A 72,089-nucleotide genomic window follows, 5' to 3' on the forward strand; every position below is an offset into this window, starting at 1 on the left:
AAGAGGGAAACACTCAGGGCTAAAAAGTCAGGGCTGTGAGGAAAGAAGAGAAGTCTATTAAAGAAAAACAGAGAAAAGGATGGGGAAGCCCTGAGAGGGACACCTAACACACATTAGAGCATGAAAGCTTTCCTTATGTATTACCTGCCTTGCATCTTGCTTCTATTACATGCTAAGTCCCACCATCTTGACAGATGAAACTCACCTTCATTACAGAAGGAAGAATTTGACTTCCCGATGAAATACAACTGTTCTCTGAGAACCTTTGTAAAGGTAATGCCTCTGTAGCTTTCCCTACAGTAATAGCCTTAAAGGGGCTGTAAGCATTGCAATATCTCTGCAGTCCTTCCTTCTTTGCTCAGTGATACCCCAGGCAGCAGTAAATGAGCATTAGGGGCCCTATAGGAGAGTCATGATCACAGCTGGCATATGATTTTTTTTTCTGGTTAGATTCTTTTTCTTTCAGACTGCAAGAGCTCAAATAACATCTGCCACAGCTGTTCTTGTCACCTCTGTTTCTTGGGTTCTACTAGCAATAGCCGCCATTTACAGAGTGCTAAGTAGTTTATCATCTGGTTTATCCTCTACAAAAGCCTTGTAAAGCGGCAACTGGAAAAAGACCTGAGTAGCATTCTGTTTGGACCTCCGTTCATGAGGCTAGCAGTTGAAATGGAAATGCAAGAGTGTCTCTCAAAAGCCCACTCTTCACTGCTGTACTAAACACCTCATAACAATTGCTACTGTGAAGGTTCGGGATGCTGTGTGGTACATTTTACAGGCATCCTTTGTCTTACAGGGCCAAGAACTTGAAGATGCAAAGACAGGGTCAATGGCGGGAGATAATGAGGGCCATGCCTTGCTTCTGCAAGACCTAGATATCTTCTAGCAGCGTGAAGAATATTTTAGAAATGGAGGCTCCCAGATTCCAGGTTGACAAGATCGTCAGGTGACTTGGAAGCACACCAGAGCTTTAGGATTCCTGTCATAGATCTGTGGAGACAACTCCACCTCAACCAGCATGTGTCTCTAGTATGGTGATGGGAGTCCCAGAGCTAGCTGCTTCATCTGGGAACAATTTGACTACCATGGAAACTCTGGAGCCCACCTGCCTTAGTTAGGGCTTCTATTACTGCAATGAAACACCATGATCAAAAGGCAAGTTGGGGAAGTCATTTGGCTTACACTTCTGTCATTGGAGGAACTCAGGACAGGAACTCAAGCAGGGCTGGAACCTGAAGGCAGGAGCTGATGCCCAGCCCATGGAGTGTGCTGTTTACTGGCTTGTTTTCCCTGGCTTGCTCAGCCTGCCTTCTTATAGAAGCCCAGGGATAGCATCACTCACCATGGACTGGGACCTCCCCCAACTGTCCTTATTTGAGGAAAGGACCTTAGAGCTGGATCTCATGGAGACACTTGCTCAACTGAGGTTGCTTTCTCACCAATGACTTCAGCTTGTGTCAACTTGACACACAAACCCAGCAAGTATTCCACCCAAACCTATGGACTCTGACACACTGGGTCTATCTTCAGGTGATTCTAAGGAATTCTAAGGTTTGAAGATTCAGACTGTAGGGCCAGGCAATTCTCACACCCCGGCTCACCTGAGAAAAAGTCCACAGTGATATCCTATCCTGTGGAGCCAAGCAGTTTGCTGCCCGTGAGCTTACTTGCCATGGTGAAATCAAACCACCTGTCTTCTGCTCTTTGTATTAAAAATTCAAAGCTACCCCTCACCCCCAAGAATTAACTGCCTTGGAATCTTGTGTCAATGTGGGTGATTGCAAACTAGATTCTTTAAGGACATATTTACTTATTCATCTAAGGTCAGGTGTAAAAGGACTGTGGTAGAGGTAGTGCCATATGCAACGATACCTAGTAAGTTTGATCCTAACAGAACTGGCTGGTCATTGGGTGTTGGTGTGTGACAGTTATATCCCTAAAGCCCCTCAATCCTTGCCTTCTTGAGGCAGATTTGCAATTACCGTCTCATTAAAAAGGAGTGTGAAGATTGTAGTTTATGCTCTAACCATCTAGGAACTTCTTTTTTAAAGCAATCCCTAAGAATAATTATTCAAACCACTCTGGGGTTGGGGGTAATGGCTCAGTCATTAAAGTGTCCACAGTGGGAATCTGAATTTGGATCTCTAGAGCCTATAAGGTTGTTCGTTTGTTTGTTTTGTCAGGGAGGCAGAGCCATGGTGGTCAGCTCCTAAGGAGTGACACTTGCAGATGACCCCTGGCTTCCAAATGCACATGTGAACACACACCTGAACAAACATGTAAATATGTGCATGCACACAGACTTGCCATCACATGAACACCTCCCCTACCCCAACACAAATTAAAATCACTTTGCTTTAGCTGTAGAATTAACTTGCTTTCAATGGGGAGCTAGACCCTATAGAACCCAGAAAACCCTATAGACCCTATAGAACCCAGAGAGCGGCACCTGGCAGGGTGGCAAGTTTAACAACTGCTTCAAACTGATTTTTGCACACCCTCAGTTTGGAAACTATGGCATTACCAATCTGTACTGCCACAAACTACTGCTCCTTAAATGAGTATAGCTCTGGTCTTGAAATGTCTTAGCATCAAAAATTTGTAGAGGATCAGGAATTTTAGAGACATTTTGTGTTGTCAGAAAGAGTGGATTTAAAGAAGTTCTTGGTGATGAAGGTTAATGGTATTACCAGGAAAAAAAATAAATCAAACTCAAACAAACAAAGATATCAGACTGAGCTATGGATATCAGGTGGTGGTCTGTCTATATTCAGTCCCTAAGGTCATTGCATGGAGTTTCAAGTTCTCTCAGGAAAATTCAGTTTTTAGAGTTGCATGAAATCTGAGTTAAAAACTCTGAGCCACCTACCATCACTTAGGAAATTTTAGAGATAAACACTAGGGTCAGAATTAATACCTCATGGTAAAAGTTATCCTTTTAGCAAAACCTTCAAATCCTCAGCTATTATTTAGAACTTATTTTAACTAGGCAGAGTCTAGGTTCCCTCTGCCACTTTTTGATTTCCAGTTGTCACTGTCACTTTAAAACTTCCGGCTCTTGCATTTCCAACCTGAAAATTCACAGCTATTTTTGCCTTGGTTATGCAAGCCATGTTGTGCCCCCTGGTGGCAATCTGGATAGGAAGATGAGAAGCATATTTCAATCAGGGAGAGCGTGCCGACTTAATTGAAAAAGGTGGCAGGCCTGAATTTGAAATGGAATTTCATATCAAACTTTTCGGTTCTTACTAAAAATAGGAAACATCCCGAGAAACTCAAATCCGATGTATTAACTCCAGCCTGCGAGGTGCATATTTCAACTCCCCTGGCTTTGTCACAAAATGGATTAGCTTCTTGAAATATGTCAGTTCAACGTGAAATTAAATATTTGCTCCATCCAGCTAAAGAGCTGAGCTCACAGCTGAGGGCTGCAGTCTGGCAGCACAGCCTTCCTTTCCTCTGCCATCGGGGTGGCACGTGCCACAGACACATGATGGCACCTGCTTCTGCAGGGTATGCAATTCCCTGTATTACAAAACCATTTGGGCAACAACAATGTCATTTTCAAGACGGCTCCAGGAAAATCTCTAAATTTTAGAATTTATTCTTCAGTCAGAAGAGCCAAATGGATTTGAGTAGATTATGCTGAGGGCCTCTGATTAAATTTTAACTATTTGGAGGCAGAAAGGAATGATTAAAGATAGTCACCAGGAAATGTATTTGGTAGGAAGAAATGTCAGTGTTGCCTGCTAAACTGATGAGCCTGCTTCTGTGGCTGTATTATTTAGTTACACACACACACACACACACACACACACACACACACACACGAAAAAAGAAAACAGATCACACACACACACACACACGAAAAAAGAAAACAGATTCTTTAAATACTCAGGTAGTGAGCATGTATAATAAACAGTATGATGCTAAATTTGGAATGCTAAAACAGAAGTCCCAGGCCTCTAGAACAGTGTGTAGCCATGTTGAAAATGTGTCTAAGAAACTACATAAAACAATACAAATGATAGCAAAAATCGAAAAACTAAGTTACAAAAACCAAAGCAAGCAAGTCGGGTTGCTCTGCAAGTCACCAAGCCTGGTGACCTGAGTTCGTTTCCTTGGTCTCCCAAGGTTCTGGAGGAAAGAATCAACTCCAGAAAGTTGTTCTCTGTCCTTCACATGTGCACTGTGGCACACGCATGACCCCCTTCCACTCATACACATAAATGTTATTAAAATTTTAGGGGCTGCAGAGATGGCTCAGTGGATGAGAGACCTTACAGTTCTTACAGAGGACCTGAATTTAGTTCCTGGCAGCCCCACTGGCAGCTCACAACCACCTGTAACTCCAGTTCCAGGGTACTGGGCACCCCTGATCTCTGCAGGCACTTGTACTTACATGCACACATTCATGTATGTCCTTTGTCCCCAACTAGGTTCATAAGGACAGACCACTGGAATGACAGGTGTGCAGCTGAACACTCTAAGTGTGAACACTCTGAGCTGGCAGTTTTCAATGATGGGTGCTAGCTAGCAAGGGCCACTGTGTTTCTTTCAAAAGTTTACCACAGTCCTTGGTTCCTGAGAGTTATCTACAACATTCTGCAAGGACAGTTTGAGAAGCCGAGATAAACTGCAGAAGGCCACAGTGTGGCTAAGCATCCTTGTGCTCCTGAAACAAAGCCCTCAAGATAAGAAAGTCATAAAGAGGGAAGAGTTGTTTTGGTTCACTTTGAGTTTTCTGTCCACAACCATCTTATTTCTACCAAAAACATGCCAGTTGCATCAATGAAGAAATGAAACCCTACAAACTTACTCTTTCAAATAATTACATTAGAAAGTGTGGCATATCAGGACTATTACAATTTTGGTGGCAGTTCAAATTTTTGCTATGTAAGTCTTCAGAGATCATCCTAATTCTCCACCTGCACAACAGCAATCAAATATCTAGGGAGGGCGGAATGAGTAACAATCAAATGAGCATGCAATCAAGATGTGGAGGGCACAATCAGGATCAGGATGTGGCAATCCAACATCAACAAAGAAACAACATCCATCCAGGATAACAGTAGTAAAACCCAGACTTCAGTTAACTATTTGTTTATTCCAACCAGTACATACAAAAAGAGACAGAGTGGGGACATAAAAGCTGTACATGTTATTTGATTGTAGCAAAAGCCTGTATAACAGATGGCATGCGGGAGCCTGGGAAAGCAAGTCAGTGTAGCCTGCAAGGCCCTGAGTTGTAACCTCATTGCCAAGAAAAATACACAGGAAGCACACCGTCATATAAAGGACACCAAAGACAAACAGGAACCAGTGGTACCCACGTCAGTTAGCTGACCCTGCTGGCACTTCTATTAGCTTTAACATAACTATGCCAATCAGGAACGGAAAGGCAGCAGGCTGTTTACAGGCGGGCTGGCTGTGGGTCAGGGCGGCATTCTGAGCATCCTCCTCTTCAGCTCGGCAGCCTTCTCTTCTATCTTAGCGCAGCAGTCCTCTGTTGCCTTCTCAATGCCCTCGTGGTACTTCTCCAGAGCACTTTTCAAGTTGACAAAGATTTCCTAAGGACAAATGATGGGATAGTCACTCCGTGTGACAGCCAGGCCTACCCCAAGTTTGAAAATATTCCAATTGGCCATTCATATTCGTTCTACTCTAAGGCTAGAAGAGTTTTAAGATCCTTCCTACACAGGACCAAAGACTACAGCTGAGATAAACTATGAACCACCAAGAAAACAAAAGTTTCTGAAAGCTTTATTCCCTAAATCTTATAAGAACAATCAGGCACATCAGCGACTGGCTTGTGTGAATGCTATTTTAAGCAATCAGCACGTTTAAAGGCTATAGATCAACTTAAGCTCCTGGTTCTCCTAGGCTATGTGCTTATTCCCACAAACAGGAAAGCCAAATAAGTCAGGAAGAAAGAGATCACTTTTGAGAAACCATCAAAACCAAGAGTGGCTAAAAAAGGAAATATAATCTGCAAATACACACCAAGCATTTCAGTACACCAAAGCTATGTTTTTCTCCTGAGAATAAACACACTTCCAAGGACAGAGGCACAATAAATGGATTAGGAAGCCTGAATAGCAGCAAACCACCAAACAAACGTGTGGCCATCGCCCTGAGCACACTCTTGGGTGTTAAAGGAGATGGGATATAGCCTTCTCAAGACTATATATTTTAGAATATCCATGTAAATGTCTACACACAAATGGAAGTTTATAAGAGTTCATGAGAGCTGGCATACATAAAGTCTTATGTGAAATCATATCCTTCTAAAGTCAAAGCAGACAGCTGGGATGGAAAAACCCAGGCAGAGCCAGTGCTGTTCACTATGGAAGGCTAGCCATATGGAGCATTTAAAAGTACAAGAATTTAAATTATATTCCTAATGCCATTAGCCTCTCTGGTGCACTAGACATGTCAAGGGCTCAGGGCATAGTGCTTACCTAGCCAGAAGCTTCAGAAGGGAAAGACATAACACAGGAGTCCAGCAATGTTTGATGTGAGTGTTGGTCTGATGATCTCATATTTGAAATTTAAGAGATTTAAAATTTTACAATATCCATGAACTTTTACACCCAACATCATCCACTGATTCCAGAAGTATTTTTCCAGAAGTTTTTAATTCATAGATCAAAAATATATTGCTGGAAGCCAGCCATGGTGGCACACACCTTTAACCCCAGATCTGAATCTTTGTGAATTGGAGGCCAGCCTGGTCTACAGAGTAAGTTCCAGGACAGCCAGGACTACACAGAGAAACCCTGTCTCCAATACACTGTTGGTATTTCTCCTTCCATTCTGGTATCACTTGTGTTCTATTACCCTACCAGTCTTCTCCCTTAAAGCTTCCTCTTTCCCTCTCCCAGACTCTTCTTTAGTTCCTGCTATCCACACACACTCACTCCACGTAAGTACACACATATAACACTTAGAACGTGGTTTTTGTCTTTCTGGGCCTGGGTCACTTCACTCAATATAGCATTTTCCACTAACATCTATATTCTTACAAGTTTCAGTTGATCTACGGACGCATAACACGTCACTGTACGCGCACTACATTTTTACCCTCCGTTACTCTGTAGGTGGACATCTAGGATGAGTCTTGGTAACTTCAACAGAGCAATCATGAGCATAAATGAGCAAACACCAGCCACAGTAACACAAATAAATAAATCTTAAAGGCTTTCTTCCACCCAAACTCTTGCCAGTTTTTGGTATCAATTATTTTCTTAAAGCTAGTCATTCTGACTTGGGTAAGATGGATTACAGTTTTAATTTGAATTTCTATGATAGTTAAGGATATTGAGCACTTTAAAAACGAACATGAGCAGGCTGGGTGGCGGAAGGACACAGCAAGCTGCACTGCTGGCCCAAGCTCTGACAACACACTGCGTGCTCTGGGGAGATGCTACAGCACAGCCAGGGCCCACTGACGCCACACAATGGGAAATGAGTAGTGTAGATGAGATTTAAACTCATCTTGGCATTTTGAGAATCTAGGTTGAAAGAAATACAATTAGGCCTGCAAGACATTATACTAAGATCTTGAGAGCAATCACTTCTCCACAGTATGGTATGGTGAAAAACCAAGTCAGCAGAGCTGTCCGTGAAGAAGATGCAGTCTTTAACTGATCATAATTTGAACATGAACAGAAGGTGAGACACTGTTGCTGACAACCCAGCCTCTGAAACAAGGCTCTGGGAACAGCTCTGTGCTTCTGGGGACACAACAGTACTTGAGAAGACTGGTTAGCTCTACATTCTACGAAGTAAATAATGACAGGTAAGAAGCAGTAATGATAATCAGGATAACAATAAATCTGAAAATTAAGCATATAAGGAGTGGCTGGACACCTGGGCTATTAAACCCAATGGGAGACAACTGAAGGAATATGGGACCATTATCTTATGGGTCATTCCATAGAACAGGGTATAGATTATTCCAGACAGAAGATCTGAGCCCACCAGAGTAAAGACATTGACTATTTTAAATTCAGAATGAGAGATAACATTTTAACAACTACAGCTGTAGTAGAACAGCTTGTGTGGTTATGAGCTCCATCCACAGAAAACAGTTACAATTACGCAGAGCCCATCAGTGGCTCTCAAATGCCAACCTATTCTAGAGATAAATAGACAACTCAATTAAGCAGTGGGACCTATTGTTTTGAATCTAATTCAATGTATTTGGGAGGGGGCTTGCTCATTTCAAAATTCCTCAATGAACTGCAATACACAGCTAAAGACACAGTGGTCAGTGCCCTTTCAACTTTATAAATACTTATGCAAAGTAGACTATACCCAAGGCCATTCTAGGAATGATTTCACATGGCGTGCTGAGCTTAAAGTATGGCTGGTATTGCCAGGAAAGGTGAGACACATGTGCACAGAGCTAACAGAAATATGAGATAGTTTGGGCATCTTTTATGATTAACAAAGATAGCTCAAATTCAAGCTAGTTATCAGTTTGAATCTGATAATAATCAGCTCAACAACTACACCCAGAACAAGTGACAACACAGCCCGGTTTATTTAGGAATGTAGGACGGAATATCTCAGGTCTCCTTTGTCTTAGATCTCCACAGACTGTGTGTGGACAGTGAGAGACAGTAGCAGCAAGAGTGCAGCTATTACACAGCAGGCAATCTCAGAAACAGGAAGATGAAGAAGAGGCCTAAGAATTCTCAACAAAGGGTGTGCCTATTTTTAGTAGCTTTTGGTAAAATGTTTTGAGAGACATTATTTAAACATCATGAGTAAAGACCACCTACCTACTGACTTCAGAACCTTTACTAAGCAACTATGTTTACTTTAAAGAATGATATTCTGTGACGTGCTAAAAGGCAGGTAAGGAAAAACACAGAAGATGCATATCCGCAGACTAGTAAAGGGTATTCAGAGTGGCACTATACATAGAAATGAAAGTAAAGGACCTGTGAGGTCACGTTCTACTCCGGAAAACTCAAAACCCTGTCACAGGTAATGTCATCTATCTTTTAACCTCACGGGCTCTATCTTTTAGGAGAACCTACCTGAGACTTCAGTTTCTCCCTTTTTGCGGCATCTCTCAGTTGCTGAATCCCAGATTTAATCTTGTGGATGTCTTGATTAATGGTAGTTACTTGCTCACAGACAGCATCTCTCTTTTCTTGAACTTTATTGCAATCTCTAAAAGGGAACAGAGACACCTGACATAACCTCTCTTAAGCATTTAAAAGCCAAAGACTAACTGTGAACTCAGAGCCATCATGTGTCAGTACTTGCTCATCAAGCTCAGAACCCTTCCAGATATAAAAGCAAGCAGACAAAAGCCACAAAGTCCCAGATGCTGTGATACACTGCAGTTGCATCATGACATGTGGAACTATTTCATTCTAGAGTGATTCTTTTTATTTCCTTGTTTTAATGAGCTGAAGATCAAAGCAGAACCTGGCACATGCTGGGCAAATGATCAACCACTAAGTTACACTCCAGCCCTCAAAACCTACTCTTTAAAATGAAGGCTTAGCTCCAGTGCCTCAGTGTGTACAGCTAGAAACTGTTAGTGGGAAAGTGCATTAGTACAACTTTTCAGCAGATTTGGCAAGAAATAGACAATACCTGGCTTCTGTCTTTTCCCTTCATAAACATGGAAATACTTGATGGTCTCAATGCCACACTTAAGGACTAAAGGACTGCCATCCTAGACATATTTATGGCATGTATTCTAAAGGCACATTCCAAGGACTGACAAGGAGACTACTGGTGAAATATTTTACATACATCAGAACTTAGCCATGCATTCATTTTTACCTGAATAATAGCAAGATTATTTTTCTAATGCACTTCTTTTTCCTAAGTCACTATGTCTCAAGTGCACCAAAATAAACACCTTTAAAGATTAACATAAAGCAACTGAAACTGTCTGTCTCAAAAGGCAGCAAAAAGCAAACATCAATCAATCAATCAATCAATAAACAGATAAATGAAAAAACTTGTTGTTCTATTTTACATATAGACAGAATTATTCATATCTCAGTTACTAGAGGCAGAATTCCTTTTTGGAAACACAGAAAATTGGAAAAAACAAAACAAAACAGAAAAGAATAGTGATTTTTTGTGCATCCAGACCAGAGCTTGGCTTGACAGTGCAATCATTTTGTGACAATTGTGGAAAGCAATAAAAACAAGTATTAGTAATAAAAACAACTATCTAGAATGAAAATAAACAGATAGATAGATAGACAGACAGACAGACAGCTGATAAAAGAAAACCGTGGTTTTGAGAGCCTGTGAGCTTTTCCTGGGTGCACCCGCCCCGGCACTGGAATCGCTCGTACTCAATCATGGTCCGTTTGTACTGCTTCACATCTTCCTGCTTCTTGTTTATTTTGAACTGCGCGGTGGCAAGCTTCTCCTTCTTTATCGTCATCAGTCTTATGAGGGAATTTTCTTCAGTCTTCAGTTTCTTTAGTTCCGATGAATCACTTTCAATCTGGTCCTCCAAGTTCAAGCTCTGTGTTTTATGAAGAATATTTAAAGTCAACACAACCAAACAGGATTTATTATTAAAAAAAAAAAAAAAAGAAAGAAAGTAAGTAAGAAAGAGTTTCCAGATGAGCTACAGTAAAACACAGTTGTGAAATGGAGTTAAGTCTTCAGGCTCTGAAGGCTCAGTAGAGGAACACAACTGTACCAGGGGAAAGAGCCCAGCCAGCATAAAGGAGCTTCCCCTGCTGGTCTACCAGGACTGACAAATGACAGGCACACAACGGCTCCTCCACTCCCCTCAAGAACAACAAACTTCTACTGTAATGTTAGTGATGCTGGGAGTGCCGCCCTGAATTAAGACCTGAAAATGATTCAAGCATCTGAAACATCGAAATGACAGTGCTACCTCTCATACCCAGAGGAGACTCCGCTCTAAGCTTGACATCTCTATCAACCCTAGGTGCAATGTTGGGAACTAAACTGGGACTTTATACCACTGATGACAAGTAATCACATCAGTTAGGATGAGCTAAAATACTCATTATTAAATTAAAAAAAAAAAAAAACCACCACCATGTGTTATGTTAATCTATTATTCACTTCATCTGAAGGTTACAGTATGTCTTGACATACCGATGCTTGGGGGAGAGGCCCAAACCCTCAGAATGCACTACTACAGAACAATAGTTTTTCTCTAGGAAGATAGTAAACACACGATGAAAGTGAATCCAATGCACTGTAACAGCCCGTCACAAATGCAGGAGTACCGCCCGATACAAACCTCCTTTAAGATACTGCTGAGTTTCTCCCTGTTATCTGCAAGGTCCTGGGATTTCTTTTGATATAACTGCACCTCCAGCTGACAGGAAGGCAAGCAATCCACAGAATCTCTATAGATATCATACTTCTCCATCACTTCTTCCTTTGGGAGGGAAAAAAAGAGCACTTTAATACTCTCTTTTATGAAACTACAGTCAATTCATTTGCTTTTCAATAATTTCTGCATTTGCTACTGAAAGCTCAAGAACACACAATAGTTAAGTTCCTAGGTCAGTAGCAAGGCGTCACTACTGACACATGTCAAACATATGACACATTTACTTATTTAATATGCATGTGTGCTTTGTTGGCATGTACATCATGTATAGACCGGACGCAGGAGACTAGACAAGGGGATCGTATCCTCTAGACTGGAGTTACAGGCAGCTGTGAGCCACCATGCAAGCTCTGAGGATAGAACCCATCGCCTCGTGAAGAGTAACCAGTGCTCTTAACTTTTGAGCCCTCTCTCAATTATGCTTTTTAAACTCAAAATATCCTTAACAAAAAACTTCTACTACTTCACCAGCTGACAATTCACTGTTATTTTTTCAAGGATTTTTCATGGGTAGAGCTTAGCTTGCAAATGCTCTTCTAGTGCCTATAACACCCTATGGGTTGAGTCTCAGAATCACCAAACAACCCAAAGGTTTGTTCTATTAATTCTCAAACTCTTCTGAATACTACAGAGAAGTCATATTATTATAATATTATTATAATATATTATTATATTTGTTTAATAATAACTATTATTGACATCTGTTTCTTTAAAAAGATAAACTCCTTTTAAAATTATAGAAGAAATATATGTTCACTACAACCACACCCTGATGCAGACATTTTTCCTTCTCCCAACTAGGCTACTGCCTGCCTTATCTTACAATGAAACAGTTAAATTTCTCATCAAAGACCCAATCATATTGCTCGATTTTCATTTGTTTCTCTCTTTTTTAAATGACCTCGTAAACACTCTTTGAACATAATGGATCAAATCCCTTTGACTTCAGGTCTTCATTTGCTTCCTGTTCTTGTTTTGAAGACTATGACCAAAAGCCAAGCTGAGTTGTCTGAAGAGATGGCTTAGTGTTTAAGAACACAAGCTCTTCCAGGACCAGGGTTCAATTCTCAGTATCCACATGGTGATTCAAAATTGTCGGTAACTTCAATCCCAAGGGATCTGATACAATCTTTTGACTTCCAAAGGTACTAGCCCCACATGGTACACAGACACACATGTAGGCAAAACATTCACACATAAAACAAAAATAGACGAAATTAAAAGCAACATAGGAAAGAAAGGGTTTATTTTAGCCTACATCTTACAACCAAACATGAAGGGAAGCCAGGGCAGAAACTCAGGTCAGAAACCTGGAGGCAGGAACTGAAGCAGAGGCCATGGAGCACTGCTTACTTAGGCTGCTCTCTTATAAAAACCCAGGGCCACCTGTCCAGGGTGGCACAGCATACAGTGAGTTGGGCCCTCCGTATACATTATAATCAAGAAATGTCCCATAGACTTGGCTGCACACCAATCTGATGAAGGCCAAGCCTTCAGTTGAGATTCTCTCTTCCTAGATATGTCTAGAATAATGGCAAGTTGACACAAACCAACCAGAGCACATCATAGGCACAGAAAATGTGTTTTAGTAGGTCTTTTCTCTCTAAGCTTTGGGTTTTCACGTTAATGTAAAGACATTTTCCCTGTAATCTAAGCCCTCGGGAGGCTGAGACAGAAGAATCAGGAGTTCCAGGTTAGTCTAGGCTACAAAGTCAGACTGTGGGGTTGGGGTATGTGCATTCCACTTGGTCAAAGATTATATAAATGGTCTAAATCTGTGAAGAATTTAAGTGTCTAATTCACATAAGGACTTCTTGTAAGAAACAGCCCAGCTTTTTCTCCTAGAGGAACATTTAACTAAACAAAATCCTTCTTAATGGAAGGTGGGTTCAGACCCAGGGCCTCACCATGCTGAGCAAACATTCTACCGCTTAGGTAAACACTCAGGTCCAACGTAACTGTTTTTAAATAAGCCAGCCATTCCCCATAAATGCTCCAATCTCTTTCTGTACTCCCTGTTTGGGTCTGATGCTTTTTCTCTATTATTAGTGACAATTTTTATTATTGGGAATTACCTAAATAACAAGGGTAAAATTTCTTTTTACTGATAGGTTTAATACCTTGTTTGAAAAGAGAAGCCAAGCTGTCTGCCCACTTCTTCTAATTTTGTCCTGCCCTATCTCAGTCCACCCCTTGAAGCAGCCCCTGGCCTGGAACACATCTCTTCTGCCTTGAATGATCAGATACTAAGACAAATTTCCACTGCCCTCTCCTATCTGATTCCTTCAAATATAAACTGAATTCTCTCATTTTGTTATTCCAAACCATCCTCTTTTTTTTAATGCTATTTTTAAAACTGATTTAACTTCTCTATAGCAGTTTTTATATTTGAAACAAAACCCACCAGGAGAAAAAAAGGTTTCTCATATGTGCCCTATGCTCACCAACACACTTTATGAATTCATAGTTCACGTTGTATTTTTAGTTATTCTTTGTAAATTTGTATAGTACATATAATACCTTTCTCCTCTAACACTTGTGTGGTGAAGTCCCACACAAACATGGCATTTCCTCTAGATCCGCCAGGCCAAAGCCTCAGAGCCGCAGTGGATTCTATGGCTGTCCTGCACCTGCATTCTTCCTCTCTGCCCCACACACATCAGAGATGAGCATAGGAATTCAAGAGAAAAATCTGTATAGATCCTAAGTAATTCAGAAAGTACCACACGGCAAAGGCAACTGACCCTGGCATTGCGGAGCTTCTGGACGGTGTCTTTCATCTTCTCTTTATAGTTCTTCAGCTTCTCTGGAGAGTCCACAATTTTGCTTTTCAAATTGTCTTGAACTTCTTTCAAAGAAACTACTGACAACTTTAGTTCATTCTGTTGAAAAATGTGTTCACCAATCAGGTAAGACAACAAAATTACTATTTCAATAAGAGAACTTAAGCTCATGTCTGTTGTAACAAGGTAAACTGACTTCTGCCCACCATGGCCAGCTTCACTCCTCAGAGTGACACTTAATGCCCTCAGTGGCATTTCTGGGATCATTACGGTTCTCCTAAGATGCTGCAACATCCCATTCATAAGAACATCCCCAGACCCCTGAAAACTATCCTCCCATTCCCTCTACGTCCCTTCGTAAGAAACACAAGTGTATGCAACACTAAAATTATATGTTTGATGTGTTTTATATTAACCATGTGCCCTGGCTAGAGTTCTAAAAAAGATACTTTTGTTCCCCTGGTACCCAGAGTACCTAAGGTGTGTCTGCAACACAAGTGAACACAAGGAAGGATCTGGCAATGTGGGCTGAGAAAAGGAAGCCTTTCTCTACATCTGAAATCTCTCTGTAAGTGCTTTTTAGTATTTTATGACAAAATATATTATTATATGTAAGGCTTGTGTAATTCCTCTTAAAATTTTTAACTTAAAAAATGTTCTTGGGCTGTAAAACAGCGCAGTAGGTGAGGGTGCTTGCTGCCAAGTCTACTGATCTACCTACACGGTGGAGGAGGAAAACTCGGTTCTCTTCAACACGACATCGTCACTGCCTCCCTGAACAAACAGCACACCCAACAGCCAAGAAAACAGTAACATTAAAACTGTGACTAGAAAATTTAAAAATTTAAAAATACACATTTAAAACCAATAAGCCTACAAACAGCTTAATTTACAAAATAAGAATTGCAAAGATGGTCAAAAATCACTAGATTGAAAGAAGTCAAATTAAAAGAAGATTTTCCCCATAGAATAGAGAAAAAAGTTTTAAAAATATAAAAACCAAAAACATTTATTTTTAGAAAGAGTGTAGAAAAATGGACATACCTGCATTTTGTTGCTAAAAATAGAAATTAGAATCCTAAATGTGAGTTTGGCAACAAGAGCCAACAATAAGTGTTCATTTTCCTCTAACCCCCAGATCCTGAGGTAGTATTTTAGTATAGGATGATGGACAAATGTACACATTTACAGCATATAATAGCTACAAAAGTTAGAAGCAATACAGAAAAAGCAGAGGGGAAAGATGGATAGGAGAAATCATATATATACATCCAACTACATTATGCAGCCACTGATACGATGCAGCAGCTATTTTGAAGTTTCTGATAACTATCTATACTACAATATTAAAGGTATATGTGAGGTTGAGACTCGTTGAGGATAATATTTGTGTAAAATTACACAGATATGTGTACAGTAGAAAAATGATCCATTATATGTATGCATATCTATCTCTATTTACGTATATATCCGATGTATCCAATCATATGGTTAACTTTGGGTCCTTTCTGCTTTCTTTATATATTTCTGAATGTCAGTCTTATTGTTTTCTTTCACAATTGTTTCTGTATTTAAGTTGAAAAAAAAAGTTAAAACTATCCTTTTTGAGGGGAAAGCTGACAGAGAACTGTAAATGACTGCCTGCACACAGCTAAGACACTGCAGTACACTCAGACATTAAATGCAAGGGAAAAGAGAAGATACTTACAAAATGTTTGGTTTTCTCTGAAATATCTGATTTCATTTTGGCATATCCCTCCTGCAGCAGCGTCTAAGAGAAAAGACAACTGTGCTTTAATGATTCAAAACATTAGAATTAAACCACTAGCTACTTCCTCGATAAAAAGAAGAGGATTTTCTTTTCTCAGTAAAAGAGTCTAAGAGTCCCTTTCCTCGTCCTGGTGGTAAGTCTCATTAAGTGTAAATAGATTAAGAACACCTTGGATGGTGAAGGACACCTGTCCATGTACCTGTGAGGAGCATTCTGGAGACAACTAGCTCACCAGAGACTCTGACTTAACAGACAGACAACCCGCTGATGGACTAAATCCGAACACGTTCTTAGGAGGCAGCAGCGCTTCCTGCCTGAGGAAGCAGGGCCCGGGAGGATGTGCACTGCCTTGCACTTAGGGAGCTAGTCTTCCGGCTTCCTGTCCCCACTATATAAGCTGCCCTGCGATGCTTCCCCCAACAGTGGCCTGAGCCCTTTGTAACCATGAGCCAAAGTCAGCCTGCCCCTTGTTTATGTCAACACGTTAGTAATGATAATGAAATATCAAAACATAATACAAAAAAATTCTGCATAATCTGTCCTTTATTACTGGAGCATTACTAGAAAATTGGAAAAAAAAAGTTTTTTCTTAAATAATAACAATTAACTCATTAGGCCTGTGTGTCGTATCTACTAAGCAGCATAAAAGCTCAGACATCTTGGAGTCAGTTGAGACCTGAAAATTATTTCCTATTATTGATACGCACTTTTTAAAATAACAAATTGTCAAACTCCAGCCTCACAGCTTCACAGGGAAAGCCCCACAAGCTAACAGTGAAGCTGGGAACTGAGTGTCCTAACTAGTGCAGGTTAATGCTGCCCACTCCTGTACTTCCTATCACTATGGAAACTGTCCTGCTTCCCCTTGAAGGTCTGCTCCAGTGCCCAGGGTGCCACAGCCTCACAGCAGAACCAAACACCAGAAACTACTCTAGAATTCTACGCATCCAGAATGCACACAGCACTGGGAACATAACAGGCACAGCAACATGTTGTTTCTTCAGCAACTGAAAGCCATGTTCTCCCAGCTGGGTGCACCAGCACAGCGCATGTTAAAAGTCCCACAGCTACCGTTTTCTGTCTAAAATCTTGATTCAGCAGGTGCTGCAGCTCCTGAATGTCATCCATAAGCTGTTTGAACTCTTCTTGCTCTTCAACTGGAACCGAGCTAAACACAACAAAACAGGCCAAAAGAATTTGTCAATTCCTAATTTTGAAAGGTAAAGTTTATGCCTCTGAACATCAAGTGAAGGGTCTGACTCCTTGTTTCTGAATTACATACTTTCAAAACAACCATTTAAAAGATGACCCCAATCTTCTACTAAAAGAAAACTAACCAGATGAAAGCATTTAATTTTCTACAACGTAATGAGGGCCATGCACACACCCCACACACTGTCACTCCTAGAATGACCATGACATTCTTCTCTTGTCCACTGCTAACCTCCCTGACTTGGTCCTGGCTCTCACACCGTACAGCTCCCAGTCCAGGTCAGTTACTCTCCGATACCATCCTTCTCATCAGTACCTACATATCTAGGTCTCTTTCACATGAAGGTTGAAGATTTACTTTAGACTATCTAAGACATTAGCCATTTTGAGCCTGCCTTTGTCTATAAGAATTTCTCACACACTGGGATCCCCACGTAAGTTCTGTCATCAGCACCGCAATGCTTCGCATCACACACAGCAGACATTCACTCCCAACTGTCATTTTCTTGTGATTTAGTTTGTGATTGTTTTCTACCATGGAAATTATAGTATGTGTCTCGCTATCAGTCTCTTCGCTTACTGTTGCCTACAGGGGCAATTTTACCAGAGACCTTAAACAGACAACCTCAAAGACATCAACAGAGTAGGATCAGACATCAACAGAGTAGGATCAGACAAACAGAAGCTGACTGTTCAAAATCAGTGCAGACAATGCTCAATCTATGAGGGCTCCACAGAACAATTTAATCACTACAGCACAAAACAGGAGAAACTGTACTGCAAATTTTGATCTATTTAAAAAGTGAGTGATGGGGATAATATTGGGGCCTAGGCTGTAGCCCCTAGTGGGAGAGTGAACAATCCCTCCCCACAGGACAAAGTTCTGCTGTGACAGCATATTTCCTGGGACACCAATGAGAAAGAACCACTGAGAACCAATGCAGGACTAGGGAGGGAAACCCTAGTTTTGTCTTTAGAAACAATGACTGAAATACCCTGCCATTTTTTCCAGGAAGACGGTGAGACTTGGTGAGGACAGTGGCACTATCATCTGTGACTTACAACTTGGTTTGCCCCCGGCCCTTGGTTCACCCATGGCCCTTGCTGTGTTCAGCTCATGTGTAAAGTTCCCACTTACTTGAGTTTTTCCAGTTTCATCAACGCTTCCTGGTGTGCATTGCTTAACTGCTGCATTTTGTCCATAGAGGATTTCTATGAATATAATTTAATCTCACGTTAGCATGTTTTAACAGACAATGCATTAAAATACAAACACAGACTGCAAAATACTTACTTACCATCAAAAATAGGAAGTTTAGGGCCAGGCCCCTAGAACTATTTGCTCTGCAACTTTAAGAGCTTAAGTTTGAATTCCCAGCACCCACATAAAAAGCTGGGTATGATGCAGGTGCCTATAACCCCAACACTGTTGAGTATTCACAGGTGAGTCCAGAGAGCCCTCTGGTCAGCCAAAATAGTCAATATAGCAAGCTTCTGTCCCAAAAAGAGACCTGTATCAGGGCAACAAGGTGAAACAGATGGCAGTATGATGACTGAGAAAGCCATCTGCTATCCTTGCTCTGCCTCTGCCCACAAGGGATGCACCCACACAGGCACGCACCCACACACTCAAGTGCACATACCACACACAAAGAACCCCTACCCAACACACAAAATAATAACAACAGTAAGTTTAAGTAGTCAGGCAGTTAGGACAAATGAGTTGAGAATGGCTTTCTCTTTTGTACAATGCTGGAGGGTAAACTCCCCTTGTGCATGTTAGGTACAACCTCTGATCACTCTTCCCAACAATTTCTTTAGCTGACACAAATGCTGAGTCCTAGAATGGCTAAACGCTGTGTTAGATGCTGACAAGTCTCAAGAAAAGAGTCTTTTTGGTCCTGAACATACATAGTTCGATCTCTTTGAGCCATGAGTCATGAATGAAAGGCTGAGAAACAACTTAATGAAGCACTGAGTGTAATAGGCAGAGACCATGACATGCACACCAACACTACGGCTCTCAGGCTTCTCAGAAAGAAAATGGCTGTGTTGTGTCTTTTAAATGAGAGTAAGCAGACAAATAAAAGTCTGTGAGTGTGTGAGAGTGTGTGTGTGTGTGTGTGTGTGTGTACGTATGTAAGCTTTGGAATGTGTGAGGTTCAGAAGAGTAAGCTTAGCCTGATTTGAACTAAGAAGTCTTTACCTGTTCCATGTGGCTGCATCTTAGGTCAGACCATCTGATGTTGCCCTGGTACTTTCTCAGAGCGTAGCACCTGTACAGTAAGAGCAATGGGCACAAAGCCCCTAATAACAGCTCATAACCTTCACAAAGTTTGCACACTGTACAGTGAAAAAAGCCCTGCTAACATGACAGCACTGGACTGCATCTTCTACTGGGAAGCTAGGCAGGAAGCATAACAGACAGTCCAACTGTGCCTTGCTTAAAAGGTAAATGAATTTCGAATGTCTCAGTTATTTGAAGAACACTAGGCATCATGTAACCATCTGGGAGGGAAAAAACTATTTCCTAATGCAAGGAGTAATGTCTCAATGACAACATTAAAATAAAACTTTTATCTTCTCTGTTATCAAGAATATATGATTCCAAAGTATCATCCCCAAATTAAAGTCTACCTTATATAAATATAAAACCAAATTAAATTGTTACAAGCATGTAACAATTGGATCTGTGACAAATTTTCAAAGCAAATTAATAATTCATATATGGGATTGTTGATCTGATGTATATCTAACAAATATACTTAAATCTTACATTTTGCAAAAGAAATTCTTCATACTTCTCCAGGCATGATTCTCTGAAGTGAATAAAGTTGATAATGCCACTTAAAAAACGACTTGTCCGGTTTGCTTCTAAAATAGAAAATAAAACTATAAACCACTGAAACAACAGAGTGTAAACTATCATTTCTTCCCTTAAGACATTGTTTAAAGCATGTAAAACTGTATGCTTTACCAAAGTGCAGTCTCTCTGTGTGACGTAGACTGGAATTACCTCTGTATTTAGAAAGGAGGGGAAAAAGGAGGGAGGGAAAGAGAGAAGGGGCAAGGAAAGCAAACTAGGTTTGGTTATACAGAAGTGCAAAGACCATGACCATCTAAACTTAAAACAGAAAAAAAAAAAAAAAAAAAAAAAACAAATATAAGTAAAGCAAAAATTTTGGACAGCAGAGGACATGCAATATATAACAGAAACTGCCTTCAGAACTGAAGACAGGAGCCCTGTGAAAGCACCTGCCCTAACCAGAGAACATCAATAGAATTCCTGGGTCTTATGAAATCAAGAAGATGATATTTTGGAGTTGGAGAGGCTAGAGCAACTAGAATTAGTGAGACTAAGAAGTACCAGGGTACAGGTTATGGAAAGTTAAATCATTCTGGAAGTCTCCAAGAAACTGGTTCTAATCAGTATGTGGACACAAAGAAACCACTAAGGCTAAGACAATAACCAGAAATATTTAAAGCAATAAACAGAAGCATCCAGTATTAAATAGCATAAAATTTGCAAAACATAAAATTTGAAGAAAAATAAAAAGCAAAACTAGAACAATGTGATTTATAAAAAGAAAACAATATCAAAATATCTTGAAATAGCATCAATGGCAAGGATTGTAACTCAGGTCATGAAATGCCCCATCTGCTCAAGAACATCAAGTCTTATGAAGGTAAAAGACAGCTCCTTAAAATACCCAAATCCAGCACTAAAAGCTGAAAAAGAAAGTATCTAAATAAAAATTATGCCAGAAAGGATAACAATAGCACATTGGACCTAGAGATGAGAGGGTCATGGAGAAGCCCGTAGGATGGAAACCAGCATGGGGAGCAGCACAGTGCCACCTGTGAGCAGAGGCCAGCAGGGGGAGCAGCCCAGCCACCTGTGAGCAGAGGCGGACCAAAAGTACCCCAAGTCTATGATGAAATCCCACAAAAAGGAGGAACACTAACTACTTTTATCTGACAGGAGAGTAATGTCCTGATCTTATAAAAAGCATAAACAGTGTGGAAAACTAACAATGACAAAAATTCCCCAGAAGCCCACAGTACATTCAAGTAGCAAAGAAGTTGTAATAAAATTTAAAAGCAAAGACAAGAAAATAAAACAGACACACTAAATGGAATAAAGATAAAGAATAAGAGTGAGTTTCTTTTCAGAAATAAGGGAGCCAGAATATAATGCAGCAATAAAATTTTCCCTCCCTGTATCAAGGGTTTTATTACTAGTCTTCCTTGTAGATGCTGTCTTCAACAACGTTAGCACACTTTTCAGGCTCTAGGAAGCTGCCAACCTAGACTGCCACACTTGAGAAAATTAGATTTGAACACTGAACATGAAGAAGACAGGGCAGGACACACTAGGAATCCAACAATCAGGGCACTGAGGCCAGAGGACTTCAATTTCTAGGTGAGCCTGGGATACACAGTAAGACCCTGACTATAAAAACAGCCAGAGAGATGGCTCAGAGGCTAAGCGCACTTGCTGCTCTCGCAGAGGACCGAGTTAGGTTCCCAACACCCACGTGGTTCTCCCAACCACATGTAACTCCAGCTCCAGGGATCCAACAACTTATGCTGGCCTACACAGGCATTATGCATACACAGGATATATATAGAGTACACAAAGGCAAAACACTCCCATACTGACACACATAAAAATAAGTCAACCTTTTATCAAAGCTGTTTTTTTTTTTTAATCCAGTAGCCAAAATAAGGCAAGATGAAAAAAGTGGAAATAGATACATATCGTAAGAAAGAAACAAAAAGATTAAAGGTAAATTTAAGCCTAATCATATCAGTAACACTTAACACAAATGAGCTGAACACTCCAACATAACTATACCAAGAAAGATATACCATAGTAAATAAGTATAGGAACCTATGCTCAGTTGTATTGGTCATCACAGAACTATAAACTAAAACCACTACACACCCTGCAGAGTGGTGAAAATTAAAACAATGCTCAAGCCAAGGTAGACCCGGCACCATGGAAACTACCATATACTGCTACTGGGGACATAACCACTTTGGAAAAGAGTTCTGTAATTTCTTAAAAAGCTAGGCATGCACTTATCACACAAACCACAATCTCTACTCCTCAGTATTTATACAGAGACATGAAATTACACCCAAACAGACCTAGAAATATGAATATTCACAGTTGCTTTCTTTGCCAATACTGTCTAAACAGTAAAAACAATTCAAATGCCTATGATAAATTGTGCCATACACTTACATGAGAATACTGCAAAAGAAAAACAGGACTAATAAATTTAGTTAATAAGAATACATTTCAAAAGCACTACTTTAAAAAGCCAGACAGAAAAGATTGAAATATATGACTTTACTATGCTAAATCTGATGAGAAGCCAAGGTGATAGAAGATATACATCAGTGTTGTCAGACAGTGGTGGCCATAGGGGACTGACTGCAAAGGGACATAGGAAACTTCTGCAACTTGTGGACATGTTATATACAATTACTATGTTATATAAGCAATGTACTGTCAATGGTTCAAAATAAGCTTTTCACTGTAAAGAGTAATTGTTAGTTTGATCACTTTGGCCAGATTCACTCACGATTCAACATTGCACCTGCACATCATTTGTATCTGGACTCCCAGTTTTTAAATGTGACCTTGAGATTGTATTGCCTTCATAACAAAACGCACTCAGAATTGGACCACCTTGCCCTTTTTCTTCTTATCGCTGCTCACATCTTAATAACCAGTACTCTTTTAGACCTCCAGTGGGGCTCTGCACTCTAAAGCCTCAGCTCAACTTTCTCTGTAGTTTTAACCTTCTGTGGAAAATAGCTCCGTCTGCCCACTATAAGCATTCTGCTTCTCATCAGAACCCCACTTTTCCCAGGCAGACAGGAAATAGCTGTCCTCCTTATGCTGCGTCCCTTAGTGGGGCTGGTACTTGGCCCCACATTTCTTAGACAAAGTCCATTGAGTCTTAAGAGCATCCATCACATTTGGTATGGTGATATCAACACAGATGGAAAGCAATCTTCCAAAATTTTAGAAGCATTTAATACAATTTTTAAATATTTATTGGAAGAAAGGGAAAAGGGCAAAGTAAAGGATTTGAAATGTACTTACTTGGATAGATAATATCAGCAATCTCAAAGTCGTTCACCCGGCAAATGGGCATAAAGGAATCTCTTAAGGATGCAGAACAGAGGAGAGCAGGGACATTAGATACTAAAGCCCATGAATTCATGAATTCAAACAGCTTATTTTCAAACATATTTTTGAAGATATTTCTCTGTGTTCTAGGGCCAAGTAAGGTCACAGCCTGCTACAGACACAGTCCTGCAGCACTGCCATCTGCTTCTCTAGTGCATCAGCATTCATGCCTACGTCTTCCCACGTTACACCAATACTCACGCAGTATCAAGGCAGTCAGAGACTCTACTCAGCAGTACATATTCTAGATGATACTAAGACTCTTCAGGAACACAAAGCTAACAATTGCAGACTTAGAGCATCTTAGAACCTCATGTCAGAGCACCCTGAGAAGTGTTAATATGGAAAATGAAAAAAGTCACCCTTACTCACAGGTAAAAGAACAAATTGCTGACTGGTAAGAAGCCCTCCATTATATGTGGATACGCGACTTCTATGTTCATCGGCATCTAATGAGATAAATCATGAAATCTGAGTCACAAGTCAGTCAGACAAAATAAGAAGCACCTTGAGCTATAAGAAAACTTAATCATAGGATGTGATCAAAGGATATTAATTCATTACCATGAAATCTGGAAACAATATGACTTGCAGTGATCTATGATGTTTGGTTCCAGATGATCACTTAATAAATGAAGACTTTTAAATGAATGGAGAAAACATCAGGCCTAAGGCTGTATTTTGCTGTTTTATGACCTGCTTCAGAGGGACAAGGGACACCTCATTTTGTAAGGAAACTAAACCCTTACAAAGTTCCACAGTAAACAGAGGGCAAACTCTTTGATCTTGAAATCTAATCACAAGCCAAGAGTGGTAGCAGGTATCTATAGTAATCTAAAGGAAGATCTGAGTTCAAGGACAGCCCACGCTAACAAGGACAGCCTACGCTAACAAAACAGTTTAAAAAATTAAGAAGAAAGAAAAGGGAAAAAGAACCCCAATGGTATCCCACAGATATTACATCTTCATGGATCCTCAGACAATGACTTGATAATTTCATCACAAACATAATCAACCAAGAAAAATGGCATTCCTTATTAGAACCATCTGGTTTGCCTCATTTCAATTATTTTAATCTTACTGTCTATCTTCCATTTTCGTCTTAGAGACTGTCCTACAAAAAAAATTTTTTTCTGAAGTCTTGGCAGGTGTTTATTAAAGCCTCTGAAGCAGACCTACATATCTGCAAACACATTGTATAGAATCAGTAATTCCCAAGTGGTGTTTGGTCTTTCATTATAGTTTCTATCTTACTAAAGATTCTCATGTATGATACTCTTTGCCTAAAAGTAAGTGAGATCAATTTTAGATTTGTTGGAAATAAAGTCAAGCAACTCTCAACCTTTTGGGCAGCGTGCACTGTGCATAGAACTGCTGTAACAACACAAGCCAAACCCTGTTTGACTTCTTAACTCACCATGTAGAAGTGCTCCAGCCGGACTCCATACACTAACTGTAAGGCTCTCATGTAAATCATGTACAAGACTTCAGGCTATAACAGAAGAAGAACTGTCAAGGTCTTATGCAGAGATCTGTCATGGCCCTTGTCACCATCCAATGCTATAGTCAGTGAGTGCAATAAAAAGAACGCGCAAAAATCACCTACCTTCCCTCAAAATACTTTATAATTTCTCCAAATGTTAAGGCACCTGTGGTACATATCAATTTGTTCATATGTAGTGAATAACCAAGGGAAATGGTTACTTCTGAATGAGAATTAGTCTATCCAAATCCAACCTAATCAATCCAGCCACCCCAGGCAGGGAGACACATGAATCTTCCAGAACTCTGTCAAGAATATGGAAATGCCGGAACACTCTGGATTTTATCTTTATTTTTTAAAGAAAGTTCATGGGGACTACTCTGATGCTGCTATAGGTGGAAGGTCATCTCTGATTTCAGGTTAGTTGCAACACTTGGAATACTGGCTATAAAGTTAATGGAGAAATAATGATTTAAAAACCTTATCTTCTGAGTCAGTAGATCTCAAATGCTGATTTGAACTCAAGTTTATTCGGTAAACAGAAAGGCCTGAGGCACACTGAAAGTGCGGTAATGTTCCCTAGCACTGTGCGACTCACCTTACAGGTCTAACATTTACTTTGAGGCCATTCCTTCTGCTGTGAAGACCTGAAATGCTCTGAGATAAACATGCTTGCATTCTGTATTTTATATAAAAGAAGTGAAGTCTTCCTACATTATAACTTCAAGGCCAACATAGGAAACTGGAGGGAGACTTTGGGATTTTGCTATGACACATAAATAGCTCATTTTTACATTTAATAACCAAACATATAAAGAATAACACCTGTCAAAATAAGTCAATTCCCACCTGGGGCATAATGTAAGAAAATTAATCTACACACTTCCAAAGAAGACTGTAAGCATGCATGTGTTGTGAGGGAAACCATTTGGAATAAATCCTGTCAAGCTCCCCAATAAATGATACCCTCATACCACCACTCCAGCAATAATAAAAAATTTAATATACTTTAATATATCTATGGTTTAAAGCCTTCTTTTATTCTTTAAGGAAACAACTATATTAAAGAACTGAGTTCCCAACGGGAATGTAGAAGGTGCCCCACATATAAACTTAATGTTATTTTAAAATTATACCAGGTGAGAGATTTTTTTCTAGATTAAAAATGACTGGCTTGCAACAAATGAGGGCCCATGCCTCTCCTCCCACACTATAAACTCAGCAGCATGTGTTCTTCAGCATCAATAACTACATGCAAAAACAAGAGCATGTTACCTTTGGGTTTGGAAGGAAGTCGCTCTTCGAGAGGTTTTTGCCATCTGCTCCTGTTAATAATTTATTGCGAATATGAACTACAATCTCAGCTACATTGTATCTGGGGAATGACAAAGTTTCCATTATGGGAGTCTCCTCCTAGACAAAAGAAAGAAATAAAAAATAAAGAATAAAAAAATAAAGATAAGAAACATATACAATCAATAGTTCTTATTATCTGGAAATTCATACTTAAGAAAAAAATGAACAAGATATGGTTGTACTGTTCATAGTAGTGTTATCATTAAATATCTGAGCAAGGTAAGGAATTTTAAGCCAGGCATGGAAATGCACGCCAGTGATCCCAACACTTAGGATGTAGAAGTAGGAGGGTTGGAAATTCAAGGTAATAATCATATGTAAAATTCTAGGCCAGCTTGGGCTATATGACCCTGTCCTCTGTCACAAAACCAAACCAAAGAAATGAATTTTATTCATACACACATACAAACACACAATAATTTTCCTCATGTTTTCTTCCATAAGGGATAGAGGTTTTGAGTTGACATACAAAGGAAAACTTATGTTGTTCTCTTTGTATACTAGGATCAGGGCATTTAACATTTTTAGCTAAGAACTATTTCTCAAAGCTCAAGGTGGGCAGTATCAGCAGCAGAAGCTAGATACAAGCAATACTAACACAAGGTAGAAAATAAAATTGGATTCTATTTGATTGCACTGTTATCCTCAATATACACTATTCGTATTAGATGACTAATATACACATCGTATTAGATGACTAATACAATTTAAGATGCAAGAGAAGAGAGAGCTGAAAAAAAAGGAGAGGAAGAGGTGGAGAAAGAGGGGGAGAGGGCAGCCTTAATTTAAAGCAGAAATCCCTTTCAGCAGAGCAAAAACTTAATAACACATAAAACAGCAAAAGCCCAATTTCCCTCATGTGTGCACATAATAGATTATTCCTACTTTTGTCCTCTTAAAATAGTACCATAGTCATAATTCCATCTCCTTTATACATCTCAGGGCTCAACTATCAATGTTTAGAGATAGTTTTAGTTGTCAGGACAAAAGTCCAATGGCTAGAGGCCAGACATTCTGCAAAATTCCCCAGAATGGTTGGTGGTCTCTCACTGCAGCGCTGCCTGTCCAAAAGGTCATTACTTCCCAGTGTGAACAGAGACCCAGCAGGTACAGACTCAGTTCTGCAAACACACTGAAATGCCTTACGGCTTACGAGTTCTGAAGTCTACGCTCTCACTGTTTCTTAGAACAAGCATGCCTAAAAAGAAGCTCCAGCCGAGTGCTTGCCTATCTTCCTAATAAATGGAAAACACCACATTAATCAGACAACGCCCGGATCCCATTTGAGCCCTTCAGAACACCGCAGATCCAGGAACCCTAAAGGCCATTTCTTTCTACTCTAGTGTGGCTCTAATACTTTGTCCCAGCATTAAGTTCTAACACTACCTCCAGGTCAATGTCAGCACCCACAGGCTGAGGCTTTAATCCTCATCCTGCTCCCGTGTGACAGGATGCTCACAGGTGGCTTTACTTATGCTTCTGACAGCCTACCTACTACATTCCACAGTTCCTACCATGCCCTCCTTAGATTTGATTCATCTGCTAGAGAAGCTCAGCCATAAGGAAACACCTACTGGTTTACTGCAGAAGACATTATGAAGGACGAACACTAGATGAAGAGACAACCAGAGCCACGTAGGATGGAGGGACTTGCACATAGGAACCATAAGGTGTCTAGCTATCCCAGAGTTCCTCAAAATCAGCCCTTTAGGATTCTTTCTTTCCCGAGTTTTATCATGTAGGTATGATGGATTTAATCTGGGCTGTTTTGTTCAACATTCTGAGGTCAACTATTTCTTAAACATCAAGCTTTCAGAGGAGGAAAAAGTAAACAAAAGCATTCAATATTTTTCATTTACATCTCAGTTTTTGAAACTGCTTATAAGAACATTTACAAAGGGGTTACTTGAAAAAAACTACATCTTGATTAGAGGTAGATTAATAACAGAAAAAGTAGGTCTATAGAATCATAATCACACACATCTCTCTGCTGATGTTATATACACTACTGTCAGGCTAATCCTTACAAAACATCAAACCCTTGCAAACATACAAAGGGCTTACCTACCACACAAATCCCAACCTTTTCCACTTAAGTTTCCAAAGCCTTTAATAATTTCATGCTCCTTCTGGTCCAAGTTAATGTCTTCTGAGGCTTCTCCTAAAGTCCAATCTTTTGTTACACCTGCCTGAGAATTTCCGAGGACGAGTTTCCCAACCTAAAGCTACCCAGAGGCTCACACCTGCACTTAGAAGAAATAGTGACCTCAGAAGCAAATTGTGTTCATTTTAATAGTGCAATTTCAGTTCCAACTCTCGTGTGTGTGTGTGTGTGTGTGTGTGTGTGTGTGTGGTGTATACAAAGGAAGAGGCCATCTAACTACATAGTTACGTATATACTATATACTATATACTATATACTATATACGGCTCTCTGACACGTTAGTTCAAATAGGACAATTACCTCTAGGAGCCCCCACTTCTCCTTTATTTGTAACACTTCAACGCTAAGCACAGCACAACTTACATTATATAAAACTGGTTTTGCAATGCAAAATTAAGCAAGCAATTGGGGAGGGCTTTGTGTTACACCCATGTAGGGTACATTCAGCTCCCTGACTTTTTAGATTGCGAGAAATGGCTCTTGATTTAATCAAGAGATAGTGGCGCAATGGAGAGACATAAAAATCGGCAAGCAATCATAACCAAACAAGTCAGATACCACTTTTGTGTCTCACGCCTGTAATGTCAACACTTAGAAGATGAAACCAGTAGGATTAGGAGTTCAAGACTAGCCTCGGGAACATAGAGCGTTCGAGACCAACCTGGGATAGATAAGACCCTGTCTCAAATCAACACACAAGTTTAAGTTAGCGAACCCAGGTGCCCCGACCCTTGCCCTGCACTGGGTCTTCCCGCGCCCGCCCGCTCGAACTCACCTGGAGTCCCAGCCGCTCCGGAAGAGCAGCTACCAACAAAGCGACCAACCAAAAACCACTGACCGTTGTCACTTTTCAAACCAGCCGCCTTTCTATATGAGGCCCGCCCCTTTCCGCACAGCGCGCTTCCTTCGCGACGGATGCCTGGAAGGCTCAGAAGACTCACGGTGGGTGGGACTTAACGAGTGGCGCAGCAAGTCGGGCTCCAGGTCCGCGGAACCATTCTTCAGAGTATTAGCTTCTAGTCGGAATCGCGACTCCGCCGGACCAGGAAGCGCAGCCGCTAAGGGAGGAGCTCCAGGGGGCGTTTACTCAGTTGTCCTAGACTTTGGAACTTTGCCTTCAGCTTCCCAGTTAGCGAGCAGACAGACGGTTTCTAGCTCTTTCTTTTAGGCCCAGAGAGTAACAAGGGATAGAGAATGTGTTGTTCTCAAATTAATCAAAGGCATTATAGAGAATCTAGGAGTAATAGTAACAATGTCACTGATAAGCATTACATCATGTCACTTAAGCGTCATGAAAGCTTGAGGGCGGGGATGCGAATGGATGTATAGACAGTTAAGGGCATCCAATTTAAATCTTTAATTTACTCATTTTGAGGACTCAATATAGGATAATACACCCAAAAGCGTAAATGTAGAGGAATATGATTATACACTTGCCAAACATCTCATGAGAGGAAGCACTAGTTCATCTCATCGGTGAGCCATTTGTGTCTTGCTGACATTACAGGTAACAAAGAATATACAGAACTCTCTACTCACGAGTGTTTTAATATCCTTTGAGTACCTTTACTACTTGATTTTGAATAAATAGGAAAGATGTTTAATTGTTATATTCTTGAGTCAATATTATAAAACATAAAATTTCATATAAATAGCTGGAACATGACCACATTGAAAATACAGTGCAATTTAACATGGAAAATTCTGGCAACGTAGTTGTATATCCAGTATATTCACTGGGTGGCGCTGTTGTATTGATTTTAACATTACTGAGCCTTTTATTCCAGTTCATTTTATGTAAATAATCAGAAATACAATGATAAACATTGGACACAATGTTCTGGATTTAAAAAAAAAATCTAAATTTAGGGGCTCTAAAATACATGTTTACAGTCCTGGCTCAAGAAGAAAAATAGCATTTAATTCAAGTAGTTGTCTGCATTTTTTTTTTCTCTTTAATCATTCTAGGCTTGTTAATCTGCTTGCCTCCTCAGCCATGTTCCTCTTTAGGAGAGATTTTGGAAACTGAGCTATACATTTGAAATACTTTATGCAGTATTAGTCTAAAATACATAATGTTTGCTGTTTGGGATGAGCTCTAAATGTAAGAAGGCACAGACCTGGCATTGTGCTCTAACCCCTTAGAATACTTTTCCTCAACTTGCAAATGAAGTTATAATATTTTAATGTAGTTTATATAGACACCCTTCTGAATCATCAGCCAGACAGATTTAATATCGTGAAAATATTAGCTCAGTGTGATTATTAATTCAAATTTTATATTCTGGTAAATTTCGAGTACTGACTTTATGATAGCCTGTGGTGTTTACAGTATTTCAAGGGAGCTGACAAGGATTTCTCAGAAAAGTGTTAAAATTAATGTGTTCTTCAAACCATGGCTGTGCTCGTCTCTAATGTCAGTACTCCACAGGAAGAGGCAGGCAGATCTCTAAGAGTTTGAGGTCAAGCCTGATCTACATAGTATCAACCTGATCTACATGGTGAGTTCCAAACCAACTAGAGCTATATATAGTGAGACTCTCAAAACAACAAAGAATAAAAATTAATATGTTCTAATTTTAAAATGAACTCTTTATGTCAGAATTAGTTGTACATGCCTATAATCTTCGCACCCTGGAGGTAGAAGCAGGGATCACTGTAAGTTTGAGGTCAGCATGTTCAACAGCAAGTGCTAGGAGACCCTGTCTCAAGGTAACAACAATAAAGGAATCAGTTATAACATAAATTTTAGGAGTGTGCCTTATCTGGAGTCTTATAGAAAGGGTATATGTGTACTGTAAGTGAGAGTAATCCATTTTTTTATTTTTAGGCAAGCCTCTTGGTCCTTGAGGCTAGATAGTCTAAGGTCAAAATGTCTGGTGTGGGCGGCTCCCTGGTTCATGGTTGGTTCATGGGTGTGCTCATGAAGAGATCAGCTCGGGAACTTTGGAAAATTCCACCAGACCCCTCCCCTCCTGGAAGGGAAAGGTCATGGAACTCTTAGGCACCCTTCCCCTCCAGAAGGGAGAGGCTAATTAACATTCCTCAGACCTCAGGGGGTGGGGACTGACCTATGGGTGGAGGAGGCCCAGAGCACCTAGACAGATTCCACAGGACTGACAATTGGCCATGCACAGACAAGGGAGGTCTTTGATGCCTCATTCTCCAAAGACCAATCAGTTTAAAAAGTCATACTGTTCTCCCAATCACATTGTGCCTAATGGCTGCTGCCCTAAAGATTGTATAAAAGCTCAGTGAACAAGCGATGCAGGGTCAGTTCTCCTTTTGGATGCAGGATGGCCCCAGCATGCTGGAACATTAAAATTCCTCTTGCTTTTTGCAGTCTCTGAGTGGTTCACTCATCACTCCTGGTAAACAAAGGCTCTCAGAGTCTTAAACTTACTTGATGGAAGGGCAAATCATTTTCCCACTCAACTCAATAATGAAGACTTTACCATCAGAAGGTGATTACTTTTCAAAGGGCCCATCTCTGTGTATGATCACTTAGGATTCAAACATGAATTTGGGGAAGACACATCATAAAAATAGTTATAAAATGAAATCAGTAATAATAGTAGAAATCAGAATTGGCTCAAGGGACAGTGAGCTTCTTGTCACCCTGCTGTCACCATTCACATGGATTATTTTAGGATAATGACTACTCTTATCTAAACTGAATCTTCTAATATAAATATACCCTTAGAAGAAAATCATTTCCAAGTTCTCAGCATCTTTTCATAACTCAAAACCAAGACAAAATGCATGCATTCTATCTAAATACTAAGAATGTGATTTTATTGTTTCATAAATCAAAGGTTTTGCCTGAAAAATACCATATGAATGATAGTAATGGTAAAAAAAAATCTATGTAAATTCAAAATTAATATTTGAATAGTGTTACATTGCAATATTTCCATGCATGGGGGTTGGAAGGGTGACTTGATGGCTAAGAGCACTTGCTGCTGTTCTTCTAGAGGACCTTGGTCTGGATACCACATTCATGTAGGGTGGCTCACAACATTTATAATGCCAGCTCCAGAGAATTTGATGCTTCTGGCCTGTGCAGTCCATGGATAGCTTCAAAGAGGCCAAGATAGGGAGATGTCTTTAAAGATAAAATGGAGATGATTCCATCAGATATTTGAAGAAATAAACGTTGGTTATAATAATTCATCTGACTGGCATCCTTCCAGGGTTGAATAGACAGTTGCTAGGAAAATGTCTTTTTAGAAGTACTTGTTTTTGTATCAGGCTTTGTCGGCCTTTGGGAAAGTTGTGTTTCTAGTATTATGTGATGTCCAATTGCATTACAAAACCTATCCAGCACCCTGGATTTACCTTGTTAGAGTTGATACAAGCAACTACATTTCGATTTTGACAATTTTAATATGTCTGCTAGTTAGTTTGTTTGTTTGTCAACTTGACAGATGCTGAAGTCATCTGGGAAGAGGGAACCTCAATCGAGAAAATGTCGCATCAGATTGGCCTGTAAGCAAACCTGTGGGGCACTTTCTTGATTAGTGATTGATGTGGGAGGGCTTAGCCCAGGGTGACTGTTACCACCCCTGGGCAGGTGGTTCTGAGTTCTAAGAAAGCATGCCGAGCAAGCCATGAGAAGCAATCCACTTTACAGATTTTCCCATGACCTCTATATCAGCGTTCTGCCTTCAGCTTCTACTAGGACTTCTTTTCATGATAGATTGTGATCTAGACATGCAAGCCAAATAAACCCTTTACTCCCCAAGTTGCTATTGGTCATGGGTTTTTTTTTCTAACAATAGAAAGCAAACTAGGACAGTATTCCTCCTACTTTCCCTCCCTTTTTATATTTCACAGATGGTATCCACACATCTTCATAACAGAAACCTTCTCCCCTCAATAGTCTACTTATAATACACACACAAAATACACAGACCTATCAAGGGTGTTGATGCAAATCGTGGTTCTCACCTCATAGGGAATAAAAGAGTTTATTCTTGAGTCAAATATGAGTGAGCAATGGCACGAGGACCTGGATCCAGCATTGTCCCACATAACACACCCCAACATAGAAGCAGCAGTTTCACGAAGGTTTTATACTCACAGAGTAAAAGAAGGTCGTAAAGTATTTTCCATGCACATTGGTGGGAATATCAGATGGGCAGGTTTCAGCAAAGCAGGGAAAGTCTGCTATGGGTCTCCATGTTATGACATTCTTAGCTTTGGGGTTTATGGAGAAGAATGCTATGCTAAGTTAACATATTCTAAAAGGTTTTATCTGACAATCACAAAGATTTTAGGTCCTGAACTGAGGTAGAAAATGAATGGTGGTTAAGGTATTCAAGATAAACCAGGGTCATTTGGCTCTGAATCTAAAAAGAGTCCAGCTCTGCATAATCAACAATTTCTAAGCTGGGTGTGGAGCTCACAAATTCACAATGAGTGCTGTCATTCCAGTCCTTGGGAAGCCTAGGCAAGAGGATTGGTAGTTTATGGTATGTCTGATACCCAGCTTCTTTGAAGCCATTAGAAGCCATTCAAAGCTGCATGAGACTATATCTTAAAAAATAAATTAAAAGATAAAGAGGTTTCCAAACAGTTAATCATCCTTATAGAATCTTTAACTTAAGTATGCTTTATTCTGGGAATGTTACAGGTTTGGGGAGGTGGATGACTCGACACCTTGATCTTACCAGCTTCCTGTGTTGTTCAGGGGACTGATTTCCTTTCTTCTTGGTTGGACTGCCATCTCAAAGGACATTATGTGCTTTCTGAAGTGTTTTCTGTATAACTTTTTATATTTGTTATTATTAACTTTCATTTTCTGTGTTCTCCACTTCTGCCTTAAACTTGCTATGACCAGAGGATGACCTTTGGCTACTGATGGACATAACCTCCACCCAGCTTAGTACTTTTTGGATGTGCAGGGCTGGAACATTTTATATTTGGAGCCAGATTTCCTTGGTTTATCTTAAATACCATTAATAGACATTCATTGTGTACCTCAGTTCATGATGTAAAATTCCTGTAACTGTCAAAATAAAGCATCCTCTGTTCTAGGATGCACCGACACTCTAAAGAGAAAAAATAAAGTTATGGTCTTCTCTCACTTTCTTTCTTTGTCTTAAACATATAACAACTTTGGCTACTTGTTGATTTTTATTTACTTTTGGCTCTATTCATTAGCAAGACTCTCTAAAGATTTTTCTCTGAAATTATGTGAAACAAAGACATATACTGCATCTATTCCACCTTGCCGGTGAGTTTCCATGTAAAAACCATGTTTTCTTTGGCTGAGGTATTCTTGGCTTCTTTGTTTATTTGGTTTTTTGCTTTAAGAGATATCTTTATATTTGTTTGTTTCATGTCATCTTTATTTATGGGTCTCTCTCCCTCTCTCTCTCTCTCTCTCTCTCTCTCTCTCTCTCTCTCTCTCTCTCTCTCTGTGTGTGTGTGTGTGTGTGTGTGTGTGTGTGTGTGTGTGTCCACAGAAACCAGAAGCATATGCCATCTCCTCTGGGGATGTAGTTGTGAGCTGCCTGACTGTGGTGGGGGCTGAGTTGTGATCACCTTCAAGAGCAGCACATTCTCTTTACTGCCAAACATCTCTCCAATTCCTGCTCGAGGGATCTTAGTCACAATAACTTTAATTCAGCTTCATAGGAATAAGCCTACCATGCTACAAATGTCCCTACAATGAGTTACTTATTTTGTTTATGATGTAGCCTCAGCAGACCTGACTTTTTACTTGTGAGTGGGGGGGTGGAACTCACATCCTCATGCTTATGTGGTGAGCGTTTAACCAACTGAGCTATTGGTAAACATAGCTGTGGTAAACACAGCTCTTGACCAAGTCTTGGTGCCAAATCCTGGGACATTATCCCCACTTACTTTAGAAGCCAAGGTCATTTCACCTTCCTTTACATTCTAGCAGTTTCTTAAGTTCTTTGTCTCTTTCATTTTCTCCAAGGGACAGAATGGAAGAAAAACAAAATCATTGAACTGGAAAACATGGAGGACCAATACTAGTGATGTATACCTGCAATCCCAGCACTTGAGAAACAGAGGGAGAGATGTGGGAAGTTCACAGCTGGCCATGTTGCACCAGTTTTCTAGGCTTGACATAACATCGATGACAATCTAAGCAGCATAAATAACATTAACCTGTTGTCCCACAGCTAAGAAATCTCATACCAGCAGATGTGATACGAACGCCCGAGAACTATCTGGATGACTGTTGTCCATGTTTGCCAACTTCTCATGAGCTCCGGGCAATCTTTGATATCCCTTTGTTAAAACACAAACAACCTCAGTTTCTCCCCTCATCTTCTTATTCTCTCATTATGTGTGTGTGTGTCTAAATTTCCCATTTTATAAAGGCATCAATCATGTTAGATATGGGCCACCCTAATGACCTCTTTTTCCTTTCTGCAGAAAGACCCTAATGCCAAGTATTATCACACATTAAAGTTGAAAGGTTAGGACTCCAACCTCCAACATGTCTCTTGAAAGAAGACACAGTTCAACCCATAAATGTGATTTGCAGCATCAGAAGTCTTTAGCTGAATCTCTAAATTGCCTGGTGGTTCAAGGCAGGACAAATGTACCAGCCTCCCTCAGAAAAAGCAGTAGATTTATCTCTCCCTCTTTAATTGGGTACTAATTACTTATTGACATGCTGAGTACATGTGATTCATTTTATGCTTCTTAGAAATAGCTCTTTAAAAACACTGTCTGGATATGTTCAAAGAGAACAAACAGAAATTAATTGCATTAGTGGCACTTCAGCCCTTGCACATTAAAGGTTCTAACAGAAATGGAGGCACTTCCTAACTTACTTAACCATCAGTGCCTGTGAACTCTAAAGCTGCAAGCTGTACAGAGAACATACAAATAGAAAGTTAGAAAATAACTGTTTAGAAATAGTTACAAATATGTTCCCAAGTCTCAAAATGATGATAACATGTTACCTTATTGATACCAATATTTAAGATATATAACCAGCTATTAATAGCATTGGTTACAGAGTTGCTTACATGCCAGCTTTAGGCCGAACCCATATGGTTCAGTTTTGTAGCACCATGCAGTGATTGATGGAAGACCCATATCCACAATTATGAACAGATGGTTGAAAACAAAGTCAAGCAGCATACCCAAGAGAATCTTAATGGGTAGAGATGCTAACAAAAGATGTCCCTGTCATCTTACTCCTTGTTCATCTCCAGGTCTCCAGGCTCACTGCAGAGTTTCTGCTTGAGCACAGTAGAAGATTCTGAGGAGGGTTTCCCAATGAATCTGGGAAAAGAGCAAGTTTGTAAGCATGGAGGAGCACATTGTTCTGCTTTAGACACTCTGAAGGCAGGGACTTACCAGGAGATATGACTTACTCTTAGGGCCTCAAATCATCAAAATAAAGAATAGTCGGACTTTGTGTTGTCTACCTTTAAAATATGCAATGAGGTTTATTGGAAAAGACAGAATGCTTTGAAGAGAACAAATCATTTCTAAGGCTTCCCATGAATACTTGCAGTTTAGGATAAGATGCAAAATCCCTAATGCAGTACATGAAACCACAGGACGAAGAGAGAGACGCCGCCCCCTCCAGAAAAGCACTGCATGCAGCAGGATTCTGAGGGAGGCAGGGTTGGAGTGAGCTTCTTTTGAAAAGTAAACATCTCCCCAAGAACCTGAGCACTGTGTTCCTACAGAGAGCCATGCAAATGGAACCATCCAAATTGAAGAGAACCACTGCATGCTGAAATTTCATTATATTAACACTTCAAACCAGTGTGTGGCTGTTTTTATACAGTGGGCTCTGCCTTGAATACTTCTCCTCCTTGCCCCCAACTTTACAGAAAAAAGAAAAAGACTGAAAAAGAGCAATGGGTACCATGACACCCCCACCCCCCATCTCTTTCAAAATATGCATGCTTGTGTTTCACAATTGAATGTGACCAGAATGCCATGTTATCTAAGATGTCATGATAGAAATTCGAGTTAGCATTTTAAGGTAGCACAGTCGGAGGTTGTAATTAGAAGAAACAACTTAAGGTTGGTAACTTAGTGTATTGTTCAAATTCCTGAAACTGATCATATTCCTCTTATTTAAGAGGAAAATAAATATAAATATAATAAATTTATATTTATTTTCCTCTTAGAAAATTTATATTTATTTCCTCTTAATTACAATGGCATTAGCAGTAGAAGTACAAAAAGAGGCATTTTGTGTATGTGTGCAATTATAAACAGCTGAACCATTGTACTGTAGTAGGGGGCCTCGGAAGTGTGCTGGCTCCCAGGAGGAAGTGACTAACCTCAAGAAAATAGTAGAGTCTTTACAGAAGACATGAATGGCATTTGAGCTGGTCTTTCCAGAAGGAAGACTAGTGACTCCATATTAGCCTTTTATTAGTGTTCAGACTGGTTTGTGAAGTTGTTTATCTCCATAATTGTCAGGAATCATCGTAGGAGAAGTGGAGAAAACAAGCATCTTCCTGAGATGGGTCCGCCTTGAATTAAAATCTACAACCTCTGGTAGACAAGGACCAGGAGAATTCCATTTTAGAAAAGCTTCCTGCCATTAATATGCTTTTCCTGTTATTATTAAATATTTAACTATCACAAGGCATTAGCCCTACCCTTTTGAGAAGATCTCTGCAGACCTACAAAGATGTACTATCTTGTGGTGATGCTATATAGACAGATAATAATTCTATAGAATTCCTGATTTGATTCAAATAATTTTAGGAAGAAAGTTTTAAGAGATGGTCTTAGTTGTTAGGAAGATGCAATAAAGTTAGAATCAAGAATAGAATGTGCCCACTCCTCAGAATAGTAAGTAAAGGCTGCATAAGAAATACAACGAGGTTTCATAATCACACTAATAAGAGAAATAGACTTGGGACAATTTTGTGTTCAAGAAAAAACATTTAGGTCCAAGGATAAAGTCACAGGTGTGCATCATGATAAGGCAAAAACATGTATAAACTATTGCTTTGAACTTTTAATGAGTATATTATGATGAAACACTGCTTTGAATTTAATATCAACATTCTTCTGTAACTCCCATTTTATGTAACATTTTATCTCTGAGGTAATTTCCAAAGAACTTTTTGTCTAAGAAGGTACAAAAAGACCAGAGAAAAGAAATAAGGTTGTTGGTTGAATGGTTTGACTTGGGAACCCTTGTCCCATCCATCCATCCATCCATCCATCCATCCATCCATCCAAATGTGTATGTCTGTCTGTCTATATGTTTATGTGTAGGGTATATGTGTAAGCATACATGAATATGTGTGGAGTTGATCGTTATAGACTGTTGGCCAGCCAGAGTGTGGGTGCATGAATGATTGAATGTATATGCATCTGTGCATGTTTGTCTGTATACAGCATCTTAATTCCTTTCCTTTCCTTCCTCTCTGATTCACAAAGAGTTAACCAGCCAGGCCAATGAAGGGCTTCTGGCTGCCTTGCCAGAAAAAGGAGTACTAACAATAAATCCTTTTACTTAATTTCCTGCTGCTAACAGTATGTGTTAGTTGCCAGATATTAGCACTTATTAAAGCACAAGTAATAAAGAGTTAAGTTTTTAGCAAGTGATGAAGCACAGAAGAGTAAGAGTTAAGTTTTCCTAGCGCTTATTTAAGCATAAATTGTTAAAGCACAGAGAATTATAATGTTTAATACAGCACAGAGTTAAAGAGAAAAGAAGCTAGTGTTTTTTTTAACCAAGAAAGGTTTTAGAATCTTTTAGAAGTTATCAGCAAGCATTCGGTATAGTTAGAGAGCCAGAAGGCCAGAGACCATCGTCTTTAAAGCAAAGTCCGACTCTGTGTCCCACTTCAAGCCCATTCCAGTCCAAGCAGGCTCCCGGCACATAATAAGAAGATGCTGCAAGGAAGAGGTTGGAGAAAAGACCCTCGCTGAGCATCCTGGGAAAATAGCAGGGGTCGTGGGAGAAAAGCACTGCTGGAGGTGGAAAATCGAGATAGTGACCAAGGTCCCTTTGCCAAGTCTGCCCTCCCTGCTCATCAACACACCCCTGGGCTTTTAAATATTCATGTCACACTTAGTAGGCAAAATTTAGCAGTGACCAAATGGGTCAGTCACGTCCTTATTCGTGTGTGAGTTTCGTTTGGCTCTGGAGATCTCTGGGTGACACACAGTTTCATTTTCTAGTATCTACCTTCCAAAGGAAAGCTGATATGGAAGTGAGGACACTGGCATGCTTCTGTTTTGTAATAGTTCTAGTGGTGAAGTGGTGTGTAATTGACTAGCAGCTAGTCTTGAGATTTGGAGAAATTCTTTGGAAATCTTAAAATAGAAAAATCAATCTCAAAAGTAAAAATCAATCTTAAAAGTAGAATTTGGAGAGAATTACTGCTCTCATCACTTTGGTCGTTGGTATGATGCCAGCATCCCAGATCAGAAGTACACATTTGAAAGGCATTCTTCAAAATATGATCGGTGCGTTGCGAGACAAAATACAGGACTGATGAGATTTCAATTGCAGAGAAGGAATGAAGGTTTTCAATTCAATTATGTTCCATGTGGTTATTTGAATTGTAAAATATCAAAATATTATACTTATGTGTTCTGCATCTGAAATTAATATTTGACTATAAATTCATAAAACTTTGTAAGTCCAGTGTCCTCACTTCATCTTTCCTTTGGAAGGTTGATACTAGAAAATGAAACTGCATCACCCAGCAATCTCATGAGCCACATGAAACTCACACACAAATAAAGACTTTACAAGGGGAAAAGGAGTCCTTTGTGAGGACTATATGGAGAGAGTTCTGTGTAACTTCACAGGAAGCTATTGAGAGCTGTAAAACCAAGAGGAAGAGAGCATGGGTGTCACTCCAGAGAGTGCATGGCTTGAGAGTGGAGGTGGGAAAGGCAAAGTCAGAAGACAGATGCTCTTCAGTTTGCCTATGAGCTGTGTGGGCTAGGGACAGCAGCAAAGACTGGAAAGCTAAGGCAGGTTCTAACCAAGGGAGCCAGACCAGAGTTACAAGGAGTAGGGGATGGAGTCTTGATGGATAAGGAGTTTGACCTGGTGATTTTTTGATCCATGATGAAATTACATACCACTCTAACAAGGGAGAGGATCAAGATCACCTCTAACTACCCACCTCTAAAAAAACCCTAGGCCATTTGTGTTGTCTTTAACATATATCTCAATATATACACACATATATACACATATATATGTATATATATGTATGTCTATCTATCTATCTATCTATCTATCTATCTATCTATCTATCTATGAAGGGAAGTACTATAATTTCACCAATGTAGATGTAAAAAGATCCTGAGTTCAAATTACATGCCACACCCCCATGATGTCATTTCCTGTCTGAACTGTAGTTAACCTCATATGTAAAAGAGACCAACAGTGCTCTTGTTATGCCTGGAGATTATGAGTAACTTTTGACACATAGGGGAGACTCACTATGTTACCAGGTAAGTTATCATTTTACTTATTACTCAGTCCCTTTTAGCCACTAGATAATCTTACTTTATGTATTGAATGTATTCTTAGTAAGTAGAAAACTTTCAAGATAATCACAATTGTCTTTATAAAGAAATAGTGTTTAGGAGGTGAATGTAGCTCAGTTGTAGATGTGTGTTCAGCATGCCTCGTGCCAGGGTTACATCCCGGCACTATAATGACAAAAATGAATGGAAAGAAGGGGCAATGGGGGCTGGGGCAACAGAGAAGGAGATGAGAGCTTTTGAATGAAGAATCTCATATCTATTTGGACTAGAAACAAAAACAAAGCCAGAAAAATCAGAAGTAAATATTAGGAATATTTGGTCCAGATAATTTCCTTACATTGATTTACTCAACATCAAAGACACCTAGATTTCCTTCCTAACTGGAAACCCTCAAATCAGACTAGAGGTCCCAATAGGAACTTGTGCCTTTACTTCATTTTGAAGAGAAACTCAGAACGACAACTTGATTATCTGTGGTCTGACTAAACCATCCGAAAGCTGCAGCCAACAGGTGAATCAATCAGTCTCACACATGCTGAGCATTTGATGAATTTAACAGAACACTTGGCCCCAGGACCTGGGAAAGTCAGAGTGATGATAAGCACTTAGTCACAGGATAGATTATTCTTTGTAAAGACTCATTCTGGGATCTGGATGGATAGTTCAATGGTTAAGAGCACTTGCTGCTTTCCAAAGTCGACAAGTTTGGTTCCCATATGGTGATTCAGTCATCTATAACTCAAGTTTCAGGAGATCTTATGCCCTCTGGCCTCTGCAGTCACACACCTGATACATGCAGACAAAATGTGTGTGTGTGTGTGTGTGTGTGTGTGTGTGTGTGTGTGTGTGTGTGTGTGTGTGTGTGTGATATTCTGGATAACTACAAGCATCCCTGGTTTTACTCTTTCCCCAAACTCCACCTCAAGGACCTTTGTATAAAATAGGCTACAACAACAAACACTGTCGTTCAGTGACCCAGAATCAAAGTCTGCTCCAAATCAAAGTCTGAAATCACCAGGGCTTAAATTGTGTGTTTGTAGACAGTGTACCTCCCTACCTTGGCATTTTTCATTTAAAACTAAATTGGCAGTACCTGCCTTTACTCATCTTCTCTCTTCAGTGTGTCTTGCTGAATGTATAGAACAGGTTGGCAGCTGAGGAGGAAGTGCCCTTTGCCCTGCCTTTCCCACAGGATTGCAGTTTGATTATTCCAATGGAAGCAACTTGAGGTGTGCCCTTGCTTGTCCTCACACTTTGGTCTCAAGGTCAGTACACTTGGTTGGAGCACAGCTGTGACTCAGTAGAGTTCTCAGCTACTGCTATGAGTAGGTGTATGGTTCTATCTGTCCCAGAAGACAGGGGCTTTAGCTGTTTGCCTGGGTATCATTTTTTTTTTTTGCACTGCTTCTTTCTTTGTTTTATTAATTCTGGATTTGTGTCTGTAGGGCTTCTAAATGGACTAGCAGTGAGATAAAGATGCCCTTCCCCTCTGCCAGTGTGAACTTTGTTGAGATTTATGAAGCCTGTTGAGGTCTATCACAGCTGTCACTTGATAATGGGTAGAGAATCTTTAGCCTTAAAATAGATGCTAAGGAGTAAGACCGTGACTCTTACAGGAGGAACAGACTGCTTAAGCACAGCACTCACCATTTTTAATTCAGTGACTTGCTTTAGGGCTTTAATGCTATGCGACCCAGCCGAGGCTCAAGTACCTAGAGACATTGTGAATGTTAAGTATGATGGAACAGCTGAAGGATGTAAAGTCTCAGAGCCTTGAGTTCTGATCAGTTATATTCAAGACAGAAATATATCTGGCTCCATGTCTGGAATCTGTAAGAAGGTGACTTTCAGAACTTGGCCCTGATTGGTGAGTGGCCTCTAAAATAGAGGACCCTGCCTTATCCAGATGAGAATGACAAGGTCGTGCCCTCCAATGTGTCTCCATCCTTAGACCAGCAGGGAACAGGAAACTTGAGTCATATTGTGGGTGGGGGGAGTGACCAATCAGTGACTGTCTCCCTCCTGTGTTCTGCCCTTTGTAGAAAATGGAGAATTTCACTGGCTTCCTTATAAAACAAGGTAATAGAAGCTTTGGAAGATGGAGCTAGCATTAAAAGCTATAAACCAGGAAGTAGAACCTAATATTCTAAAGTAATGTGTTATTTTAAAAAAATATATAAAAGTCATTTTTAGAAAGGTCAATTTCTACCATTTCTGAAAATAGCAATAGTAATTTTTTCCCTTAAAACACCGAGGTTACCATCAATGGAAAGGAACTGTGTTTTCCTATCTTTCATGTAATAGTTACTTCAACTTAGTCAAAATGATAGCATGTCGATCTATTCAGGGTCCATAGTACTGGCGGCCAGAAAATAAAGAACAGCAGGTTTTGGTTTTTTTTTGTTTTTGTTTTTGTTTTTTTGAGACAGGGTTTCTCTGTGTAGCCTTGGCTGACCTGGAACTCACTCTGTAGACCAGGCTGGCCTCAAACTCAGAAATCTGCCTGCCTTTGCCTCCCAAGTGCTGGGATTAAAGGCATGCGCCACCACCACCCGGCAGCAGTTTTTATTTCTCAGAACATTTCATTCCCTTAGTAGCTTTTCTCAGAGAAACTGCCCAGTGTTTGTTTTCAGGTCCCCACCAGCACAGGGGGATACCTCACAATCAGTGATGTGTTTCAAGATTCATACTGCTCGAACACATACACTCTTCTGTTCTTTGCGGTGGTAACAATCCTGCTTTGATGCTGTCTTTATTTTACCAAAGAGGCAACTGGGATATACAGAAATTAAGGAACCTTGATAATACAACACTTAATTTGAAAGTGCAGTAGTAAGATAAGACCAGTAAGTCCCACTGAAGTTGTCACCCATTCACTGACAAAGGCCTCTCTGAGCTCATCATCCCTCCTTTGTGATGGTACAGGAGCCCTCCAAGTTTAGAAAAGATGTACAAAATATGCAGAACACTTAGGTTGCTGTTTCTCAGCTGGCTTCAACATAGTTTTAGCAATTAAGGAAAGAAGACTGGCATTTTAGACACTAGATGAACTCAGTAACAGTTCACCCTTTTCTTGTAAGGTCTAACTGATGGTTCTGAGGTTGTACAATTGAACTTTCTACTGAGATGTTTCATTCAAAGGTCCATCCCATGTAGTTTATTTTTGCAATATTCTGGGGCTTAGCACAAGAAACAAAAGAGAAAACATTGTTTATTGGCTTACTAATTCTGGAATTTCAGAGGCAGGATTAAGAGAAACAATGGGCCATCTTCTCAACTGTATGTCTCTATCATAGATTGTTGTTGTTGTTGTTGTTGTTGCATAATTACCAACTTAACCAGGCATAGTGGTTACTTGGAATTTAATCACTGTGTGATATGACTAGATATCTTCATAGCTATGTTCAAGCATGTCATATCACTCTGCCCCCACAACCCCGCAAAGCAAAAGATACTAGAACTTTAGGGCAAAAGCAATCCCAGTAGGCACAGCTTGGTCACTAGTACCAAGTTCATCAATTAATGGTGAAAAGCAGAGAAAGGAGACTCAATATAGTCTTATTGGAAAAAATGAATGGTGGGTTGGCTTTAAACTGAGGAAGACTGGCGCAAAGGTCAATACCTTTGCATAATGAAGCAGGAATGGTCAAGACATGGTCAGCTTGATCACTGTTTTAGCTCTCCTCTGCAAGGTGGTCTGCAGAAGTTCTAATGCACTTGAGGGGACAGTCTGGATCCCACAAGATGAATTCTGCTCTGTCACGCAGGCTTGCATTACGTCCTAAGGAATGACCCTTGACTGTTTCTTTGGAAATCCACGATGACTCAAGAGGAAAGATTAAGAACAAAGATTTAATCTCTCTACCTTCAGGGAAAATAAAGCAAAGACCAAATTAGGCAGAGGCGGCAAGCTGCTGTTGGTTTACCTTGTGGGAGGGTCTAGGTGAGGAGTCAATGTCCCCTCCTCCCTTTCCATTATTTCTTATTAGTTCTTTGTACAATGTATTTGAGGATATTTGGTACCCTCCTCGAACTCCCTCCAGATCCACCCACACTTCTACAACCCACCCAATGCTGTGTCATCTCTTTTTTCCCCATCAAATACAATTTGTGCTGTCAATATACTTTTGAATGGGTGGCCTTCCAGGGGAATGTCATTGATTTACTAGGGGCCACATTCTTAAGGAAAACTGATTCTCTTGTGTGGAACTTTGTTCCCCCCATTGTGTCTGCATAACACTGTTTCCTTGTTGTCATTCACAACCTCTGGCTCTCAATAATATTTCCATCCCTCATAGATGCTTTAAAAATGTTTTCCCCAATCAAAATAGCTTCTAGGTATCTGTACACTTTTTTTTCAACCAAAATAGCTTCTAGGTGTCTATTTCCAGATAAGCAACATGTTTTCTACTCTATCCCATGTTCTCCCATGCCTTGTATTTTGTGGAGCATATTAAAAATTTGTCAAACCAATTACAAAAGAAAATAAAACTACAAACCTGTCATAGTTAGCAGTAGTGGAAATATGGATATATTTCTCTTCCAGACAAATAAATCAATTCTCCAAGCCAAGCCAGTATGGGTGATTGTTGGAAAAGAATCATCTCAGGGTCCCACAAAGCAACACAGGAGCAAAGCCTAAGTAACAGAGTGAGGTAATTTCTGTTTGGAAAGAGGACACATGGAGCCCAAAGCAGGGTAGTGAGCACACATATTTCTCTCACAAAGGGAAAAATTTTCAGAGATACTCCTATATGCCTAAAATTTCTCAAAACAATTAAGTTTTCATTAGAGTTCATGAACCATCCAAAGTAGTGTACAGCTTGTCACTTCAGTTGGGCTTTTGTAATGAGATGCCTGTTTACCTTTGTAGTAGGTTATGTTAATCACTTGAGTGTTCTACCTGAACAGCTTTATCTTTCTTTAAAACTAAAAAACCAGATATGAATAGTTGTACCTTAAAAGGGCCAGCAAGATTGCTCATCAGAAATGCTTGCTGGGCAAACCTGGTAACTCATGTTCAATCCTGGGAGCTGACCATTTTGGGAGAATGATTATTCCTCTGTGTTTTTAGTTTTAAGACAGTAAAGCAGTAGGTAAAAAAAGTTGAGTGACTAATATCCCTACCCCAAAGATAAGCAGGTAGCTACAAAAAGAAAATTGGGGTAAAAGAAAGTATTGACTCTCAAACAAGCACAGTGGCACACACACACACACACACACACAAAATCACACAACTCACACACGTACACACACATATATAGTTGCACACACACTTATGCATGCACATATACACATAGTCACATACACACAAGCTCACATAATAAACATACATACACTCACATAAAAACTGACACATACATACATATATACATACTCACATACATACTCAAAACACACACTAATGCACACACAGACACTCACATACACATATTCAAAAACACACACATACACATTCACATAAATGTACACATGCACACACACTCACACAAACACACACTTGCACAAAGATACTCATACACAGACACACATAAATACACATACATTCTCAAACACATACACATACTCACACAAACACTCAAACTGACACACATACATACACACACATTCTCACAAACACATGCACACACTCACATACACAGACACACACTCACATGCACATATACACACACTTACACTCATACACACACACAAATAAATGCTCTAAAAATTAACCAAAATATTATGACTACATCAAATAGACACATTTTAGAATGTTGTATTCTAGCATCCTGTGGTCAATATTTTGGTGATATGTTCTGAGGCACCCTCATCCCCTTGTCTGAAACTTGGCAGAGATCTCAAGAGCTCAAAAACTAGACTATTAGATTCTTCTGTAGCTCACTGAAACAGATGTTTGTGGAAAAACACATGTTAAGAATCGGACCAAAGTATAAACCAAGTTAAGGAAATCCAGTGGAAATTTTTAGATCCTGGGTTCTAGGAAACATTTCAGGTTGAGCATTGCTCTCGATATCTGTAGTGTGTTCATGTCTGAGCCACTGTGATTTCTCTGCAGAGTTATCAAGTAGTCCAGATTTGGATCACAGGGCTTTGCAAAAGACATAATGTTTATTGTCAGTGACTGAAAGTAATTAGACAGGTAAATGGTTTGAAGAATCTTAGCCATTAGAAAAATGGAGCAGCTGGTCCAGTTTACAGAAAGATGACAAAAACTCAAGGTCAAAGAAACAATGAAAATTTAAAAGCTTGAGGCAGTTTTCAACTGGAATGTTACTTTTCTCTCTACAGTCACCTCTGTTTCTACCAAAATTAGTTTGCAGAATGAATTTTCAGTACTTTCCTTGTATCTATAGGGAGTGTGTTTCAAGAACTTTTGGTGAACGCCTGAATTGGCAAATAGTCCCAAACCCTTTATATGCCACTTTTTTTTATTGATCTATTTATAAATTTAATTTACAAATTTGGAACAATAAGAGATTAAAATCAATAACTAATAATAAAATATAATATTTTGACATGATTTGAAATTAAAGCCTCTCAAGGCTAGAAAGCCAAGCTTGCTATCAGTCATTATGGCAGGGTGATGGTTTCTTTTTACTTTACTACTTTATGTCTACTCTATGTCTGCAAAAAGCAAAACTTAGTACTTTTTAAAAAGTGATGGATGGGACTGGAGAGATGGCTCAGAGTTTAAGAGTTACTTGCTGCATTTCTGGAGGATCTGGGTTCAATTCCCACCGCCCACATGATTTCAAAGGCTATGTTGCCTCTGGCATCTGTAGACACTGCACACATGTGCTACATAGAAACATATGAGGTCAAACCACCAAAATACACAAAGTAAGTATGAAAATAAAAGGATTGTAGTGAGATGGCTCAGCAAGTAAATGTGCTTGTGTGATACTAACTACTGGAGTTTGGACCCAGGACTCCTGTAATTTATCCTCTGATCTCACCCCTCCCCGCCCCCCAATATAACGAGGCAGTCAACATCAGCCAAATATTCTTGTCTCTGGATGTGGAGACAGAGTGGAGTAGTGTATAACAAAAATCCTGAAAAAGTAAATAAGCAATTTAAGGGCTAAAGTTATGTTTTAAGTTTTAATTTATTATGCTTACAAGATTTATAAAACAAAAATGCCTTTAACCTGTAAGCCCCACCTGCCTAAGGACAGATGACTTTCTGGAATGCTGGGGACTATTCATGCAAGATAACAAGCTTGATCACTTGTAGGGAAATATGTAGGCAGAAGGTAGATCAGGTTCCCCATGATTGGACAAAGGTGGGACGTCTTATTGGGTTTGCCTTTGTAAGTGCTTGACTAACAATTCACAGTCATTTTCTTGGACTCCCAGGTATGGACCTGGCCAGTGTCCATTGTTCTGGTCAGTATTTAATAAAGCTTGCTTCATATTGACTCAAAAATGATGGTAGTGGTCTTATTCCCACCTGGTGAGATTAACAGCAGTCAATCTCAGCAAACTATTTTTGTCACTGACCTGGAGACGGAGTAGATCACTGTATAACCTCCTTCAAAAGAGAGGAGAAGAGACAACTTGCATCTAGCCACCGGAGAGCTCATGTGGTGCTTATCCTTATATTCTCAGGAGACAAATGGCCCAGTGTACATCTGCCATCTAATAAAAATGAGGAAAATAATAGTTCTCACTAGTAAGACTACGAGTTAAACAAATTGGACCACGTAATTTGCTTGAAGCCAGGCCTAACAGGCAGTAATCATTTTATAAATTATAGCTGTTATTTTGTGAGTCAGTCTATTAAACTGGTGTGTTGCTGAAACAATGCTTGCACACATTACTCCTCCCACCCCCTATGGACACATATGTATACGTCAGCCAACAGGATAGTATGGTTCTAAAACAAGTTGCAGTCCATGTCTTTGTTTGTTTGTTTGTTTTTATTCATTCATTCATTCACTTTATATCTCCACCCCTCCTCTCCTCCCAATCCTATCCTTATAAATCCTCCCTGCATTACCCCTCTTCTTGTCCTCAGAATAAGGGAAGCCCCTCTTGGGTACCATCCCTCTCTAGGACATCCCATAGCAGAAGGCCTAAGTACATCTTTGCCCACTGAGACCCAACCAGGCAGTCGAGGTAGGTGACCGGACCTGCAGGTCCTAGGTTATTCGTGAGGGACGAGGAGGATTACAATCCTGGAAGAACAGGAGGTAGCCACTTCAGTCTGTATTTTTCCTGCTGGTAGATATCTCAGCTAGTGTCACCCTCACAGACTCCCCAGAGCCTCGCCATCCTAGGTCTCCAGTTTGTCCCAGAGATCCCCCCACCCATTTCTAGTCTCACTCTCAGCCCGCCCTTGCCTCTCCCCACCCACACCTTACATAAATACATTGTAAAATGCTTGCTGTTTTTAGGACCATTCTTATTATAAATAAGTGTTTTCAGTTGACTGACAGCTCAGGGTATCAGATCTAACCTTTGTTCTGTGAAACTTTAAGAGAGAAATCAGGGAAAGCAGCTTTCATTACACTTGAAATTCTATCTTGGTTTCTCAAATTATGAAGCCTCAAAGCCAGACAATGTTGAAAAATTCCTTTATGTGCATATGATCAGCAGATTTCTCAGACTGTCACAGGAGAAAATATAATATTAATATAATACTTGTTGTAGGAGAATAAATAAACTTCTGGCAACAAAAAGGGCATAATTCAATCATTCTAAAGAAAGATCTCTATAAATACATTGTGATGCCTGGCTTCATGAACAATAAATTTTAGGCAGCTCCTGGCAAGCCCTGTTCAATGTTTTCGTGAGACAGTTTAGAGTCACACTGAGCCAGAAGATAATGCAATCACATAATCAGAATTTTATGTCAGGAAGAAGCCTAAAAGATCAATTAGCCAAAGTATAGCCTCTCACACTATGAAAAATCAGATTCAGAAAGATTACTCTTAAAGAAAAAGAAAGCAATAATACTTGTTAAAGGGACCATAATGATAGATAGAGGGACTATTGCAGTGGGTCCTTACAGCCTCGGACAGTGGGCTTCATCCAAATACAGTATAGATAGGCAGGGATTTACAGTAAGGAGGAGGTGGGGGAGGGAGATTTCGAGTAAACCAAACTAAGCGGAATCTTGCCAAAGAGTTCGTGGTGATTAAATGGAGCTCTGGGCATGGTGAAGCATGGAAATCTTGTCAGATTTCAAAGATGGGATTTCTGGCTAAAATGACTTAGTAGGGTTCATCTACTGAAAGGGAGGTCCATGCTGAAAGTAAAGTACAGGGAAGTCCATGGGTTAAACTGGTGGAAGACACAGGGCCTGACTAAAGTTTGGCCAAGCACAGCCTCTCTGACATTGTCAAAACTGTAGCTGACTTCAGAACAACAAAGAGAGAGTAAGCATGTGCTGTTACGGAACACAGAGGCTTGGGAGCAGAGGTAGTATGAGGCTAGTCTTACTTTTTATTTTACCACCTAATTAGAGAGTCTTACATTCCCTGTATGCCATGGTTTCACATTTCTAATAAGAAAAAGACAAGATTATAAAAACAAGTAAAATAACATTTGAGTACATTAAGTACTGAGATATACAATGTCCCCTACTTAAGAGATTCTAGAGCCTTTACAGGGACGGTGCTGCAAGAATTGACCACACTCAGACATCTTTCAAGAACATTCTAGAAAAGGTAAATGACTGGACAAAGACACAAGGTATTACGTGTATGGGAACAGACATCAGAGGAGCATGGAGGTAAGAAGTGGCAAGGGTTTTGCTAGACGGGGGCAAGGTCTCGTAGGCGACATTAGCAGACACTTGCACTTCATCATATAGAACAGTAAAGTGGAACACTCAAAGGACTTTTGAATCTGAAACTATTGCATGAATTTATTGGATATTCTGGTTCCAGTGTACATGAAAATTGAACAAAGCAGTCTGGGTGGGTGTCACTTAAGCATCGTGGGCAGGAGCATTTCTGGAAGATAGCAACATCCAAGTGCCAGTGAGGAACAGATTTAAAGTACATAGAAGCAACAGGGATGAGGAGGGCTTAACTCACGTTTCTCCTGATAAACAAATCCCTGACAAGAAACAACTTAAGGAGACAGAGTTATCTACTTAAGGAGACAGAGCTATCTATCTATCTATCTATCTATCTATCTATCTATCTATCTATCTATTGGAGTAGTCTGAGGTGATACAGCTTATTTTTGAAAGGAAGACCTGGTGGCATGCAGCTTCATGATGGTTTTTGTCAGCTGGGGAAGGTTTGGTGACAGGTGGCCTCATAGTAGCAAGAGTGTACAGAAAGGTCTACCTGCTATCTCACATCTTGGAGAAACAGGCAGCAGAGAGCAGAGAGGAAGTGGGAGCCAGCAATGAAATCTAAACACGTATCTCCAATGAACCATTTCCTCTAGCAAGATCCCACTCTCTTAATGCTCTACAGCCTTCTAAAACAGCACCAGCAATTGGGGACCAAATCTTCAGGTGGTCTGCTAAAAATTACATGTGAGCCTAAAGTTTATGGCCGAGTAAGGCATGGGTATTATATTTGGGAGAGTCACCAAGCTTTTTAAAACAGTTAGTGAGTTTAAGAAAATAGAAAACATTGTATAATAAAGAATATTGGCCCTCCTGAGAAATGAACAAAACACAGATTTAGGACTATCAGAGGCTGTGAAGCAGTAGTGTTCCTAGATATGCTGACCCAGAGTTAAATTCAGAGAGCCAGTCACCAGCAGTGTCAAATGCTGCCGAGAGATCTAGCTAGGAGGATGTGAACGGCACAGTTGGAGTTGCCTACAGTCATGTCATCTTGCCCAGAACCAGAACCTTGGTTTTGCACGTAGCTTGTGCAAGGGAATAACAAATAGGTAACACCAGAGTTCTTTCTACCCCACTGACAAAACATGAGCTAACCTGAGTATCTCTACTCTCTCCATAGTATTAAAAATTATTTGCAAGTTTGTTTGTCCTACGAGGGCTCATTTAAAAACAGACAAGAACTGAGGACGAGGACCTCTGAGCAAAAGGCCAGTTTGGTCTTGGATCTAAATTTGTGGGTTCTATGGTATGGTACTACAAAAGAAAATTAGCTGAAGGAAGTCTTAAAAAAAAACCCATGTACCTTTAAATTGATCCGATTTCTACCGAAAACCTTAATAGATTTTCTAGATTGATACTTATTAAATGGTATTTGTTTAGGAGAGTAATCAGAAAGCAGGGAGGGCCAGTTTGAAGAATTCTAGTTATAGTGACAAACTAAAATCTTTCCTCAAAGAAACACACTGAGAATAATAACTATGAGAAGGTAATCCACTCAATCCTGTAACATTCAGAGAAGTTAATGGGAAAGTGCTATGCAGTGTGAAACAGCACTGTGAGCAGACCCCACCAGGACACTTACCCAGAGCTACAAATAGAGAATGCGTTATTCGTTAATCAGAATAATATTAGAGGAGTCCTGTGTGGGGGGATATACAACATCTCCCCCATCCAAAAGCAGGAGGAAGGAAGAGGTGTGAGGATAGTTGCTCCGGGGGCCTGGAAGGGATTCTCAGAAACCTCGTCTTTGTAGTCCCTAGCTGTAACATGTAATCCACAGACCTGGACCAAACAAGTCCATTCCAAAGACCAGAGCAGATAACCATTTTATTTGACATTTCCCACTGTATAAATTTATTTACAAAGTAAAAAGTGCAATCCTGGATCATCCTGGGATTCTTTAATTCCGCCACTCTCGAGGGCTCAAAACAGGACAGAAAGCATAAGGGAGATGAAAGAGGGACAGGTCAGGGCTGGGGAGGGAGTGTTTCTATGCAGACCAAGTCAGAGGAAAGAATCAGGTAGAGACTAGAGCTGAACACAGAGACTGTTCTTAGATTTTCTTTGACCCAGCCCTTTTCATACAGGAACTGCCTGAGGAAGGCAAGGCAGAGGGAACCTGTGACAGTCACAGTTTTAATATGAAACATTAATTTTCACTTATCCTAGAGGAAAGAAACAATAAATGATAATGTTATAAGAACAGAGAAATTGGAGATTTCATTAAAAAAAAGAAGAAGAAGAAGAAGGAGGAGGAGGAGGAGGAAGAGGAGGAGGAAGAGGAGGAGGAGGAGGAGGAGGAGGAGGAGGAGGAGGAGGAGGAGGAGGAGAAGGAGAAGGAGAAGGAGAAGGAGAAGGAGAAGGAGAAGGAGAAGGAGAAGGAGGAGGAGAAGGAGAAGGAGAAGAAGTAGTAGTCTGAGACAATAGGTCCGTTTACCTGAGATAATGTCTCCATTTGGCCATTCCTCTTCCCCACAGAGATTTTGTCCCCAACGCTGCTTCTACAAATAATAGATTTCCTCCTCAAAAAATTTATAAATAGCACTGAGAATTTGTCTAATTACTATAGAAGCAAAATAAAAAGGATAGTGGGTACTCTATCTTCAAAAAAGCAGAATCTGTAAAACTGCAATTTGCATGTGGTCCTGCAGCTGTGAACTGAAAAAATAAAGAGACATTAAAGACAATGAATACTGAGCTTGCAGAGATGCAAGGAAAGAAAAAGAAAGGCAAAATTAAAACCTCATTCCTCAAAAAGGTTTTGTTTTGTTTTTGCTCTACAATGTATCTGAGTCCCTTTTTAAAAATATGGTTATTGGTACGAAGACCAGGTTTGGTACAATACTATCTTGCAAAACAAGAAAGAATGAAAGGAAAGGTAATTAGGGAGATTATTTTGAAAATTACATTAATGACATCCAATATGAGTAATGACTAACAAGAAAGAGGAAAAGAAAATAGGGTAAAATAGAGTGGATGAATTAATTTAGTATATATAATATAGCATATATGACATATAATATAACATAAATAATGAACTTAAATATGTACACACATGCATTTGTGTGTATATATATGTGTGAATGTGTACAAATACCTTAATAATAATTTCTCTTGTATTTTTTCAAGGAAAACAAAACACAAAAGAATGATAGTGAAGTGACCAAGCTTGCAGGAAAAAAGAAAAGACAAAGACTTTATGGTGATATCTAAAACATGGACTGTACATAGGGCCATTCATAAAATTACCCATATCCTGGACAGATTGGAGGAGCGTATAAATGGCAAAGAGTGAGCTAAGCCCACCCAACCACACGTCACTGATGGACAGAACTGGTATGGACCCACAGAAAAATGTGGGAAGGTTTGGTGGTCCATCAAAGTGAGGCAACACCTGCAAACAACCCATCTGTGGAGTGCATCCTCCAGCTCTGACATGTGATTGCTGATGTGAGCCAGTTCTCTGACAAACTAGAGAGGCAACAGTTCACAGCTCTGCCAATATCTAGAAAACCTCAGCACCAATCCTTATAAATGGAAGGGCCCACACACACAAGACTGTCCCCGCTTGCTTCAAATTCCAGTAGTAAATTCCAGACCACCGGTGTTTCTGATCAACCAGCTATCAGTTCAGAGTTCCCAAAGACCTGGTCTTCATGATCAACAATCTGTCGGGGTGGCCTATAGATCTAGATTTACCTCATCAGTCTGTTATGAAGAGATCTGAGCACAAAAGCTTCTGTACCAGGGGGAATTGGGGTGTGCCCTCTCCTGACGTGTGGGTGCATTCACCAAGCTAGATCTCTGAATTGCATTATTCAACAAGTTTTATAGATCTAGGCTCAGGCCTCTTGCTTCATTCATTTTCTCTGAATGGATGGATGAGGCTGAAAGGTCCAGTCTTCAAATTGCTTGTCCTTTTGGGTAACCAGCCCCACCTTAAGGTTTTCTAGGATCCACTTATTACCTCATTAGTGCAAACGCAGTTGTGTTCTCCAAGATGGATTCTTTTTGTCAAAAAAAAAAAAAAAAGTGGTTCCAACTGTTTTTTAAAATTTTTCCCCTTCTACCACAAAACGAAGTAGAAGCAATGATTAAAACTGCCAAAGTAGTTAACTGGTTGAGCACGTATTAGTCACACATACACACACAAATTCCAGGTAGGAAGGCAGACTTATTTACAAGAGAACATATAAAACCAAAGTGGGTGTCATAAAACACTAAAACACACACACACACACACACACACACACACAGGCACACACATGCTACAAGAGGTACCACTGCTTACAGTGCTAGGGCGGTGAGAGAACAGAGGCAAACACAGACAGGTCAGGCTTCACAGCATCAGTGCAATGGATCCACAAACTACGTTACAGCTAGTTCATGGGTTAAGGACTTGTTCCCAAATGTGTCCTATTTTGGCCCTCAGAGGTTCAGTTCTGCAGATTTCAACTGCTCTAAAAGCCTACCTACTGAGAGGGCACGTGATCACAGTAAGCTTAAGAAGTTGCAAAAGCTATGCAGACCCCAATCAGCAGTCTGCTCTCAGCTGTGGCCCTGCATTTTTCTGAGAACTGTCAAGGGGAAAGTCAAACACCAGTAAACACTGTCTCTCAACTGCATAACTGGAGTGACTGAAATACAGCCAATATACGGAAACAAATGAGAATTTCCAGGCTTACTTTTAAAGCCTTTTATTTTCTGGTCTTAAATATTAATAGATAATCTAGTTTTCTACTCAGTGAACAAAGGATGCTTTTATCCCTGGCTGGCCTTACAGCAAAGTCACAAACATTTTAAGTCAGCTGAAAGCCTGGAACAAAGACACTACTAAAATCCCCAAATACAATCTTCTGGAAGCTTGTTGTTCAAAAGTTGTTATGGACTAGAACTAACCTGAAGCAGTGCAAAGAGAATGAGAGGTCCATCAAAGACTGTCCGATTCCTCACGGGAACAAAGGGGCAATGTTCCCTGAAACTGCTGTGTTTCATATGAGAGAGGAGCTTACACACACTGGGGTGTGGGATTAATTTTTTATCTAATTCCATGGATATTCTCCCACAGTGGAAAATCAGGAATGAATCTTAAGTGGTCTCTTCATCAGAAGTGGTGAACCCAATCTCTGTACTCACAAAGACAGTTTGTTAAGCAGACTGTGGAAGCAGACTGTAGAACCAGCTTCCTGTAGCCACAGACTACTACCTTGAATATAGCTAAGCAAACATCAACAATTATGCAAAGTCACAGTTCACTGTACAAAACAGTAAAGTTCAACACTTTAGTATTTTAAAGGAAGTTGTCAAAAATAAGAATTCAGTAAGACAAGTCATACTGACAGGAGTGTCCCCAGCTACACCTGGCACTAGACATAGCACAAAGCCTGGCCTGTGAGACTCTATTAACAAGGGCAGAGTGAGGGAAGCAAAGAGACACTGTAACATCCCAGGTATCCAGACAGCACTGGACAACGGCTCCCAGGGCCAGGGCTCACTCCGAGGCAGCCGCACGACTCATTTTTCTTTTCTTTTTGCTTGAGAAGCTTATCTCCCCTTCGGCCATTCCAATGTACTTCAAAATGATTCCATGTTGGTTTAACCCAGGAAGCAACAACACAAAAGTCTCAATCAAGTAGGTGAGAAGCAGGTTGTGGGCTTGTTGTCCCATCCAAGCAACCACAGCAAGAGAAACAATCATGGTCATGAAGTACATTTTAGGCTTTTCTTCCTTTAGCAAAAAGGTCTTCCCACCAGCCCACAGCTCTGCGTTTTTACTAGATGACTGCAGATTTCATGAGATCTTAGCTGTTGTTCAGTGGTCCGTTTATTAGAGCCAAAAATCCTCAGTGCTAGAATGGGAACAAGGTAGTCAGCCGGGCACAAAAACATAACAAAGCAGGAAACACCGGACTGCACAGATGGATCAAGATAATAGATAATCAGGAACAGCAGGGAAACCACACCCATGATAGCAGGTGGAAACCAGGCCTTTTCCCATCAAAGGACTTTGTCAGCCATCAGCATCACTTCTCCCCAGCCTTTGCAGCTGCTCTTCAAGGCTTGCAGTCTCCATGGCCACCAGGTTGCTGCTGTCGTTATCCCCACTCCCCCTCCGCCATTGTTCCAGAAGCACACAAACACACTACCCCCACCATCAGCACAGCAACCCGCGCCCCAAGATGGGTTCTTTATGGGTGGTAAAGATGTCTTCTATACTGAAGGAAGTCCAAGGGTGTGGGTAATCGGTGCTAGGAGTTATGGAAAAACCGTTTCTTGAAATTATTATCCTCTTCAACCCACAAATAAGTCCATCAGCAAAAGTTGGAAAACTTGGCTGGCTTTAAGTTAGTCTTTGGTTCAACATGTAAGTTGTATAGCAAGAATCACTAGGAAGACAGGCTTGATTATGCTATGGGGCAACCACTGCCTTCTGATTATATCTGAGACCTTTTTCACAGGAGAGAATTTCATGACTGGTACTGTATAATCCTAATCAAAACCCCATGGCTGAGAGGTAGGCCCTAAAATACTACAGGCTATTGCTATTTTGCTCTATGGCCATTTATGTTTATACCCTTAGACTTGGGTTGCTCTTGTCCCATTGATCAGAGAAGCTTCCCCCGCCCCCAGTGGGCAGCAGTTAATACAAAGACACATAATTGGGTAGAATGTTGAGAGTAAGAGACTGAGTGATCATCCTTAGATGGGATGTTTTCATTGACCTATACCACTTACCCAACAAGGATTAGAAGATCACAGAGGAGGAGGTGGGGAGAATGTAAGAGGCAGAAGATGTGTAAGAGAGCTGTAGAAATGCTGTTCTCTGGACATGACATGATCATTGCACTCATGAATGCACAGCAGCTCTGGGTACTTTACTTACACTATGGTAATCCAGCCCAAATTCCCCGCATAGATTGGTAGGTGATCTCCAGCCACTACCTGATTCTGAAGAGCCACTGACACTAGATAGTTGACAGAGAGCAGAAAGTCATCGTTAATGTGGATGTGGCCACTGGTAGAATTCCCATTCTCTAGTGGATAGCCCTACATCTATGCACAGGAAGAGGAAGACATAAATTTGGGAGGAGAGAAGTGCTGGAGAGAGATGGAGAATGTCGATGGAGAGAAGTTGGGAGTGGGGACAAGATCACAATGCATTGTATACAAGTGTGAAATTCACCAGAATACAGAACATTTGTAATAAATAAGCAAATAAGCAGTGCTCCAAATGGCACTATGATCTCAGCATGCAGCAAAAAAACACTGGACTAAATGAAAAAGAAAATTCTCCTGGTAAGAAAACACTTACCTTTTATGTACTTTAAAAATGACCCATACTGAGCGTACATGGTCTTACAACTCAGCACCAAGAAGCTAAGCAGTTAAAATTTCAGATGCACAACACATCAGGAACACAGCTCCCCGAAGACAACATTAGATAATATCTTCACATTATTAGTCCCTAGGGAAATACAATAGAATGTGGCTACACAGATGGCTGCAATCAAAAAGGAAAGATGAGACACTGGTGAGGAACTGGCACATGGGGAAGCCACATGCACTGTTGGGAGAAATGTGAAATACTCAGACCAGTTTGGAAAACTGCAGCTTACTAAAATAATTTAATTCCCCTCTACGACCTAGCAACACCCTTAGAAATCTAAATTAGAAAAATGAAAAGATAGTCAAGCACAGAACTAGGTGAGAATATTCATCGAATCATGGTTCATAACAACCTCAAGGTAGGAACCGTCTAACTGTGCATCAGTTGATATTAAAGATTGGTGCCTACCTACAAAGAAATAGCATTCAGTAGGAGACAGGAAAGATGTGATTGCTGTCATGACATGGATGTCTGTCAAGTCAAGATAACAAGATGCCATAGACTGACTGGTTTGAACTATAGTCATTTCTTTCTCATAGGCTAAGAAGACAGCATGGCAGTGTGGCAGACTGGTGTGAGGAGGACTGTTTTCTTGGTTGGTAAAGAACCATTTTCTCAAATCCTAGCATAGCATGAAGAACGCATTTTAGTCTTTTTCTCTCATAAAAAGTCCAAGATTCATGATGCTCTGAGTATTTGTGTATCATTTCTGTGCTCTCTCTCATTTTTCTCATTTAGATTTCTCACAGTGTTGCTGCTAGGTCATGTGGTAGAATCAAACTGCTTTAGAAAGCTACCTCAAGTATTGCCCAAAGCTAATTGCTTCCCTGAAGGTCTTTTTCCGATATCACTCTTCTGGGGTTTGGACTGTCAGCATAGTGAGTTTAGGAGAGAGAATATTTAGTCCACAGCAGTGAATTAACCTTGGAAGAACTAGAATATGTCAGAAGCAAAAGGCTGCATGTTCCATGCTTCCACTTCAATGAACTGACTAGAGAAAGCAACCTCTCGGAGGAACAAAGCAGTGGTTAGATGGATGGAGCCTGGCTGAATGGAACTTGTGGGACCAGGCCCTGAGAGTGACTTTGTGTGTTGGTTACAGATGGGACTTGAGAGAAAATTTTGAGCAGTTCTAAAATTGCTAATAATCACAAAACTATAAATCACCAAATTATACATTTGCAGTGGATAAAATGTATATACTATGAAGATTAGATCTTAAACTATGTATTTTTAAAAAGTTTTAGCAATCCACAAGGCCTGGGAGAAACCAAAGTCTCCAGAGAAGCCCGCCTTTGTATATTTGGATAAAAGAAATTCTTTTCCTTTCTCATCGTCTGACTTGATTAACTCTGCTTGAAGAGAAACAAGTTTATGGGAATTTTAAATGCTTAGTTCCCTAGAGGATCTTTGAATTTTCTGCTGTCCCCAGAGGAGATATCTAAATAGCATGTGTGAATTTCATTAACAAATAAAAACTGAAGAATTTTTTAAACCACTCTTCCGGCATAACTTACCAGTAGTTCAGTGTGTCGTCCCCATAGTCTCTCTTCTCACCAGGTACTCACTTTCTGAAGCATCCACAGAGTCACTATGGGATCACAAGGCCTTGTGAATTCTTGTAGCTAAGAACCATGCTGAGGGTACAAATGATGGGGCTAGAAACATGGTTCAGTGCTGTGGGGCTTGCTCCAGCTCATGAGACCCTGCACTCTCTTTTCTCAACATGGAGAATGGACAGAAAATATGCCTGAGAGACTCAGAGGCAGAAATGCCAAGTCCAGCTCTTTTACTTCCATTAAGTCCCAAGTTGTTATACAGTAATTATTTAGAGCTTAGTTATATAGATTCCTTATTTAATTGGTTAGCTTTTCAGTTCAATTTGTCAGACTTCTCTTTTTCAGACAGGGTCTCACTATTTACCCACTGGCTAACCTGGAACATGCTATGTAGAACAGGCTGGTCTTGTACTGAAAAAGGAATCTGCCTGTCTCTGTCCTGTGGGCTGAGACTAAAGGTGTATGCAATCATGTCCATCCAACATGAAAGATTTCATGTAATATTAATACATAAATTTGTATTAATTCCATTTATTAAGGGACCAAAACAATTGTTCCAGGGAAGTAGAGAGTCAATTTTGTATGCATGTAGAAAAGTGATTATCTTAAAATTATACTCAAAACAAAAATGAAACAGAGATTAGTGGTAGATCAGAAAACTATCAGGCTACTCTATGTTTTGTTAGTAAAGACTGGAATTGTGGGTGTTTGAAATCTTTGGTTTTCTCATCTTCTTATATTGAATGGGGTTAGTAATAACATAAACAGGTGCAATGGTACTGCTGTGCTGAAGGAAAAGGAAAGGAAAATGAACATGTGGCCAATTTTAACATCTCAGGTCCTGAAGCAAATGACAGGATCTTTACATGAATCATTTACATTTTCCTGTCTTAAAGTCCCAAACTAACTTAGAAGCATAAGCCATCAAAGCCAGCTGAGGAGTCCTGATCTCAGGAGAGCTCAGGGATGAATCACTGTTTCCTCTGTCTCCCTCTGTTCTAGTCAGGAAACTCTTTACTGTCATAACTGGTCTCCTGTATGCTCGATATCTCAGACCTTTTGTGAGCTTGCTCTAACTGCTATAGAGCAATGGGAAAGTTGGGCATTCTTTCGCCATTTTGGCATCACTTCAGCAGCTGCTCCCTGGGTAAATTCCCACCATGACTTCAGCATCCTCACAAAGACAGCTCTGTAGAGACCTAGGTCTAAATAATGTCAGAGCATTTAGAACAGCTTAGCTCTCTGGGTCTGCTTAGGAAACAGCCAATTTAATCTCCTCAGACATGGGAATATAAAAGCTTTCTTTAAGGTTGCCTCACCCGTGCATATAACCTGTGTATGTGGATGCTTGGCTCTCCTCATTCCCATGCACTCAGACAAGCAGACTGCCTTCTCATGTCCACTCGGACCCAACCCTGCCAGATGTTGAACATTATATTGGCCTACAATATGTGAATGCATTATTTGGACACCAAACTTCAGATTATTCCAGGAAGAAGTCCTTTTCTACGCCATGCACTTCTCTGTGAGAAGGTACATCTAAAGACCAAGATGAGGCCCACTGATTCTTTTTTCTTTTTGACAAGGTCTCACTATGTAGCCCAGCCTGGCTTCTCGCTCACGATCTTCCTGTGTCAATATTCCCAGAGTTGGTATTATAATGTGTTTAGCAACCACAGGTTTAGCATTCCACTGAATTTTACTAGTCATGTATCTTTTACTACTAATACTTGTTGGAAAATGTACCTAACCACACATGGTCAGAGCAGACAAAGAACTCTATGTCATGAAGAAACTTTATCTTCACAGATACCTAGAACTTCAAGCCACAGACGCTAGAGACCATGGAGGGGACCACCCAGAGTCTGCATTGTGGTTATCTCAGGAAAAAAATAGATAGCTTAGGTATCCTACAAAAGTTTAAGATTGTATCCTTTGGGTACATTTTAAAGGCTGTGGACTGGGACAGTGGTTCTTAGAAGCTACAATTTTGCCCCAAGGTGCCTTACTGGAGTATCAGCATGGTGTGTACTGTCTGATAAAGTACCTAGTTGAACGTGGTATGTTGGCATGTACTTGTAAATCTAACACTTAAGAAGCAGGATGATCACAAGTTTGAGACCAAACTGGGCTCAAACAAACAGCTAGGGTTTGGGGTTTTATTTACCAAAGTCTGCATGTGGTAGTTTGCTTTCTTTGGGACTTAACTAGTACTATGTGTGGCAGTCTTTCTGGTATCAAAGCATCAAATGCCAGAGAATCAAAGCCACATAATCAATACTGGCCTTAATTGATTCACTTAACTCTTGGGACTTCTGTTTTCTTGACCACACAATGAAGGGATTATATGAAGTAACCTTTAATGTCTCTCAACAGTCTGGTTCTAAAGAGAAAACCTTCTTGGCTCCAATGTTACAATGTTGGCTTCAAGATTTATTTTTACGATGACGAATAATAACCATAGTTAAGCCAAGACTCCTAGTTCTCCTAGTTCATAGGGTAGTGTTTATGTCTGGGACAACCATTGTTTTCTTAAAAAGAGATAAGCGGACAGCTTTACAACCAAAGTACTTAGTGTCATTTACACATTTCTTCCTTAATGGGATTTTAACAGATAAGACAAGCGAGTTATCTAGAAAACCCTGGGAAGTCTAGGGAAGGAGGAAGTTGTCTGACAGATATCATTAAAAACAATGAGGATGAAAAACAGCTTGATTTGCATCCCAAACCCACCTAGGCTCCATGAGACCCTGCCAAAAGAAAGAAAGAAAGAAAGAAAGAAAGAAAGAAAGAAAGAAAGAAAGAAAGAAGGAAAGAAAGAGAGAGAGAGATGGAGAGGGGAAGAAAGAATGGGTAAAGAAAATCAGCTTAGAGCTTAGAAGACAACAATGAAGTTATAAATTGCTTTGTATGAATAAACCATCAGACACCAAAGACAAAAAGAAATGAATACTGATGTGGAGAAGAAAAATCTTCCTTCTCCCTTATCTAAGTGGAAATAGTCCCCTGCACCTGGTAGTGTGTTCCTGTAATTCCTGCACTCACAAGGTTCCAAAAGGCAGATTCTGAGTTTGCGACCAGCATGGTTACATAGCAAAGTGAAAGTGTCTCAAAAACCACAAAGCAAAATACTAACGAAATCAAAATAAAAAATAGTGTGTACAAATATGAATTTGAACAAATTATAAGTCTGTAGGCTCAGAGGTAGATGGTAAGCTATCCCATACACCTAAGGGATGTGTGGTCATCAGTTACTATCTCAGAGGCCATGCTATTCCAAGGCCCAGATTCAGCTACTTGTTTGGATTGCTGATGGAGAAGGACTTAAGGTCAAAGAGATGAAAGTTAGATTGTCAGATAGTTATCTGGATTAGGCAACCATTGGTGATCTTGGCAGAAACTAGGGAAAACCAAAGATTGTGAATCACACAGAGAGTTTCAGGATGATAAACAGAATACATGAGCTTTTGTTCAAGCCACAGTTCAAACAGTGTTATTACTAGATGAAATTTCACTTAATCTTTATAGTCGATGAGGTAGACATGATTAGTCATGTAATCTTGTAGTCAAAGAAAGTGAGATTTCAATCGGGATTTGTCACACCAAAGCACTTGGCCTACGGGTGACAGAGCTGGAACTCTGACCCTCCTTTCCCGACTATTGATCTCAAGTTCTTTCCAGGATAACACACTCTCATTGTTGTGACATGATTTTACCCCTTGGAAGGACACATGCATGTGACATCAAGTCTATGATGCTTAACAAAATATATAATAATGTAAAGTGTGAAATTAGACAGGTGGTTCTTTCCCAGGAGCCAAGGTTGAAAGGTAGACAGTATTTCCCTCAGCTCCTGCCAGAGACAACAAAAGGCCTGTGCATACACATCAGGCAACACTCTCCTCAGCTGCTCAATGGTAAATGCAGGAGCTTCTTGAACTATTATTTATCTATATTCTATTATTGTTTCTGTTTTGTTTTTTTTTTTTTAAATAGGGACTTCTGTACCCCAGGCTAACTTCAAACTCACCATGTAGCTAAAGCTTGCCTTGAACTCTTGATTCTCATGCCTGTGCCTCCTGAGAGCTGGGAGTGCAGGTGCACATCGTTCCATGTAACTTGACATATCTAATTGACCTCAGTCATAGCTGGGCAGGAGTATTAGGTAAAGACGGTCAGGAAGTAGGGTACAGACTATAAATCACAGTGTTTAAAATGACCAGAGAAAGGTGGGAACTTCAGGTTTTACTGATTGTCCTGTGATTGTCACATCTTTTCAGTGCCAAAGTTGTTAATAATTGTTGAAAGGAAATCTTTTAAAAGTACTAATATTTTTTGGATACAGAGCCAGAATGCCTGTTGTTAGGCACTGTTTTTTTTTTTTTTTTGTTGTTGTTGTTGTTGTTTTTTGCTTTTTTTTTTGGTGATTGACTCAACAAAACTATTAAGAAAAAAAAAACAAAAACAAAAAACAAAGAAACAAACAACCCAGCAGCAATAACAAGCAGAAAATGGAATTAAACCTTCTATCCCTTTTTCCTGTGATGTTTTTTCTCTAGACTCTTCTTGAGAGTGGAGGTGAAGGAATGGGATTCAACAAGGTTCATCTTTGAGTTGGGAGTAGCCAGGGTTTCACCTCTAGTCATAGAGCCTAGACAGTGGCAATTGCTCAGTAATTGTAAATAAGTTATACTTAGCTTAGTCTATTATTGAAGAAATACCCAGAAGGAGAAAAACAGACTGTTTCAATGATAGATTCACATACTGAAAACCATTGCCAGAGAGATTTAAAATGGAAAAGAAATGAGCTCAAGAATATGAAGGGACCGGCTGGTGAGATGGCTCAGTGGTTAAGAGCACTGACTGCTCTTCCAAAGGTCCTGAGTTCAATTCCCAGCCACCACATGGTGGCTCACGACCATCTGCAATGTGATCTGATGCCCTCTTCTGGTGTTTCTGAAGACAACTACAGTGTACTCAAATACATAAAATAAACAAATAGATCTTTAAAAAAAGAATATGAAGGGACGACACCCTTGAATGTGGACAGGAACAAACATCGGAGGGCTCAGGGAAGGGTTTTTATTATAAGATGCCCAGTGGAAAGACTGCCATGCCTGTCCTCTGAAAGGCTCCACCCAGCAGCTAATTCAGATACAGACACCCACAGCCAAACAGTTGATGGAGCTTGGGGACTTTTATGGAAGAATAAGTGGATTGATTGTGGGCCCAAAGGGACTAGAAATTCCATAGGAAGACCAACAGAGACAACTAACCTGGACCTTAGGTCTCTCAGAGACTGAATTACCAACCAAAGAACATACAAAGGATGGACCTAGGCCTTCTGGCTCACATGTAGCAGACGTGCAGCTTGGTCTTCATGTGGCTCTGGAACAATTGGAGCAGAAAAGAAATGCCAAAAGCTGTTACCTGTCTGTTCTAGCTGCCTTCCTGTTCTTCTAGTCAGGATGCCTTGTCTGGCCTCAGTGGGAGAAGACATGCCTAGCCCCGCAGAGACTTGATGTACCAGGGTGGGGGAATACACTGGGGGATCCTCACCCACTCAGGGGAGAAGAGGAGGAGGGATGGGAAGGGATTGTTACTGGGAGTAGGGTAATGAGTGGTATTTCAAGTGAATAAATTAACCAAAAAGACTGTCACACATTTATATCAAGTGGGACCACAGGAGGGAAGCTAGGAGAAAATTAGAGAACAGCAAATATAAACTGAAAAATGGAATGCTGCGCAAGATACTTCCATTTTAGATCATGATAAGGACATGAGCTGTGTAGTGCAGGCAATGATGGCTTCTGAGACTACTTGTTTTACAAGTGTGGGTTTATGTGGGAATTGGGAAACAGACTAGAAATGAACTGTCTTCAGGTGCCACCTAGATAAGCTGATTTAATGACCTTCTTCTCCCAGCCTACTCTGGCATTCACCCTGCTCAAAGGATCAAAGGTGGTAGAGAACTTTGAAATCAATAGCAGTTACATAAAAAGACTCAATGGGGGTTGGAGAGATGGCACAGTGAGTAGGAATATTTGTGTACAAACAGATCTGAAATCAGGTCCTACCATCTAAGTGGAAAAGCATGGCATCATCATGTGAACCTATAACCATAGCTCTGTGAAAACTAGAGACAGGAGGATCCCTGGGCCTTGCTGGCTATCAGTCAAGCTCCAGGTCCAGACAGATCCTGTCTCCCAGGAGCAAGGCGAAGAATGAACAAAATATCTAAGGCTCTGGCCTCTGCAAGTGCTCACAGGCACACATATTCCCACATCCATGCACAAACACATAAGAAAAACAGCAGTGAGTGTGGTTCCAGTATTCCATTAACACACTACCACTGTCACTGGAACAAAAAAAGAAGCAGGGGCACCTATACCTTATATAGTGGAAACTGTGGTGGTGACGGTGGCCCTCAGAGTATTAAGACTTCCCATCTCAGCTCCATGGTGTATGATACAGAGACAACAGCTGGATACCAAAGTCAGAATCCTAGAATACTTACTTTATATAAAGTCCAAACAAGCAGATGCCAGTGACATACCATCTAAGAACCAGAATAAATACTGACAGACACACTGACACTCAAGAATTCATGTTCTGTTACCAATATAACTATAACAACATTAACATTGTGGACATGTGTTGAGAAACTGTCTCAAGAAGAACAGGCCATGCCGTGAACACAAGAGAAAATTCTGATTACCCCACCCCACCCTGAAAACATAAACCAGCTTCCAGCACTAACCATGGCAACTTGATCAAATATTAACAAGTGACAAAGGGCTAGCTAGCTAGCTGGCTAGCTCTGCTGTGCAAAGTAAGCTGTTTTTGTTCAAGGAGCTTATTTCCCTGGAGACTTTAGTTTGAGAAAGTCCTAATGTCTTGAGGAAAGTCATCAAATGACTGGATGACAAATATCTTCTTACTCCATAGGTATGCAGCAATTTACCAACAAGAACTATGATGAAATGTTTTTGAAGTAGGCATCTTCCCTTTTGGTCTTCCCATTTTGTTCTTTTTATACAAGCTAGTAGCTGTTTTTATTTATCCTTCTGGTAAGAATCAAAACGCTCCTTGTGAGTCTTCTGATCTTGGCTTTGTTTTCTAGAACTTAGTAGAAAGAATCTCGAAGAATATGTAAAATAGTTGGGAAGCTTACAGAGCAAAAAGTCAGGTGACTCTCACCCCTTTAACTAGAAAAAAAATACTTCTCCAGGTGAAGAGAAGGGGAGACAGAAGGAAGTCTCTGGAAAGACAGTGCTCTGGGTCTTAGAAACAGAAAATCCTCCTTCTACATCTCTTATATGGACCCAGTGTGATATTAATTTTGTTAACTTGATTAGATTATGGAACATCTACTTATGAGGCATGTATCTGGGTGTATAGATGAGGGCTTTTCCAGAGAGAATCAACTGGGGAAATAAAATCAACCCTGAATATGAGGGACACAAATCCCACATGCTGGGGTCACACACTGAGTGAGAAGAGACAAAGGGGAGGCCTAGCTGGCCATCTGCATTCCATTTCTTCTGATTCCTCATCTGCCCAGATGTGACCAAGGATCCAGGGCTTCTGCCACTACAGCCTCATGCCATTCCTACCATCTTGTTTTCCCCACTGTAACCGATTATATCCTCCAGACTGGTTGTACCAGCTTGCAATCCCACCAACAATGGAGGAGTGTTCCTCTTTCTCCACATCCTCAACAAAATCTGCTATCACCCGAGTTTTTGATTTTGGCCATTCTGACTGGTGTGAGGTGGAATCTCAGGGTTGTTTTGATTTGCATTTCCCTGATGATTAAGGATGTTGAAAATTTCTTTAGGTGCTTTTCGATCATTCAAGTTCCCTCAGTTGAGAATTATTTGTCTGTAGGTTCCTCAGAAAATTGGACATAGTATTACCAGAGGACTCAGCTATACCACTCCTGGGCATATACCCCAAAGATGCTCCAACATATAACAAAGACACATGTTCCACTATGTTCATAGCAGCCTTATTTATAATAGCCAGAAGCTGGAAAGGACCCAGATGTCCTTCAATAAAGGAATGGATATAGAAAATGTGGTAAATTTACACAATGGAGTACTACTCGGCTATTAAAAACAATGAATTCATTAAATTCTTAGGCAAATGGATGGAACTAGAAAATACCATCCTGAGTGAGGTAACCCAATCATAAAAGAACACACATGGTATGCACTCACTGATAAGCGGATTATAGCCCAAAAGCTCACAATACCAAAGATACAACTCACAGACCACACAAAGGTCATGGAGAAGGAAGACCAAAGTGTGGGTGCTTCAGTCCTTAGAAGGAGTAACAAAATACTCATGGGAGCAAACACGGAGACAAAGTGTGAAGCAGAGACTGAAGGAAGGGCCCTCCAGTGACTGCCTCACCTGGGAATCTAGCCCATGTGCAGTCACCAAAGGCAGATGCTGTTGTGGATGCCAGGAAGTGCATGCTGACAGGAACCTGATATAGCTGCCCCCTGAGAGGCTCTGCCAGAGCCTGACACATATAGAGTTAACCATTGAAGTTGCAGTTAGCCATTGAATTGATCGAGGGGTCCCCAATGGAGAAGTTGGAGAGAAGACTGAAGGAGCTGAAGAGGTTTGTGGCCCCATGGGGAAAGCGACAATACCAACCAACCAGAGCTCCCAGGGTTTAAACCTCCAGCCTGGAAACACACATGGAGAGACCCATGGCTCCAGTTACATGTGTAGCAGAGGATGGCCTTGTAGGGCATCAGTGGGAGAGGAGGTCCTTGGTCCCATGAAGGCTGGACGCCTCAGTTTGGGGGAACTCCAGGGTGGGGAGGTGGGTGGGTGTGGGAGCACCCTCATAGAAGCAGGAGGAGTGGGAATGGGAAAGGGGGTTTCTGGGGAAGGGAAAGAAGATAACATTTGAAATGTAAATAAATAAAATATCCAATAAAAAAAAACAAAAACAGATTATATTCTCAAATCCTTCCTTCCTTCCTGATGTCATGTCTTGTCAGTTATTTGGTTACAATATGAGAAAAGTAACTGACACATTTCTCCAGGTCAGTGAGGGCATGAAGAGTGAAGAATGGACCAACCTTTTAAAACAAAACCTGGGAAACACAAGAATATCCTAATTGGGAAATGGTTGCCTTACAGTATCCAAGCAGGAGGTCCATAAACAGACTTCAAGACATGGCTGAAATACACTTAAATTCCTGTGCCTATGCATATATGAAAGATGGACTGATAGAACTCTAAGAGAAGCCATTATAGAGAGAACCAAAGGGCACCACAGCACTAGCTGGTATGGACAGATGAAATCCAAACAGCATCCTCACAGTGCAGGTTGAACCTATGGAAACTGACCATCAAATATTAGATTCCAATCTGGAAGAGAGAGGAAACTCATATACAGGTTTGAAGTCCAATATGAGTCATAAAAGTTAAGTTACTTCTGAGTTGGAGGATTTACATTCACATCAACTAAACTTCTGCCCAGGCCACTCCACACCCCTATGCATTCATTCATTCATGTTTAGATACACATAGTGAGACCCATACTGACTATACATGGCTTTTCTGGCTTCAGTGGTCACTCAGTCAAGCAAACAGTTATGGCAGAGAACATCCAAGTTTCTAGGGCCACTTTCTCTAGAGGCTTCATCTCTGGACAAAATTGATGTTTGTAATCTTAAAGGTCTTATGGGTTAGCCCACAGGATGGACTTCACTTATAGGCCCTACCTTCTTATCCCTGGAGCTTCTCAGTAGATTCTTCCCAAACTGCATGGTCCTAATGGCTATTGAAGAATAGCTTCTGTTTCCAGGAATTTTGCAATAGCTTCTGGTATTTGAGAGCCAGATATCATCTACTCCCTGCCCTGTCTCCAAGGACACTTGATGATCTCTCCTCATAGCACAAGCTGCAGCCACTGTAATCAATTTCTGCACTCCATCACAAGAGTGTTCCCAGGTGCACCTCTCCTCAGTGACTGTGTCCATCAAAGGCTCAATGTGACCTCATAGTGAGTCTCTTAACTTCAGGGCTTGATACAAACTGAGTGTTTCAGGCTTCTCATCAGGAAGCAAAGAAATAAACCCCTGCTGGATTCATCAGCACACATGGCACATCTTGGCCTTTCACTAAGCGATGCTAATGACTTAACATCTATTGAGATTCATATTTTGTCTGTATTCTTCTGTAGGTAAGATTTGGTTAGAGAATGTGAGATCTAAGTTATGAAGAAACTTATGAAGACAGGTCAGGTGTGTCTGTGGGGAAACAAATATTTTACAGGTGGCTACTTTTAGCTTTCCCCAAACATATACATGGAGACATGCTTTCTTCTGCCTTTCTGTAAAACCACTTTTGTCTTGGAGACAGAAGGGAAAAGAATTTTGCCAGCTTTAAGGCACCCCTGAAAGGGCATGCTTTTAATGAGCTATTTCCTGGAGACTCTCTGAAATAGAATCCTCTGGATGCTGAGATTTTTCCCAGAATGGTACACTGAGAAGCTGATTAGACTTTTTCTCCAATAACATCCAAAACCAACAATTAATTTTTCTATGAACAGATTCAAACCGCAATGTTTGTAAATGGCATCAGAAGAAACCATGCTGGCTACAAGTAGGAATATTTTCCTTCACACAGAATGAAACTTGCTTGTCTCCCAGCTCTTCTGAGATAGCCTAGCGACGATGGGAACACAGCCACTGAAACTAGTGGTCCCCAGCACTGCCTTTCCCTGGGGAATATTCTCTTTTAAGGTGCCATGGGGATCAGTTGATGAGGCCAGCCTGAGGTCCTCATGTCATGTCTGAAAGAGGAAACAACAAAATCTTCATGGGAAAATGATGAGAAAATGAAAATGGCCTAAATATATACCAGTTTTATCTAGCACCCTGGGGAGAGGGGGAAGTATAGCCTAAAAAGGGGTGGGGTGTGTGTGAAGCAAAAGAATGGAAAAAGGCAACAAAAACTGAGTTGTAAGTTTAGTCCTATCTGTGTAAAGAATATGTCCCTTCTTGTCCCTTTCTCCCCAGATACATTGTCTGAGGTATTTTCTAATAATGTTCAGATTCAGTGGTGATGTCTTCAAATAAATCATTTTATTGAAAATAAAATATATTTTTATAACAGAAAAAAATTAATATACAGTAGCATTGAAATTGGGAACGTTTTGCCCTTTGGTTTTGTGATCAGGACCTGGGGACGTCTCTACCTCACTCACCTTCCGGTCTCCTCACTCATTCCTCACCTCCAAAAGAATAATCTGCTGATGCTAGAGCCCTGGGCAGTACTTCCCCTAGACTCTGAAGCCTTCTCTAGCCTTGTAGTTATCTGTGCATCAAGAGCTCTTCTGATCCATTGAGCTATCTCGGAGCCTTTGCCACTCTCTCTTTTATTGCACTGACTAAACTGGCTGGTCTTGAATGCCAGCTCCTTCATGAGAGGGATTGTGTCTGAATCATTTTGGGATCCTCAAGATTTACGGCAAATCTTGGCCCAGTCAAAGTGTCCAATGTGTGCTGGTCTGAGAAGGAAAAGTGGAAAGACACAACGTCCTGTTCCTCACCAAGAAGCTATTTGCAACTGATAGCTGCTGGATGAGGGAAATCCGTTTTCTCGGAGTATCACTGGGCATAGCAACCACACTCCAGGGCAGGCCCTGTGACAACACAAAACAAACTCCATCTTTTGTGCACTTTTTGTTGTGGCATTTTTGTCTTGTTATTTTTCATAGTTTTGGTTTTTGCTTTGTATTAAGGAGAAAAAAAGACAATGGAGTTGGGAAGAATGGAGTTGGGTGGGGCACAGAGGCTAGGAGGATTTAGGAAGAGTTGAGGAAAGGAAAAATATGATCAAAATGCATCTTTTGAAAAAAATTAAATAAAATCATTTAAAAACTGTGCCAAGTAAATGGGAAAGTGAATAAATTATTATATTGAGTACAGTGAAAGGAAAAGTGGGTGGCTAGTAGGTCCCTTTAAATTCTTCCCAAATCTGAGATGGCTAAATGGTTCTAATATATATGATGCTATCTATCCAATTTATTTAAAAGGTTGAATAAACACAATAATAAATGAGTGGGCTGTGCATGGGGAAGATACTGTGAGAAGAAGAAGCAGACTGCCTTGCAATAGGAAGTACAGATTTCTCCTGCAGATATGGAGAAACAGAGGGATAAATCTAGTTGTCAGAAAGGCATTTCACTGTACACATTTATTTCCAATTTCATGCACTGTCTTAATATGAATAGAACCCCTTTTTTACCTGAGCCATTCCTATGAGGGTGTTTTCCCACCCACCCACCCACTCCCACATCCACGTCCTGGCATTCTCCTACACTGGGGCATCAAGCCTTCACAGGACCAAGGGCCACTCCTCCCATTGATCCTCGACAAGACCATCCTCTGCTACATATGCAGCTGGAGCCATGGGTCCCTCCATGCATACTCTTTGGTTGGTGGTTTAGTCCCTGGGAGCTCTGGGGGG

At 40.3% G+C, this 72,089-nt stretch overlaps 1 protein-coding gene and 1 pseudogene across 1 annotated transcript; both read right to left on the minus strand.

The window, feature by feature from the left end:
- Window positions 1–5,087: 5,087 nt before the first annotated feature.
- Nuf2 (NUF2 component of NDC80 kinetochore complex) lies at window positions 5,088–29,250 on the minus strand. Its single transcript, XM_034513308.2, has 14 exons — window positions 29,118–29,250; window positions 26,098–26,235; window positions 24,757–24,831; window positions 23,712–23,788; window positions 23,253–23,314; window positions 19,908–20,005; window positions 18,270–18,343; window positions 16,991–17,087; window positions 15,857–15,919; window positions 14,110–14,247; window positions 11,270–11,410; window positions 10,338–10,513; window positions 9,051–9,186; window positions 5,088–5,570 (listed from the first exon to the last, which is right to left on the minus strand). The coding sequence occupies exons 2-14, from the start codon at window positions 26,218–26,220 to the stop codon at window positions 5,436–5,438; spliced, it is 1,395 nt and encodes a 464-aa protein (XP_034369199.1). The 5' UTR covers window positions 26,221–26,235; window positions 29,118–29,250; the 3' UTR covers window positions 5,088–5,435.
- Window positions 29,251–56,044: 26,794 nt separating this feature from the next.
- Window positions 56,045–56,739, minus strand: LOC117716031 (ADP-ribosylation factor-like protein 6-interacting protein 1 pseudogene; annotated as a pseudogene).
- Window positions 56,740–72,089: the final 15,350 nt, after the last annotated feature.

Source organism: Arvicanthis niloticus, chromosome 10, assembly GCF_011762505.2.
Source record: "Arvicanthis niloticus isolate mArvNil1 chromosome 10, mArvNil1.pat.X, whole genome shotgun sequence".
Classification (NCBI taxonomy): domain Eukaryota; kingdom Metazoa; phylum Chordata; class Mammalia; order Rodentia; family Muridae; genus Arvicanthis; species Arvicanthis niloticus.

Excerpts from the sequence above, each read along its gene's own strand:
- Nuf2 (XM_034513308.2), bottom strand. The coding sequence starts at position 26,220 with ATGGAAACTTTGTCATTCCCCAGATACAATGTAGCTGAGATTGTAGTT. Across the intron at positions 11,411-14,109 it reads AGAAGCTCCGCAATGCCAGG|GAAGAAGTGATGGAGAAGTA; the intron begins GTCAGTTGCCTT and ends TCCCTCCCAAAG. Across the intron at positions 9,187-10,337 it reads TACAAACGGACCATGATTGA|AGATTGCAATAAAGTTCAAG; the intron begins GTACGAGCGATT and ends GTTCCCTTTTAG.